The 60,948-nt window shown below is 48.8% G+C and overlaps 1 protein-coding gene across 2 annotated transcripts; it reads right to left on the bottom strand.

Moving 5' to 3' along the window:
* Window positions 1–354: 354 nt before the first annotated feature.
* Window positions 355–50,371, bottom strand: LMO3 (LIM domain only 3). Of its 2 annotated transcripts, none has more exons than XM_077267274.1 (4): window positions 50,172–50,371; window positions 25,380–25,593; window positions 12,958–13,083; window positions 355–756 (listed from the first exon to the last, which is right to left on the bottom strand). In XM_077267274.1, the coding sequence occupies exons 1-4, from the start codon at window positions 50,218–50,220 to the stop codon at window positions 657–659; spliced, it is 489 nt and encodes a 162-aa protein (XP_077123389.1). In that variant the 5' UTR covers window positions 50,221–50,371; the 3' UTR covers window positions 355–656. The 2 variants fall into 2 exon arrangements, with proteins under 2 accessions (XP_077123389.1, XP_077123388.1); XM_077267273.1 differs by lacking the exon at window positions 50,172–50,371 and adding an exon at window positions 32,899–33,164.
* Window positions 50,372–60,948: the final 10,577 nt, after the last annotated feature.

Here is a 60,948-nt window from a genome sequence, read left to right as displayed (position 1 = left end):
TACACTGTGTGCTGTGAGCTCCACCTAGTGGTGACTGCAGGTAGAATGTATAATATATCTCTATGGGAGCTGTATACACTGTGTGTTGTGAGCTCCCCCTAGTGGTGACTGCAGGTAGAATGCATAATGTATCTCTATGGGAGCTGTATACACTGTGTGCTCCTCCTAGTGGTGACTGCAGGTAGAATGCATAATGTATCTCTATGTAGTTGTGTGGGGAGAAGAGTGGGAGCGGGAGAGGTAGAGGGACCCCAGCCCCCACCCTTGTGTAATCAGAGCAGTGTGACCCCAGCCCGCCACCATCGTGTGACCCCAGCCCCCCACCTTCGTGTGTCACAGAGAAGCCGCTCATCATTATATTCCAATGTTCTGCTCTTTATTCTTGTAGAAAGTTCCGGGTGATGTGAAAAGTCCCTCGGACTTGGAGCAGAATTGTTTGTTGTGTAAACACTGATTGTTCTAAATGCAACAATTACAAAGTAAGTGACAGCGACACAAACGTAACACAATAAAACTGTATCCCATTTGTGTCGTACAATACATTATGTACAGTCTCATGCCGAGCAAAACCGACCGGAGCAAGCAAAAGGAAAGGGGTCCGGAAACAACAGCATAATGGTCCGCAGTCTGTATATACAGCACTCAGGGTGGTCCGCTCAGCGCGCCATGAAGCCCTCCTTCATCAGACCCTCCTCATAGTCCGTCTGGCACAGAATCATGTTATTCTTCAGAAAAAACTTATCTCCGACACAAAACCTGGAAAACAACACAAGCGAATGAGAAAAACGCGTCAACGCAGCGTCGCAAGCCGCATTCACAATGCGCCCCGCCCAGGCTTGTAATGGATGATAACAGTAAGTAGTAGTCAAGCTGAGTATCAGGGTAATATTCTGGGAAAGATGTGAAAAATGCATAGGCTCACACAAAGTGTCATCTATTAAAGGGGTGTCCACCTCAGCTGTTCAAAATCTGGTGGTCGCGACTACGGAAGCAGCCATGCTGAAGCCACTGCACTATTTCTGCCATAGAAGTGAATTAGATGTACAGAGTGTAATCCACTGGATTGTTCTGTAGCCAAAAAACGGAGACATGAATGACTGATATGGGGGCTATCCCTTTAAGACTGCACTATAGCTCTCTGTTGGCTGCACTCCTGCTCCATATTATGGCTTTCATAGCTCTTACTGGATTCAGATATGCGACCGAGCGTAGACCCATCTGTCCACCGTAAGTAGATCCAGTCATCTGAGTGTAGACCTTGCCACCCACAGAGAGCAGAAGACCCAGTCGACTACTGAGCAAAGACCAAGCTGGCCACTTAGTGGAGCGTAAACTCAGCCGCTCACTAAGTGTACAGCCAGCCATCTACCGAGCGTAGACCTGGCCGCCCACAGAGCATAGACTTCGCCTTCTACCGAGCATAGTTTCAGCTGTCCAGCAAGTGTAGAAGACCCAGTTGTCTACTGAGCATAGACCAAGATGGCCACTGAGCGTAAGCCCAGACGCTCACTAAATGTAAAGTCAGCCGTCTACCAAGCTTAGACCTGGCCGCCCACAGAGCATAGACTTCGCCTTCTACCAAGCAGTTTCAGCTGTCCAGCAAGTGTAGAGGACCCAGTCGACTACTGAGCAAAGACCAAGTTGGCCACTGAGCGTAAACCCAGCCGCTCACTAAGTGTACAGCAAGCCATCTACCGAGCGTAGACCTGGCCGCTCACAGAGCATAGACTTCGCCTTTTACCGAGCATAGTTTCAGCTGTCCAGCAAGTGTAGAAGACCCAGTCGACTACTGAGAAAAGACCAAGATGGCCACTGAGCGTAAACCCAGCCGCTCACTAAATGTAAAGTCAGCCATCTACCAAGCGTAGACCTGGCCGCCCACAGAGCATAGACTTCGCCTTCTACCGAGCATAGTTTCAGCTGTCCAGCAAGTGTAGAAGACCCAGTCGACTACTGAGAAAAGACCAAGTTGGCTTCTGAGCGTGAACCCAGCCGCTCATTAAACGTAAAGCCAGCCATTTACCAAGCGTAGACCTGGCCACCCACAGAGCATAGACTTCGCCTTCTACCGAGTATAGTTTCAGCTGTCCAGCAAGCGTATAAGATGCAGTCGACTAGAGAGCAAAGACCAAGTTGGTCACTGAGCGTAAACCCAGTCGCTCACTAGTCGTGTAGAGCCAGCCGTCTACCGAGCGTAGACCTGGCCGCTCACCGAGCGTAGACTTTGCCTTCTACTGAGCATAGTTTCAGCTGTCCAGCAAGCGTAGAAGACCCAGTTGACTACAGAGCATAGACCAATCATTGGAGGGAAGTAAAGGAGGCCCTGAATAAATACTGGTCCATTCTAACAAATGACCTGGTCTTAAATAAGTACATCCTTAAAAATCTATCTATTACTTACAAAAGAGCTGAACATGTGAAGGACAAACTGGTAAGAAGTCAGTTTACAGGAACAACCATACACAATAGTTTTGGTTACAAGGCCCCACATGGGTTTTTTTCCTTGTGGCCAATGTCTGGCTTGTCCCAACTTGGAGAGGTCACTTTCTTTCGTTTCCAGTAATTGAGATAAAACCTTTAAAATCACACGACACATAATGTGTGAGACCGAAGGAGTCGTTTATTACGCTATTCGCCCTTGTAAAATTATTTACATAGGACTGACACCCAGAAAACGTAAAGTCCGAGTAAGGGCACATATGCTCGACATTGGCAGCGTCTGAAATCAAAGACTTCTCCCAACTCAAACCCATCCCCCAACATTTATAGTCGGCACCTAATTGTACGGGGGGACAGAGGATCCATGTGATCGACCGGGGAGGGGATGTCAAGAAAAAGCTAGCCCACCTAGAGTCACCATGGACCTGGAGAGCGGAGTCTGCCCGCCCATAGGGCGAAAACAAATACTGCGTGTGGCACCAAGTTTGGGACTTGGTTACTGGTCATTGTCCTCTTTTCGTCAGACATTCCGTTCAGTGATTGGTCTACACGTGAGAGGCATGATAGCGGACTCTGCCTGCCCAATCCCTATGTATGGCTCTTGTGATGGCGGACTCTGCCTGCCCAATCCCTATGTATGGCTCTTGTGATGGCGGACTCTGCCTGCCCAATCCCTATTTATGGCTCTTGGGATGGCGGACACTGCCTGCCCAATCCCTATGTATGGCTCTTGTGATGGCGGACTCTGCCTGCCCAATCCCTATGTATGGCTCTTGTGATGGCGGACTCTGCCTGCCCAATCCCTATGTATAGCAAATAGATAATGGCTGCACTCAAGTTTATTGTGCTAAAGCAAGGAAATGTGCAATACATGAAATGTGAACAGCATAATGGCTTGTGAAATTTATGAAAAAACACATGAGATTTTTAGCACAAAATTTGGCCAAATATTGTGAGCCCATTCACCAAACGTCAAGGTAATCTCAGATCGAATGGGTAACTAACCTGTCTGCCTAGTGTGATACTATGTATTGCTTTTTCTGACTTGAACGCCCCGCCCTTCACCATGCTGTGATTTTAACTACATCCAAACACAGTTGGTTCTAACCTCCTCTATAAATACAGGCTTTACCATTTTGTTAGCCATAGGTAAGTGTTCACACTAGGCAGACAGGTTAGTTACCCATTCGATCTGAGATTACCTTGACGTTTGGTGAATGGGCTCACAATATTTGGCCAAATTTTGTGCTAAAAATCTCATGTGTTTTTTCATAAATTTCACAAGCCATTATGCTGTTCACATTTCATGTATTGCACATTTCCTTGCTTTAGCACAATAAACTTGAGTGCAGCCATTATCTATTTGCTATGTAAGACTTTTTGGTTATGCACCAGTTCAGACTAGATGGCTGTTCAGTCAGTTTTTCTATATTTACAATCCCTATGTATGGCTCTTGTGATGGCGGACTCTGCCTGCCCAATCCCTATGTATGGCTCTTGTGATGGCGGACTCTGCCTGCCCAATCCCTATTTATGGCTCTTGGGATGGCGGACACTGCCTGCCCAATCCCTATGTATGGCTCTTGTGATGGCGGACTCTGCCTGCCCAATCCCTATGTATGGCTCTTGTGATGGCGGACTCTGCCTGCCCAATCCCTATTTATGGCTCTTGGGATGGCGGACACTGCCTGCCCAATCCCTATGTATGGCTCTTGTGATGGCGGACTCTGCCTGCCCAATCCCTATGTATGGCTCTTGTGATGGCGGACTCTGCCTGCCCAATCCCTATGTATGGCTCTTGTGATGGCGGACTCTGCCTGCCCAATCCCTATTTATGGCTCTTGGGATGGCGGACACTGCCTGCCCAATCCCTATGTATGGCTCTTGTGATGGCGGACTCTGCCTGCCCAATCCCTATGTATGGCTCTTGTGATGGCGGACTCTGCCTGCCCAATCCCTATGTATGGCTCTTGTGATGGCGGACTCTGCCTGCCCAATCCCTATTTATGGCTCTTGTGATGGCGGACTCTGCCTGCCCAATCCCTATGTATGGCTCTTGTGATGGCAGACTCTGCCTGCCCAATCCCTATTTATGGCTCTTGGGATGGCGGACACTGCCTGCCCAATCCCTATGTATGACTCTTGTGATGGCGGACTCTGCCTGCCCAATCCCTATGTATGGCTCTTGGGATGGCGGACACTGCCTGCCCAATCCCTATTTATGGCTCTTGTGATGGCGGACTCTGCCTGCCCAATCCCTATGTATGGCTCTTGTGATGGCGGACTCTGCCTGCCCAATCCCTATGTATGGCTCTTGTGATGGCGGACTCTGCCTGCCCAATCCCTATTTATGGCTCTTGTGATGGCGGACTCTGCCTGCCCAATCCCTATGTATGGCTCTTGTGATGGCAGACTCTGCCTGCCCAATCCCTATTTATGGCTCTTGGGATGGCGGACACTGCCTGCCCAATCCCTATGTATGACTCTTGTGATGGCGGACTCTGCCTGCCCAATCCCTATTTATGGCTCTTGGGATGGCGGACACTGCCTGCCCAATCCCTATTTATGGCTCTTGTGATGGCGGACTCTGCCTGCCCAATCCCTATGTATGGCTCTTGTGATGGCGGACTCTGCCTGCCCAATCCCTATGTATGGCTCTTGTGATGGCGGACTCTGCCTGCCCAATCCCTATTTATGGCTCTTGTGATGGCGGACTCTGCCTGCCCAATCCCTATGTATGGCTCTTGTGATGGCAGACTCTGCCTGCCCAATCCCTATTTATGGCTCTTGGGATGGCGGACACTGCCTGCCCAATCCCTATGTATGACTCTTGTGATGGCGGACTCTGCCTGCCCAATCCCTATGTATGGCTCTTGTGATGGCGGACTCTGCCTGCCCAATCCCTATGTATGGCTCTTGTGATGGCGGACTCTGCCTGCCCAATCCCTATTTATGGCTCTTGGGATGGCGGACACTGCCTGCCCAATCCCTATGTATGGCTCTTGTGATGGCGGACTCTGCCTGCCCAATCCCTATGTATGGCTCTTGGGATGGCGGACTCTGCCTGCCCAAGCCACTGTTTATAGGGCTCTGCACTTTATAGGGTTCTGCTCTTTATAGGACTCTACTCTTTATAGGGCTCTGCTCTTCATAGGACTCTGCTCTTTATAGGGCTCCATTCTTTATAGGGCTCTGCTCTTTATAGGACTCTGCTTTTTATAGGACTCTGCTCTTTATAGGGCTCTGCTCTTTATAGGACTCTGCTTTTTATAGGACTCTGCTCTTTATAGGGCTCTGCTCTTTATAGTACTCTGCTCTTTATAGGGCTCCATTCTTTATAGGACTGTGCTCTTTATAGGACTCTGCTCTTTATCGGGTTCTGCTCTTTATAGGACTCTGCTCTTTATAGGACTCCATTCTTTATAGGGCTGTGCTCTTTTTCGGGTTCTGCTCTTTATAGGACTCTGCTCTTTATAAGACTCTGCTCTTTATAAGACTCTGCTCTTTATAGGACTGTGCTCTTTATAGGACTCTGCTCTTTATAGGGCTCTGCTCTTTATAGTACTCTGCTCTTTATAGGGCTCCATTCTTTATAGGACTCTGCTCTTTATAGGACTCTGCTCTTTATCGGGTTCTGCTCTTTATAGGGCTCCATTCTTTATAGGGCTGTGCTCTTTTTCGGGTTCTGCTCTTTATAGGACTCTGCTCTTTATAAGACTCTGCTCTTTATAAGACTCTGCTCTTTATAGGACTGTGCTCTTTATAGGACTCTGCTCTTTATAGGGCTCTGCTCTTTATAGTACTCTGCTCTTTATAGGGCTCCATTCTTTATAGGACTGTGCTCTTTATAGGACTGTGCTCTTTATCGGGTTCTGCTCTTTATAGGACTCTGCTCTTTATAGGGCTCCATTCTTTATAGGGCTCTGCTCTTTATAGGGCTCTGCTCTTTATAGGGCTCCATTCTTTATAGGGCTCTGCTCTTTATAGGACTCTGCTCTTTATAGGACTCTGCTCTTTATAGGGCTCCATTCTTTATAGGGCTCTGCTCTTTATAAGGCTCCATTCTTTATAGGACTCTGCTCTTTATAAGGCTCCATTCTTTATAGGACTCTGCTCTTTATAGGGCTGTGCTCTTTATAGGACTCTGCTCTTTATAGGGCTCTGCTCTTTATAGGGCTCTGCTCTTTATAAGGCTCCATTCTTTATAGGGCTCTGCTCTTTATAAGGCTCCATTCTTTATAGGGCTCTGCTCTTTATAAGGCTCCATTCTTTATAGGACTCTGCTCTTTATAGGGCTGTGCTCTTTATAGGACTCTGCTCTTTATAGGGCTCTGCTCTTTATAGGGCTCTACTTTTTATAAGACTCTGCTCTTTATAAGGCTCCATTCTTTATAGGACTCTGCTCTTTATAGGGCTCTCCTCTTTATAGGGCTCCTTTATAGGGTTCTGCTCATTATAGGACTCTGCTCTTTATAGGGCTCCATTCTTTATAGGGCTCTGCTCTTTATAAGGCTCCATTCTTTATAGGACTCTGCTCTTTATAGGGCTGTGCTCTTTATAGGACTCTGCTCTTTATAGGGCTCCATTCTTTATAGGACTCTGCTCTTTATAGGGCTCCATTCTTTATAGGACTCTGCTTTTTATAACACTCTGCTCTTTATAAGGCTCCATTCTTTATAGGACTCTGCTCTTTATAGGGCTCTCCTCTTTATAGGGCTCCATTCTTTATAGGACTCTGCTCTTTATAGGGCTCTCCTCTTTATAGGGCTCCATTCTTTATAGGACTCTGCTCTTTATAGGGCTCTCCTCTTTATAGGGCTCCATTCTTTATAGGGCTCTGCTCTTTATAAGGCTCCATTCTTTATAGGACTCTGCTCTTTATAGGGCTCTCCTCTTTATATGGCTCCTTTATAGGGCTCTGCTCATTATAGGACTCTGCTCTTTATAGGGCTCCATTCTTTATAGGGCTCTGCTCTTTATATCTTTATAAGGCTCCATTCTTTATAGGACTCTGCTCTTTATAGGGCTGTGCTCTTTATAGGACTCTGCTCTTTATAGGGCTCTGCTTTTTATAACACTGCTCTTTATAAGGCTCCATTCTTTATAGGACTCTGCTCTTTATAGGGCTCTCCTCTTTATAGGGCTCTGCTCTTTATAGGACTCTGCTCTTTATAGGACTCTGCTCTTTATAGGACTCTGCTCTTTATAGGGCTCTGCTTTTTATAACACTCTGCTCTTTATAAGGCTCCATTCTTTATAGGACTCTGCTCTTTATAGGGCTCTCCTCTTTATAGGGCTCCATTGTTTATAGGGCTCTCCTCTTTATAGGGCTCCATTCTTTATAAGACTCTCCTCTTTATAGGGCTCTGCTCTTTATAGGACTCTGCTCTTTATAGGACTCTGCTCTTTATAGGACTCTGCTCTTTATAGGGCTCTGCTCTTTATAAGGCTCCATTCTTTATAGGACTCTGCTCTTTATAAGGCTCCATTCTTTATAGGACTCTGCTCTTTATAGGGCTCTCCTCTTTATAGGGCTCCATTCTTTATAAGACTCTCCTCTTTATAAGACTCTCCTCTTTATAGGGCTCTGCTCTTTATAGGACTCTGCTCTTTATAGGACTCTGCTCTTTATCGGGTTCTGCTCTTTATAGGACTCTGCTCTTTATAGGGCTCCATTCTTTATAGGGCTGTGCTCTTTTTCGGGTTCTGCTCTTTATAGGACTCTTCTCTTTATAAGACTCTGCTCTTTATAGGACTGTGCTCTTTATAGGACTCTGCTCTTTATAGGGCTCTGCTCTTTATAGTACTCTGCTCTTTATAGGACTCTGCTCTTTATAGGGCTCTCCTCTTTATAGGGCTCCATTCTTTATAGGGCTCCATTCTTTATAAGACTCTCCTCTTTATAGGGCTCTGCTCTTTATAGGACTCTGCTCGTTCTCCGACTCTGCTCATTATCCGGCTCTGCTCTTTATAGGACGCCGCACTGTGACATGCACCTTCATTGTTCTGCTGATATCACACACTAATGTGAATTACAGAACAGCGTTAGAGCCGCGCGTCTCCACCTCTCATATACAGACATTTTCTTCTCTTAGTGGGAATCGCTCCTTGGGAATAATTCTTGAACACTTCTCCACATCTGCCACTGGATGGCGGTATAACTGCGATACGTGAGTGCTAATACCTGGAAGCTAACCCCATTCCTGGACTTGGGCCTTACAGCCTGGGACTCGCACTCGCCTCCTTCTTCATCCAAAAATCTGCACAAGCTGCTGCTACTTCTTTATAATAAATTACATTCACTGGGAAGCGCGGTTGTACTTATGCCGAGATATATATATATGTGTGTGTGTGTGTTGTGCACCACTATACATACCATATTATCATGCTCTACCTCACAACCCTTGTTTTTTAATTGTTGTTATATGTAATAAAGATCATTGTATTGTTTTTTTTAAAATAAGAGTTCTCCATTTTTTTTGTATTGGGTTATTGAGCATAGAGCAAGTTGGCCACTAAGGGTAAACCCAGCCGCTCACTAAGCGTAGAGCCAGCCGTCTACTGAGTGTAGACCTAGGCGCCCACAGAGCATAGACTTTGCTAACTACAGAGCATAGATCCAGTTGTCCACAGAGCATAGACCCAGTAATCTACCGAGCGTAGATCCAGCCATTTAAAGAACATAAACGTAGCCGCCTATTTAGCGTAGAGTTTGCCATCTACCAAGTGTAGATAGAGCCGTCCACTGAGTGTAGACCTAGCTGTCCAACGAGCTTTACCATCTACCAAGTGTAGTTCCTGCTCTCCACCGAGAGTAGACCATCATCGACTGAGCATAGACCTAGCCGCTGAGCATAAACGTAGTCATCTACCAAGCGCAGACCTACCGACCGTAGACTTTGCCATCTTCTGTCCATCAAGCATAGACCTAGCTGTCCACCTAATATAGATTTAGTTTCCCTATTGAGCGCAGACCCAGCCATCCATCTGGCGTAGACCGAGACATCCATCGAGTAAGCCATTCAGTAAGTGTACATGAGTCGCCCGCCAGGGCCTAAGGGTACTGGGTACTGGGTCTGGTCGCAATTAAAGGGGTGGTCACGGTGGCAGCGACCCGGTTCGTGGCCCTGGGCACTCAAGTAAAAGGGGAAAGGTCTTTAAAAGGGTTTTAAAAACGTTTGTGTCCGTGACGCCACCTGTGGTTCTCGGTCAGAGGGGACCGACGCTGCTTAAAGAGGTCCTCTGGGGTGATGTTACTGCAGCAAAGATGGCGATGCTTCCCACAGGTGGAGCAGGGTCCCTAGGGCTCCCAGCGTGTTTGGCAGGGATGGTGAATGCCGACAAATAAATGGAAGACACAGGGTTGCAGTCTTTACCTGGTTTGCTGATGTTGTAGTCAGCCTCACTCCAGGCTACCGGCAACAGGTGTCGATGGAGTCCAGGCAGCATGAAAGCAAGCAGGAATCCCTTTGCCAGGTTTGGGAGCCTTCCACTATGCGATGGTTTCTAGTCCTTTGCTGCTTGTGGTGTCCTAACAAGGTCCTCGGTTAATCTCTGTCCTGGGACAGTACCTGCACGGTAGGCAACTTGAGCCGTTTCTCTGGGGTCTCTTTACACAGTGACTCCGGGCTCTGAAATGCTGCTGTTCCTCAGGTTTAATGTGGGCAAGTCACTTTTAGCTTCCTGCCCTCCGGTTCTCCTGTGGGACTTGCAGTTCCCCACAGCCTCGGGCTCCCGATGCTCAGTTTTGGCACTCTGCTTAGAGGGGCCCAGTTGCAGCCCTCCTCTAACTCCTAAGTTCCTCTGTGCTCCTTCACTGTCTGCTACCAACTGTCTAACTCCTCCTCCAGACCAGGATGTATATCAGGGACGCTCCTTTTAAACCGGGTTTTTGAGCTCCCCCTTCTGGCCTGGAGTCAGAATGTGTTGAATGTAAGATTACCTGCCAAAGGGATCCCTCCTGCTTCCAGGCATGGCATTACCCTCCCCGTGAGGAAGGCAGCACCACTGTGGCACCCGAACTCCTGGGGTGCCACATACACCTACCCATGAACCAAATGTAGGCCTAGCCATCCACCGACTGTGGGCATAACCTTCTGCATGCTCCTTTCTAAGGCTTCTTCTGGGTTGATTTTTCCTTTGTCTCAAAAAACAATTTGTAGACCCCATGATGCAATGTGCAAACCATCAATAATACAATGTGTAGCCCCTCCAATTATACAATTTGTAGCCCCATGATGCAATGTGTAGATTCCAGCCTCTACCTGTAGCTTGGGCTCCAGCCTCCCCCTGTATTTCGGGCTCCAGCCTCTACCTGTAGCCCGGGCTCCAGCCTCTACCTATAGCCCTTGCTCCAGCCTCTACCTGTAGCCCGGGCTCCAGCCGCTACCTGTAGCACGGGCTCCAGCCGCTACCTGTAGCCCGGGCTCCAGCCTCTACCTGCATTTCGGTCTCCAGCCTCTACCTGTAGCCCGGGCTCCAGCCTCTACCTATAGCCCGGGCTCCAGCCTCTACCTGTAGCCCGGGCTCCAGCCGCTACCTGTAGCCCGGGCTGCAGCCGCTACCTGTAGCCCGGGCTCCAGCCTCTACCTGTAGCCAGGGCTCCAGCCTCTACCTGTAGCCTGGGCTCCAGCCTCTACCTGTTGCCGGGCTCCAGCCGCTACCTGTAGCCCGGGCTCCAGCTGCTACCTGTAGCCCGGGCTCCAGCCTCTACCTGTAGCCCGGGCTCCAGCCTCTCCCTGTAGCCCGGGCTCCAGCCTCTACCTGTAACCCGGGCTCCAGCCTCTACCTGTAGCCCGGGCTCCAGCCTCTACCTGTTGCCGGGCTCCAGCCTCTACCTGTACCCCGACATTTCATTACTGCCCTGAAGAGTGATGCAAATGTTCTTATAAGTTGTAGGTATCTATCGGGTCCAGAGAGATAGTCGCGACAGTAATTGGAAGAAGACCCAAGCGCAGCTGGAAACTAGATGGATTTCTAAGATGAATAGTGTCCGGCTGATTGGATTGAATGAGGTTATTAGTTTTGCGGCTTTTTTGTAAACCATTAATGTTCCATCAGTTTTGTACATGTTGAGTTATGGCTGGTATTGGAGTCGCAGTGAATTTCTTTTTAAGAGATGAATATAGAGAATGATATATCTTGTATATCCAGTACAATTGATGCACTTGCACTTTTTTCAGCCCTCGTTAGGTGTCTTCTCATGTATTTCGTCACCTACAAACACCACCCTTTCTTATTAGAACCTATATGATCCTTTTTGTGAATATATGGATTTTCTTCAGAATGTTTCTTACACGTTGTTTCTCATTCTGTCTATTATAATAATGATTTCATATTTAGAGATTTTTTACACTTTATAGAACGCTTCCTCCCCATTTACCGTCACTATTCTGCTCATGTAGAGACATAGTGTCCACAACACATCCATCTGTTCCTTTTTGCAGTCTCTTCATGTCGGTATATAAAGTATGGAGTGTTCACATTATTTCCATTATCTATTTTGCACTTGCACTTTATACACTGTTTATTACAGACTTGGCTTTATTCATACCTCTCACTTTTCATACTCATCAGTCCTCATCTATTATTTTTTCCATACACTATTTTACTTTATTTTTCTATCCCCTTACCACATTGTTGCTTACTGTGTGTATCATTTTTGATTCCCCTTTCCACTACCTTCCCTCTGCTTTGTTACCCATGTCTTTGCATCACAAGATTGGATGTCACTGCTTCTTGTACTGTGCTCCAGTCTATTAAGTGCGGCATGTGCTCACCTTGACCACTTGGCACCGGGTCTCCATCGTGACACATCTCTCCGGCCTCCCTCTCCCAGCTCTCATGACGTGTCTGATGGGGACGTAAGACGCCGAACCCTGGACATCTGTGTTGCTAATCTGAGCAGTGTGAGCACAATTGGTGAGATCCACCATAAATAGTCGTGGTCTTGACTCTCTCCCCCATTTGGAAGAAGCTAATGCGAAACGCGCGTCGGGGTCCTCTCTACGTCCTGCAGATTGTCTACCCAAATCTGCCCTATCCTCGTTGGTTGGTTTTTGTATTTCTTGGAAACATTCCATCAGGATGTATTTATTCTCATACGACCACTTGGTTGTGATTGCACTGCACTTTATGCTCTCTGCATGCTGTGTGCTAATATTGTGGATATTGCCCATTATTGGATGGTGTTTATAGCTGTATCATACGTAGCTGTGGTTTATATGCATTTCTGCAGGTTAATCACACTATGGATGCCTTCCTGACACTTACATACCTTGCACTAGCTTGTTAATAGTAATCTGTAAAACATTTTTTGCTTTTCATTTTTTTTCCTTTTTTTTGTTTGTTTATACTAATAAATATTATTGAATCTTACCTTTCGGGCTCAGTTCTTCCTCTTGTGTAGGTTTGTGCAGCCCCCCATGATGCAACGTGCGGACCCCCCCATGATGCAAAGTGTGGACCCCTCTGGACACCTGAGCAGGGGCGTGTCCTAGCAGTGCAGGCTCCACCCACCTCTGGTTGCACAGCTGGCAGGCGAAGCAGTCCAGGTGGTAGACGTTGTCCTTTGCGCGCATCACCATCTCGAAGGCCGGGATCAGCTTACTGCACGCCGCGCAATTCCCAGTGACGCCAAACAACCTGCGCAAAGATCACAAGTGCTGAGTGCATGGGCGACTCCTCTGGGGAGAGGATGGTGGTTACACTGGGAATGATGAGGATGATGGTGTTTATAGTCCTGATCCACCCCAGAACCACAGGAAATCGCCAGAAAAGCAGACGTTTCCTGCAGATCAGGTCAGTAGCAGACCCCTGCCGTGTCCCTATATAAAGGGCCCGCTCCCTGCCACGTCCCTATATACAGGGCCCGATCCCCGCCACGACCTAATATTTAGGGAGTTCAGACGTCAGCGCTCTCCTCTGAGCAGCAGACCTTCCTCGGCGGAGCAGAGGGTGAGGAGATATTTGCAGCCATGTTTCGCATACTGCGGCTGTCACCTCAGGGCACAGGGGGCGCTCTGCCTGATCTCTCACACTTTCCTCTCCCTGCACTGGGGCGATGTGAGGATTTCCCCTGTCACCTGGGAGATCAGACATCGGCGCTCTCCTCTGAGCAGCAGACCTTCCTCGGCGGAGCAGAGGGTGAGGAGATATTTGCAGCCATGTTTCGCATACTGCGGCTGTCACCTCAGGGCACAGGGGGCGCTCTGCCTGATCTCTCACACTTTCCTCTCCCTGCACTGGGGCGATGTGAGGATTTCCCCTGTCACCTGGGAGATCAGACATCGGCGCTCTCCTCTGAGCAGCAGACCTTCCTCAGCGGAGCAGAGGGTGAGGAGATATTTGCAGCCATGTTTCGCATACTGCGGCTGTCACCTCAGGGCACAGGGGGCGCTCTGCCTGATCTCTCACACTTTCCTCTCCCTGCACTGGGGCGATGTGAGGATTTCCCCTGTCACCTGGGAGATCAGACATCGGCGCTCTCCTCTGAGCAGCAGACCTTCCTCAGCGGAGCAGAGGGTGAGGAGATATTTGCAGCCATGTTTCGCATACTGCGGCTGTCACCTCAGGGCACAGGGGGCGCTCTGCCTGATCTCTCACACTTTCCACTCCCTGCACTGGGGCGATGTGAGGATTTCCCCTGTCACCTGGGAGATCAGACATCGGCGCTCTCCTCTGAGCAGCAGACCTTTCTCAGCAGAGCAGAGGGTCAGGAGATATTTGCAGCCATGTTTCGCACACTGCGGCTGTCACCTCAGGGCACAGGGGGCGCTCTGCCTGATCTCTCACACTTTCCACTCTCTGCACTGGGGCGATGTGAGGATTTCCCCTGTCACCTGGGAGCACTCTCCTCTGAGCAGCAGACCTTTCTCAGCAGAGCAGAGGGTCAGGAGATATTTGCAGCCATGTTTCGCACACTGCGGCTGTCACCTCAGGGCACAGGGGGCGCTCTGCCTGATCTCTCACACTTTCCACTCTCTGCACTGGGGCGATGTGAGGATTTCCCCTGTCACCTGGGAGCACTCTCCTCTGAGCTGCAGACATTTCTCGGCAGAGCAGAGGGTGAAGAGATATTTGCAGCCATGTTTCGCACACTGCGGCTGTCACCTCAGGGCACAGGGGGCGCTCTGCCTGATCTCTCACACTTTCCACTCTCTGCACTGGGGCGATGTGAGGATTTCCCCTGTCACCTGGGAGCACTCTCCTCTGAGCTGCAGACATTTCTCGGCAGAGCAGAGGGTCAGGAGATATTTGCAGCCATGTTTCGCACACTGCGGCTGTCACCTCAGGGCACAGGGGGCACTCTGCCTGATCTCTCACACTTTCCACTCTCTGCACTGGGGCGATGTGAGGATTTCCCCTGTCACCTGGGAGATCAGACATCGGCGCTCTCCTCTGAGCAGCAGACCTTTCTCAGCAGAGCAGAGGGTCAGGAGATATTTGCAGCCATGTTTCGCACACTGCGGCTGTCACCTCAGGGCACAGGGGGCACTCTGCCTGATCTCTCACACTTTCCACTCTCTGCACTGGGGCGATGTGAGGATTTCCCCTGTCACCTGGGAGTTCAGACGTCGGCGCTCTCCTCTGAGCAGCAGACCTTTCTCAGCAGAGCAGAGGGTCAGGAGATATTTGCAGCCATGTTTCGCACACTGCGGCTGTCACCTCAGGGCACAGGGGGCACTCTGCCTGATCTCTCACACTTTCCACTCTCTGCACTGGGGCGATGTGAGGATTTCCCCTGTCACCTGGGAGATCAGACATCGGCGCTCTCCTCTGAGCAGCAGACCTTTCTCAGCAGAGCAGAGGGTCAGGAGATATTTGCAGCCATGTTTCGCACACTGCGGCTGTCACCTCAGGGCACAGGGGGCGCTCTGCCTGATCTCTCACACTTTCCACTCTCTGCACTGGGGCGATGTGAGGATTTCCCCTGTCACCTGGGAGCACTCTCCTCTGAGCTGCAGACAATTCTCGGCAGAGCAGAGGGTGAGGAGATATTTGCAGCCATGTTTCGCACACTGCGGCTGTCACCTCAGGGCACAGGGGGCGCTCTGCCTGATCTCTCACACTTTCCACTCTCTGCACTGGGGCGATGTGAGGATTTCCCCTGTCACCTGGGAGCACTCTCCTCTGAGCTGCAGACATTTCTCGGCAGAGCAGAGGGTCAGGAGATATTTGCAGCCATGTTTCGCACACTGCGGCTGTCACCTCAGGGCACAGGGGGCACTCTGCCTGATCTCTCACACTTTCCACTCTCTGCACTGGGGCGATGTGAGGATTTCCCCTGTCACCTGGGAGATCAGACATCGGCGCTCTCCTCTGAGCAGCAGACCTTTCTCAGCAGAGCAGAGGGTCAGGAGATATTTGCAGCCATGTTTCGCACACTGCGGCTGTCACCTCAGGGCACAGGGGGCGCTCTGCCTGATCTCTCACACTTTCCACTCTCTGCACTGGGGCGATGTGAGGATTTCCCCTGTCACCTGGGAGATCAGACATCGGCGCTCTCCTCTGAGCAGCAGACCTTTCTCAGCAGAGCAGAGGGTCAGGAGATATTTGCAGCCATGTTTCGCACACTGCGGCTGTCACCTCAGGGCACAGGGGGCGCTCTGCCTGATCTCTCACACTTTCCACTCTCTGCACTGGGGCGATGTGAGGATTTCCCCTGTCACCTGGGAGCACTCTCCTCTGAGCTGCAGACATTTATCAGCTCCTGATTAGAATTTCTTTCGCAAAAACCATTGATCATCCGCCTATTACCGGGCAGATGACAGTTAATTACCCAGTACATTAACCACTGGGACTCGCGCAGCGGCCATCAGTCAGCATGATGAATGGCTTGCGCTCCGTAATGCTCGGCCGCCGCACGCCGGGCTGGGATCTATGCAATCTGCATAATTACAAGCTCTGGGTTAATAACAGACAAATGATTTGTTGCACCTAAACAAAGTCCTTGGATGCGGCCTGGTCCTTGGCGCCTGTCAGGTGCACCACGCGGCTGCCAGGAACCGTCCTGGACGAGACGGGCGTCTGCAGCGTCTGCTGTCCATACATTCTGCATATGCCATTCCTAGTCAGGGCCGGGGAATTGGGCTTACCACACGTGGTGGTGCCGCTGCGCCTCCTCTCCGCCGCGCTGGAGGCTCCATCAGTTTTCATCTGCACCTGGACTCTGAAGCCCTAATGATGAATTATCGCCCCTTACACGGGAACATTTTAGTGAACTGCCAGACCGAGGCCGTGGAAAGCTCATCTAATTAACTGGAAATCATGGCGTTTCTTACTCTTCAAACCTGAAGATCAGGAGATGAAAGGGGGGGGGCAAAGAAGAGCTGCGACCAGACGGGGGCGAGCAAAGGCCGGGAGAAAATGAAGGGTGAACACAGGCCAGGAGCCGGTGTGGGAAGAATCGGGGTGACTATGGACTGGGGTAGCAAAAACAGGCCAGGAGCAAATAAAAAGGTATACACAGACATGGGGCGTAAACGGGCCGGGAGCAGCAGACATGGGGGAACACTGGCCGGGAGCAGCAGACATGGGGCGTAAACGGGCTGGGAGCAGCACACATGGGGCATAAACAGGCCAGGAGCAGCACACATGGGGGAACACTGGCTGAGAGCAGCACACATGGGGGAACACTGGCTGAGAGCAGCAGACATGGGGGAACACTGGCCGGGAGCAGCAGACATGGGGCGTAAACGGGCTGGGAGCAGCACACATGGGGCATAAACAGGCCAGGAGCAGCACACATGGGGGAACACTGGCTGAGAGCAGCAGACATGGGGGAACACTGGCCGTGAGCAGCAGACATGGGGCATAAACAGGCCAGGAGCAGACATGGAGGAACACTGGCTGGGAGCAGCAGGCATGGGGAGTAAACAGGCCGGGAGCAGCAGACATGGGGGAACACTGGCTGAGAGCAGCAGACATGGGGCGTAAATGGGCCAGGAGCAGCAGACATGGGGGGGAACACTGGCTGGGAGCAGCAGACATGGGGGAACACCGTCCGGGAGCAGCAGACACGGGGCGCACACTGACCGAGCGTAGCAGACATGGGGCGTAAACGGGCCAGGAGCAGACATGGGGCAAACACTGGCTGAGAGCAGCAGACATGGGGCATAAACAGGCCAGGAGCAGACATGGAGGAACACTGGCTGGGAGCAGCAGGCATGGGGAGTAAACAGGCCGGGAGCAGCAGACATGGGGGAACACTGGCTGAGAGCAGCAGACATGGGGCGTAAATGGGCCAGGAGCAGCAGACATGGGGGGGAACACTGGCTGGGAGCAGCAGACATGGGGGAACACCGTCCGGGAGCAGCAGACACGGGGCGCACACTGACCGAGCGTAGCAGACATGGGGCGTAAACGGGCCAGGAGCAGACATGGGGCAAACACTGGCTGAGAGCAGCAGACATGGGGTGTAAATGGGCCGGGAGCAGCAGACATGGGGCGTAAACGGCCGGGAGCAGCAGACATGGGGCGTAAACGGGTCGGGAGCAGCAGACATGGGGCGTAAACGGGCCAGGAGCAGACATGGGGCAAACACTGGCTGAGAGGATCAGACATGGGGGAACAATGGCTGGGAGCAGCAGACATGGGGTGTAAATGGCCAGGAGCAGCAGACATGGGGGAACACTGTCTGGGAGCAGCAGACATGGGGCAAACACTGTCTGGGAGAAGCAGACATGGGGAGAACACTGTCCGGGAGCAGCAGACACGGGGCGAACACTGTCTGGGAGAAGCAGACATGGGGCAAACACTGGCTGAGAGCAGCAGACATGGGGCAAACACTGTCTGGGAGCAGCAGACATGGGGCAAACACTGTCTGGGAGAAGCAGACATGGGGCGAACTGTCCGGGAGCAGCAGACATGGGGCGAACACTGTCCGGGAGCAGCTGACATGCAGCAAACACTGTCTGGGAGCAGCAGACACGGGGCGAACACTGGCCGAGAGCAGCAGACATGGGGCGAACACTGGCCGGGAGCAGCAGACATGGGGCGAACTGTCCGGGAGCAGCAGACATGGGGCGAACACTGTCCGGGAGCAGCTGACATGCAGCAAACACTGTCTGGGAGCAGCAGACACGGGGCGAACACTGGCCGAGAGCAGCAGACATGGGGCGAACACTGGCCGGGAGCAGCAGACATGGGGCGAACACTGGCCGGGAGCAGCAGACACGGGGCGAACACTGTCCGGGAGCAGCAGACATGGGGCAAACACTGGCCGGGAGCAGCAGACATGGGGAATAAACAGGCCGGGAGCAGCAGACATGGGGAATAAACAGGCCGGGAGCAGCAGACATGGGGAATAAACAGGCCGGGAGCAGCAGACATGGGGCGCACACTGGCCGGGAGCAGCAGCAGACATGGGGCAAACACTGTCTGGGAGCAGCAGACATGGGGCAAACACTGTCCGGGAGCAGCAGACATGGGGCAAACACTGGCCAGGAGCAGCAGATATGGGGTAAACATGATCCGGGAGAAGACATGGGGCGAACACTGTCCGGGAGCAGCAGACATGGGGTAAACATGATCCGGGAGAAGACATGGGGCGAACACTGTCCGGGAGCAGCAGACATGGGGCAAACACTGTCCGGGAGCAGCAGACATGGGGCAAGCACTGTCCGGGAGCAGCAGACATGGGGCAAACACTGGCCGGGAGCAGCTGACATGGGGCAAACACTGTCCGGGAGCAGCAGACATGGGGCAAACACTGGCCGGGAGCAGCAGACATGGGGGAACACTGTCCGGGAGCAGCAGACATGGGGCAAACACTGTCCGGGAGCAGCAGACATGGGGCAAACACTGGCCGGGAGCAGCAGACATGGGGTAAACATGATCCGGGAGAAGACATGGGGCGAATACTGTCCGGGAGCAGCAGACATGGGGTAAACATGATCCGGGAGAAGACATGGGGCGAACACTGTCCGGGAGCAGCAGACATGGGGCAAACACTGTCCGGGAGCAGCAGACATGGGGCAAGCACTGTCCGGGAGCAGCAGACATGGGGCAAACACTGGCCGGGAGCAGCAGACATGGGGCAAACACTGTCCGGGAGCAGCAGACATGGGGCAAACACTGTCCGGGAGCAGCTGACATGGGGCAAACACTGTCCGGGAGCAGCTGACATGCAGCAAACACTGTCCGGGAGCAGCAGACATGGGGCAAACACTGTCCGGGAGCAGCAGACATGGGGCAAACACTGGCCGGGAGCAGCTGACATGCAGCAAACACTGTCTGGGAGCAGCAGACATGAAGGAACACTGTCTGGGAGCAGCAGACATGGGGCAAACACTGTCTGGGAGCAGCAGACATGGGGCAAACACTGTCCGGGAGCAGCAGACATGGGGCAAACACTGTCCGGGAGCAGCAGACATGGGGCAAACACTGTCCGGGAGCAGCAGAGATGGGGAAAACATGATCCGGGAGAAGACATGGGGCAAACACTGTCCGGGAGCAGCAGACATGGGGCAAACACTGTCCGGGAGCAGCAGACATGGGGTAAACATGATCCGGGAGAAGACATGGGGCGAAGACGGGCCGGGAGCAGCAGACATGGGGTGAACACTGGCCGGGAGACGACATGGGAGAAGATTGGCCGGGAGAAGACATGGGGCAAACATGGGCCGGGGAAGCACAGTGTAAGGCCAGAACCATCACAGTGTAAAGACCAGAATCAGGACCAGAACTAGCAGTGAAAGGACCAGAATCAGGACCAGAAACAGCACAGTGTAAGGACCACAAAGAAAGCTACCAATCAGTGGAGTGGGCAAGGTTACACAGAGAAATCTGCAAATCAGTGGTGTCGGTGCAGTAACATTGTGTGGGCAGGGCTACACAGGCAGCACAGAGCTGGGGCGGGGTTACACTGTGTAGATGAGGTTACACAGTGTGCGTGTTAACACCATGTGGGCGGGGTAACAAGGCAGCGCTGAGGTGAGGCGGGGTTATTGTGGGTGGGGTTATACCGTGAGGGCGTGGTTACGCAGAGAAAGGTGACAATCAGTGGTGAGGGTGGGGGCGGGGTTACACAGACAGCTCTGAGCTGGGGCGGGGTTACACTGTGATGGCAGGGTTAAACAAGCAGTTCTGAGATGGGGGAGGCTTACACAGCCAGTTCTAAGCTTGGGCAGGGTTACACAGGCAGCTGAAAACTGGGGAGGGGTTACACTGTGAGGACAAGGTTACACAGGCAGCTCTGAGCTGGAGCAGAGTTACACTGAGGGTGGGGTTATACAGTCATCTCTGAGCTGGGGCAGGGTTACACAGTCTGGGTGGGGATACATATGCAGCTCCGAGCTGGGTTACACTGTGAGGATGAGGGTACACATCTCTGAGCTGGGGCAGAGTTACACTGAGAGTGGGGATATACAGTCATCTCTGAGCTGAGGCAGGGTTACACTGTGAGGGCAGGGTTACACAGCCAGTTCTAAGCTTGGGCAGGGTTACAAAGGCAGCTGTAAACTGGGGAGGGGTTACACTCTGAGGACAAGGTTACACAGGCAGCTCTGAGCTGGAGCGGAGTTACACTGAGGGTGGGGTTATACAGTCATCTCTGAGCTGGGACAGGTTTACACAGTGTGGGCGGGGTTACATATGCAGCTCCGAGCTGGGTTACACTGTGAGGACGAGGGTACACATCTCTGAGCTGGGGCAGAGTTACACTGAGAGTGGGGATATGCAGTCATCTCTGAGCTGGGGCAGGGTTACACAGTCTGGGTGGGGTTACACATGCCGCTCTGAGTTGGGATGAAGTTACAGTGTGGGCGTGTTACAAAGGCAGCTCTGAACTGAGGTGGGGTTACACTGTGATGGTGGGGTTACACAGGCAGCTCTTATCTGGGGCAGGGCTATACAGTGTGGGAGGGGTTACACATGCAGCTCTGATATAGTGCGGGGTTACACTGTGAAGGAGGGATTACACAGGCAGCTCTGATATAGTGCGGGGTTACACTGTGAAGGAGGGATTACACAGGCAGCTCTGATATAGTGCGGGGTTACACTGTGAAGGAGGGATTACACAGGCAGCTCTGATATAGTGCGGGGTTACACTGTGAAGGAGGGATTACACAGGCAGCTCTGATATAGTGAGGGCAGGGATTACACAGGCAGCTCTGATATAGTGCGGGGTTACACTGTGAAGGAGGGATTAAACAGGCAGCTCTGATATAGTGAGGGCAGGGATTACACAGGCAGCTCTGATATAGTGTGGGGTTACACTGTGAAGGAGGGATTACACAGGCAGCTCTGATATAGTGTGGGGTTACACTGTGAAGGAGGGATTACACAGGCAGCTCTGATATAGTGCGGGGTTACACTGTGAAGGAGGGATTACACAGGCAGCTCTGATATAGTGCGGGGTTACACTGTGAAGGAGGGATTACACAGGCAGCTCTGATATAGTGCGGGGTTACACTGTGAAGGAGGGATTACACAGGCAGCTCTGATATAGTGCGGGGTTACACTGTGAAGGAGGGATTACACAGGCAGCTCTGATATAGTGCGGGGTTACACTGTGAAGGAGGGATTACACAGGCAGCTCTGATATAGTGCGGGGTTACACTGTGAAGGAGGGGTTACACAGGCAGCTCTGATATAGTGCGGGGTTACACTGTGAAGGAGGGATTACACAGGCAGCTCTGATATAGTGCGGGGTTACACTGTGAAGGAGGGATTACACAGGCAGCTCTGATATAGTGAGGGCAGGGATTACACAGGCAGCTCTGATATAGTGCGGGGTTACACTGTGAAGGAGGGATTAAACAGGCAGCTCTGATATAGTGAGGGCAGGGATTACACAGGCAGCTCTGATATAGTGTGGGGTTACACTGTGAAGGAGGGATTACACAGGCAGCTCTGATATAGTGTGGGGTTACACTGTGAAGGAGGGATTACACAGGCAGCTCTGATATAGTGCGGGGTTACACTGTGAAGGAGGGATTACACAGGCAGCTCTGATATAGTGCGGGGTTACACTGTGAAGGAGGGATTACACAGGCAGCTCTGATATAGTGCGGGGTTACACTGTGAAGGAGGGATTACACAGGCAGCTCTGATATAGTGCGGGGTTACACTGTGAGAGCAGGGATTACACATGCAGCTCTGATATAGTGCGGGGTTACACTGTGAGAGCAGGGATTACACAGGCAGCTCTGATATAGTGTGGGGTTACACTGTGAAGGAGGGATTACACAGGCAGCTCTGATATAGTGCGGGGTTACACTGTGAAGAAGGGATTACACAGGCAGCTCTGATATAGTGCGGGGTTACACTGTGAAGGAGGGATTACACAGGCAGCTCTGATATAGTGCGGGGTTACACTGTGAAGGAGGGATTACACAGGCAGCTCTGATATAGTGCGGGGTTACACTGTGAAGGAGGGATTACACAGGCAGCTCTGATATAGTGCGGGGTTACACTGTGAAGGAGGGATTACACAGGCAGCTCTGATATAGTGCAGGGTTCCACTGTGAAGGAGGGGTTACACATGCAGCTCTGATATAGTGCGGGGTTACACTGTGAGAGCAGGGATTACACATGCAGCTCTGATATAGTGTGGGGTTACACTGTGAAGGAGGGATTACACAGGCAGCTCTGATATAGTGCGGGGTTACACTGTGAAGAAGGGATTACACAGGCAGCTCTGATATAGTGCGGGGTTACACTGTGAAGGAGGGATTACACAGGCAGCTCTGATATAGTGCGGGGTTACACTGTGAAGGAGGGATTACACAGGCAGCTCTGATATAGTGCGGGGTTACACTGTGAAGGAGGGATTACACAGGCAGCTCTGATATAGTGCGGGGTTACACTGTGAAGGAGGGATTACACAGGCAGCTCTGATATAGTGCAGGGTTCCACTGTGAAGGAGGGGTTACACATGCAGCTCTGATATAGTGCGGGGTTACACTGTGAGAGCAGGGATTACACAGGCAGCTTTGATATAGTGCGGGGTTACACTGCGAGGGCAGGGTTACAGTGGCAGCTTTGAGTTAAGGAAGGGTAACACTGTGAGGGCAGGGTTACACAGGCAGCTCTGAGCTGAGGCGGGGTTACACTGAGGGCAGGGTTACGCAGGTAGCTGTGAGGTGGGGCATGGTTACACTGTGTGGGCGGGGTTATACTGTGAGGGCAGGCTTATACAGGCAGCTTTAAGCTGAGGCGGGGTTACACTGTGAGGGCAGGTTACACAGGCAGCTCTGAGCTGGAGTGGGGTTACAATGTGAGGGCGGGGCTATGCAGGTAGCTCTGAGTTAGGGCGGGGTTACACATTAAGGGCGGGGTTACACTGTGAGGGCGGGTTACACAGGCAGCTCTGAGCTGGGGTGGGGTTACAGTGTGAGGGTGGGGCTGTGCAGGTAGCTCTGAGCTAGGGAGGGGTTAGACTTTGAGGATGGGGTTACATGGTGAGGGCGGGGTCATAAAGGTAGCTCGGAGCTAGGGTGGGGTTACACTATGAGGGCGGGGTTTGTTGTGAATTCTGTTCTTGAACTCCCTCCGGTGGTTATGAATGGTATTTCGGCGAGTTCTGCCCATGGACTCCCTCTGGTGGCTGTGAGTGGAGCTGCTGGTTCTGAGGTTCTTTCCTCAGCTGACCTCGTTTAGTCCTAGGCTGGCTGCTCTATTTAACTCCACTTAGATCGTTACTTGATGCCAGCTGTCAATGTCCTAGTACTGGTTCAGTTTGCTCTTGGATCTTTCAGATGACCTGTCTACTCCAGCAAAAGCTAAGTCCCTGCTAGCTTATTTGTTTACCACTGTTTTCTGTCCAGCTTGCTATCATGATTCTGCCTGGCTAGCTGGAAGCTCTGGGATGCAGAGTGGCACCTCCACGCCGTGAGTCGGTGTGGGGTCTCTTTTGCACACTCTGCGTGGTTTTTTGGTAGTTTTTTATGCTGACCGCAAAGATACCTTTTCTATCCTCAAGTCTGTTTAGTTAAGGCTGGCCTCCTTTGCTGAAACCTACTTCATTCCTGTGTTTGTGACTTCCATCTTAACTCACAGTCAATACGTGTGGGGGGCTGCCTATTTCTTTGGGAAATTTCTCTGAGGCAAGTTAGGCCTTATTTTCTATCTTTAGGGGTAGTTAGCTCTTAGGCTGTGAAGAGGCGTCTAGGCAGAGTCAGGTACGCTCCACGGCTATTTCTAGTTGTTGTGATAGGTTTAGGGGTTGTGGTCAGCAAAGCTCCCACTTCCCAGAGCTTGTCCTTGTATTACTAGTTTGCTCATCAGGTCATTCCTAGTGCTCCTAACCACCAGGTCATCATAACAGGGGTTACACTGTGAGGGCGGGTTACACAGGCAACTCTGAGCTGAGGCGGGGTTACAATGTGAGGGCGGGGCTATGCAGGTAGCTCTGAGCTAGGGCGGGGTTACACTTTGAGGGCGGGGTTACACGGTGAGGGCGGGGTTACACGGTGAGGGCGGGGTTATACGTGAGGGCGGGGTTATACAGGTAGCTCGGAGCTAGGGCGGGGTTACACTGTGAGGGCGGAGTTACACTGTGAGGGCGGGTTACACATGCAGCTCTGAGCTGAGGCAGGGTTACACTGAGGGCGGGGCTATGCAGGCAGCTCTGAGCTAGGGTGGGGTTAGTTTGAGGGTGGGGTTACACGGTGAGGGCGGGGTTATACAGGCAGCTTGGAGCTAGGGCGGGGTTACACTTTGAGGGTGGGGTTACATGGTGAGGGAGGGGCTATGCATGTAGCTCGGAGCTAGGGCAGGGTTACATGGTGAGGGCGGGGTTATACAGGTAGCTCTGAGCTAGGGCGGTGTTACACTTTGAGGGCGGGGTTACACATTGAGGGCGGGGTTATACAGGTAGCTCTGAGCTAGGGTGGGGTTACAATTTGAGGGCGAGGTTACCCTGTGAGGGCAGGGTTACACTTTGAGGGCGGGATACACAGGCAGCTCTGAGCTGGGGTGGGCAGCGCGGCCCTCACCTCAGGTAGTCCCTCCGGCACAGGATGAGGTTGGCCTTGGTGTACAGCGTGGAGCCCACCTCCCCCAGGCGGCAGTCACAGCAGGCGCACTTCAGGCAGTCCTCGTGCCAGTACTTGTCCAGCGCCTTCAGCAGGTAGCGGTCCTTGATCTTGCGGCTGCAGCCAGCACAACCCTTCGCCTTCGTGTCCGGCTGAACAGAAAGCATTTGTATTCCTGAGAGAAACGGAGAAAAGGCGTCAGAGGAGGTAGAAGGCGAAAAAAAAGGGGGTCCCGAGAGGAGGCGAGACCGCCAAAGATCAGGTACACGTATCACACCGCATACATCGTATCACACGTCACACCGGATACATCGTATCACACGTCACACTGGATACATTGTATCACACGTCACACCGGATACATTGTATCACACGCCACACCGGATACATCGTATCACACGTCACACCGGATACATCGTATCACACGTCACACTGGATACATTGTATCACACGTCACACCGGATACATTGTATCACACGTCACACTGGATACATCGTATCACGCGTCACACCGGATACATCGTATCACGCGTCACACCGGATACATCGTATCACACGTCACACTGGATACATTGTATCACACGTCACACCGGATACATTGTATCACACGTCACACTGGATACATTGTATCACACGTCACACCGGATACATTGTATCACACGCCACACCGGATACATCGTATCACACGTCACACCGGATACATCGTATCACACGTCACACTGGATACATTGTATCACACGTCACACCGGATACATTGTATCACACGTCACACTGGATACATCGTATCACACGTCACACCGGATACATTGTATCACACGCCACACCGGATACATCGTATCACACGCCACACCGGATACATCGTATCACACGTCACACCGGATACATCGTATCACACGTCACACTGGATACATTGTATCACACGTCACACTGGATACATCGTATCACGCGTCACACCGGATACATCGTATCACGCGTCACACCGGATACATCGTATCACACGTCACACCGGATACATCGTATCACGCGTCACACTGGATACATTGTATCACACGTCACACTGGATACATTGTATCACACCGGATACATTGTATCACACGTCACACCGGATACATTGTATCACACGTCACACCGGATACATTGTATCACACGTCACGCCGGATACATCGTATCACGCGTCACACCGGATACATCGTATCACGCGTCACACCGGATACATCGTATCACACGTCACACCGGATACATCGTATCACGCGTCACACTGGATACATTGTATCACACGTCACACTGGATACATTGTATCACACCGGATACATTGTATCACACGTCACACCGGATACATTGTATCACACGTCACGCCGGATACATTGTATCATACATCACACCGGATACATTGTATCACACGTACGTCACGCCGGATACATCGTATCACACGTCACACTGCATACATCGTATCACGCGTTACAGCGGATACATCGTATCACACCTCACACCGGATACATCGTATCACTCGTCACGTGGGATACATCGCATCAGTCTGGATACATGGTATCACACCTTACATGCTGATTTAGTCGGTCACGTTTCGGGTCACCCTGTTTTCTTCCCCGGTCTTTCGTCCCCTTTGGTGATACTTTATGTCATTTTGGCCTTTTCTTATGTTCGCTGTGATTCAGATAGGAAGTAGAATGGTCGGAATGGTGGCACTAAATGCCGCTCCATCCGGCTCCACTACATACCACCTCATTAAATGATGCCCCACCACATGCCGCTCCACCACATGCCGCTGTACCACATGCCGCCGTACCACATGCCGCTCCACCACATACCGCTGCACCACATGCCGCTCCACCACATGTCGCTCCACCACATGCCGCTCCACCACATGTCGCTCCACCACATGCCACCCCACCACATGTCGCTCCACCACATGCCACCCCACCACATGTCGCTCCACCACATGCCGCTCCACCACATGTCGCTCCACCACATGCCGCTCCACCACATGTCGCTCCACCACATGCCGCCCCACATGTCGCTCCACCACATGCCACTTCACCACATGCCGCTCTACCACATGCTGCTCCACCACATGCCGCTGTACCACATACCGCTGCACCACATGCCGCTCCACCACATGCCGCCCCACCACATGTCGCTGCACCACATGTCGCTCCACCACATGCTGCTCCACCACATGCCGCTCTACCACATGTCGCTCCACCACATGCCGCTCCACCACATGTCGCTCCACCACATGCCACCCCACCACATGTCGCTCCACCACATGCCGCTCCACATGTCGCTCCACCACATGCCGCTCCACCACATGCCGCTTCACCACATGCCGCTCTACCACATGCTGCTCCACCACATGCCGCTGTACCACATGCCGCTCCACCACATGCCGCCCCACCACATGCCGCTCCACCACATGCCGCTCCACCACCTGCCGCTCCACCACATGCCGCTCCACCACCTGCCGCTCCACCACATGCCGCTCCACCACATGCCGCTCCACCACATGCCGCTCCACCACATGCCGCTTCACCACCTGCCGCTTCACCACCTGCCGCTGAACCACATGCCTCTCCACCACATGCCGCTCCACCACATGCCGCTCCACCACATGCCGATCCACCACATGCCGATCCACCACATGCCGCTGCACCACATGCCGCTCCACCACATGCCGCTGCACCACATGCCGCTCCATTACATGCCACTGCACCACATGCCGATCCACTACATGCCGCTGCACCACATGCCGCTCCACCCCGTGCCGCTGCACCACATGCCGCTGCACCACGTGCCGCTGCACCACGTGCCGCTGCACCACATGCCGCTCCACCACATGCCGCTGCACCACATGCCGCTGCACCACATGCCGCTTCACCACATGCCGCTCAACCACATGCCGCTGCACCACATGCCGCTCCACCACATGCCGCTCTACCCCATGCCGCTCCACCACATGCCGCTCCACCACATGCCGCTCCACCACATGCCGCTGCACCACATACCGCTCTACCCCATGCCGCTGGACCACATGCCGCTGCACCACATGCCGCTGCACCACATGCCGCTCCACCACATGCCGCTGCACCACATGCCGCTGCACCACATGCCGCTGCACCACATGCCGCTCAACCACATGCCGCTCAACCACATGCCGCTGCACCACATGCCGCTCCACCACATGCCGCTGTACCACATGCTGCTCCACCACATGCCGCTCCACCACATACCGCTCTAGTACATGCTGCTGCACCATTTGCCGCTGCACCACATGCCGCTCTAGTACATGCTGCTGCACCACATGCTGCTCCACCACATGCCGCTCCACCACATGCCGATGTACCACCTGCTTCTCCGCTAAATGCGGCACCACCAAATGCTGCTCCACCACATGCCGCTCTAGTACATGCTGCTGCAACACATGCCGCTGCACCACATGCCGCTCTAGTACATGCTGCTGCACCACATGCTGCTCCACCACATGCCGCTCCACCACATGCCGCTGCACCACATGCCGCTCCACCACATGCCGCTGCACCACATGCGCTGCACCACATGCCGCTTCACCACATGTCGCTCCATCACATGCCGCTGCACCACATGTCGCTCCACCACATGCCGCTCTTCCACATGTCGCTCCACCACATGCCGCTGTACCACATGCCACTGTACCACATGCTGCTCCACCACATGCCGCTCCACCACATGCCGCTCCACCACATGCCGCTCTAGTACATGCTGCTGCACCACATGCCGCTGCACCACATGCCGCTCTAGTACATGCTGCTGCACCACATGCCGCTCTAGTACATGCTGCTCCACCACATGCCGCTGCACCACCTGCTTCTCCGCTAAATGCGGCACCACCAAATGCTGCTCCACCACATGCCGCTCTAGTACATGCTGCTGCACCACATAATAATAATAATAATCTTTATTTATATAGCGCCAACATATTCCGCAGCGCTTTAAAGTTTAACAGTTTCAAACACAATGTAACAATGTTAACAATACAGTAATAAAGCAAAATAAGACAAAATAAGCCGCCCCTGCTCGTGAGAGCTTACAATCTACAATGAGGTGGGGAGATACAAAGTACAGGTGTGTATTTACAATGAGGGTCCGGCCATCTTCAGGGGGTGGGGGGTAGATGGAGATAGTGAATGGGCTACACACACACAAACATAAAATGACTGATTAGGGAACGTGATAGGCCGCTCTGAACAAATGTGTTTTGAGCGAGCGCCTAAAACTATGCAAATTGTGGATGGTCCAAATTTCTTGGGGTAGAGCATTCCAGAGGATTGGCGCAGCACGGGAGAAGTCTTGGAGTCGGGAGTGGGAGGTACGGATTAGTGCAGAGATTAGTCGAAAAGTAATTTGCAGAGCGCAGAGGTTGGTTAGGCCGATAGACAGAAATGAGGGAGGAGATGTAAGGGGGTGCCGCACTGTGGAGAGCTTTGTGGGTGAGAACAAGTACTTTGAATTGTATCCTGTAATGAATGGGCAGCCAGTGTAACAACTGGCGAAGAGCGGACACGTCCGAGTAACGATTAGCCAGATGGACGACCCTGGCTGCTGCATTAAGGATAGACTGGAGAGGGGAAAGTCGCATGTGGGGGAGGCCAATTAATAGAGCGTTACAGTAGTCCAGGCGGGAGTGGATTAGGGTGACAGTGAGGGTTTTTGTTGTCTCCATGGTGAGAAAAGGGCGGATTCTAGAGATGTTCTTTAGGTGTAAGCGGCATGAGCGGGCAAGAGATTGTATGTGGGAGGTGAAGGAGAGATCGGAGTCAAACATAACACCCAGACAGCGCGCCTGCTGCCGGGGTGTTATTATGGTGCCACCCACGGAGAGGGAAATGTCAGATTTGGGGAGGTTAGTAGAAGGCGGGAGCAGAAGAAGTTCAGTTTTGGAGAGGTTGAGCTTCAGATAGAGAGCGGACATGATGTCAGAGACTGTGGACAGACAGTCAGTGGCGTTCTCTAGTACAGCGGGGGTAAGGTCAGGGGCTGACGTGTATAGTTCTGTGTCATCAGCATAAAGATGGTACTGAGAGCCAAATCTGCTGATGGTCTGTCCAATTGGGGCTGTGTAGAGGGAGAAGAGAAGGGGGCCAAGGACTGAGCCCTGAGGTACCCCGACAGTGAGAGGAAGAGGAGATGAAGTGGAGCCGGAGAACAGAACACTGAAGGAGCGTTCAGAAAGATAGGAAGAGAACCAGGAGAGAGCAGTGTCCTTAATGCCTAGTGACTGGAGCCTAGAGAGTAGGAGAGGGTGGTCAACAGTGTCGAAAGCTGCAGAAAGATCGAGAAGAATGAGCAGAGAGTGGTCACCGTTACATTTTGCTGTCAGAAGGTCATTGGTCACCTTGAAGAGTGCAGTTTCTGTCGAATGTAGGGGGCGGAACCCGGACTGTGAAGGGTCTAGGAGGGAATGAATGGAGAGGTAATGGGTAAGGCGGGAGTAGACTAGGCGCTCCAGGAGTTTAGAGATGAAGGGGAGATTGGAGACCGGTCTGTAGTTGTTTGCGCATGATGGGTTAAGGGTGGGTTTTTTTAGTAATGGAGTAATGATAGAGTGTTTGAAGGAGGAGGGGAAAATGCCAGAGGAGAGGGAGAGATTAAAAATTGTAGTTAGGTGAGTTGTGACGACTGGAGAGCGAGACTGGAGGAGGTGTGAGGGAATGGGGTCGGTGGTGCATGTAGTCGGACGAGAAGAGGAGAGGAGCTTGGAGACTTCTTCTTCTGTGATGGGATCGAATGTGGAGAGTGAGCCAGGGGAGATGCAGGGAGGGATGGGAGTCATTGCACTTGGTGTCTGGGAGCGGATTTCCTGACGGATATTGTCTATTTTCTCTATAAAGTGGGAGGCCAGGTCATCAGCACAGATGTCTGTGATAGGGTCTTGTGCTTTTGGCCTGAGGAGGGAGTGAAAGGTGTCAAAAAGTTTCTTGGGGTTGTTGGATAGTGAGAAGATCAGGGTGGTGTAGTAGGACTGTTTGGTGAGGTGAAGGGCAGAGTTATAGGTCCTTAACATAAATTTGAAGTGTATGTGAAGTCTTCTGGGGTGCGAGTTTTCCTCCATAAGCGTTCAGCACACCAAGAGCATCGCTGGAGAAATCAGGTTTGCGATGTAAGCCAGGGCTGTTTCACTCTGTGTTTGGAGGTTCTGAGGGTGAGGGGAGCTACTTGGTCCAGGGTGCTTCTAAGAGTGTCATTGTAGTGATGTACAGCCAGATCAGGACAGGAAAAAGAAGAGATTGGGGACAATGATGAGTGTAAGGAGTCTGAAAGTGTATGAGGGTTAATGGCTTGTAGATTTCTGAATGTGTGGTAGGTAGGAGGGTGCTGGGGTGGGCGAGGAGTTGTGAGTGTGAAGGAGAGAATGTTGTGGTCAGAGAGGGGAAGTGGTGAGTTATCTAGGTGGGAGATTGAACAGAGCCGGGCAAAGACCAGGTCCAGGGTGTTACCGTCTTTGTGTGTTTCAGAGGTTGAGAGCTGTGAGAGGCCTAGGGAAGTGGTTAGTGACAGAAGCTGGGATGCAGATGTGGACGTGGGGCTGTTAATGGGAATGTTGAAGTCTCCCAGGATAAGGGTTGGTAGTTCTGAGGACATGAAGTGCGGCAGCCAGGCTGAGAAGTGGTCCAGGAAGTGGGTGGGTGAGCCTGGGGGCCGGTATATGACCGCTACTCTGAGGGAGAGGGGACGGAAGAGCCTGATGGTGTGGACCTCAAAAGAAGGGAATGAAAGTGAAGGAACTGGGGGTATAACCTGGAACGTGCATTGGGGGGACAAGAGTATGCCGACTCCACCACCAGGTCTGTTAGTGGGTCTTGGGGAATGGGAGAATTGTAAGCCACCATGGGAAATGGCAGCAGGGGAGACAGTGTCAGAGTCTTGGATCCAGGTTTCAGTGAGGGCCAACAGATTCAGTGAGTTGTTCACGAAGTAGTTGTGCAGGAAAGGAAGCTTGTTACATGCTGCATGCTGCTCCACCACATGCCGCTCTAGTACATGCTGCTCCACCACATGCCGCTCCACCACATGCCGATCCACAACATGCTGCTCCACCACATGCCGCTCCACAAGATCTGCTCTTGGGATTGGACAGATGTGGAGTTGATGAGGAGGCGCCTGGAAGCAGAACGTCAAGGGTTAAGAGGAGTGGGTCTGACAGCAGGATCTTACAGTGGGGTGTGACAGTGGAGTCTGAGGATGGGTCGGCACACACTGATCTGTGCTGTTAATTGCCCGGATCGCATTGTGGGGTCTCCGCTTGCTTGAGTGCCCCCATTATCCCCTTGTTTGGTTGCATTCATCCGCACAGTCCCAGCATCAACACTACAAAGTACCCGCACTGTGCTAACTACAACACCCATCATCTCACCTACAGGTGGCGACTTACACGCACCACCCCCATCATTACCTCCAAGCACAGCACCCCCACCGCAGTGACAACCTACCTGTGCTCGGTGCTGGAGTCAGAGCACGGGTGCCGGCAGCCATTCACTCCCCGGGGAGGGCGGACAAAGCCTCCTTGTCCCCTCTCATTCTGGGCCTTGTTTTCCTCTGCTCAGCGGCCCAGAGACCCTTTCAGCCCCCAATGCTAATCCAGGTCCCCAGCGCTGAGCAGCCCCCTCCTCAGCCGCCCCTAAACCCCCTCCTTTTTTGAGCACTGAAGCTGGGAACCAATTTGCTTCTCCCCTTCCTCCGTGCAGCTGCGGAGTGCGAGATTCTGACATTTCTCCACTCTTATCAGTTTAATTACTGTTTCCATAGCAGCAAAGTGCGGGCGCCTGGCTAAGGCCAAGAGCGGGCGAGCAGGACTGAGCCCAAGACAGGCACTGCTGAGATAGGACATCCACATATAGCAGAGAGCCTACTCAGGAGAGAAGAGAAAGACTGGGCCCAAGAGGGGGCACAAGGCTGAACCTAAGACTGGGTCCGAGAATGAGACAGAGACTGGGCCCGAGAATGAGCGAGAAACTGGGCCCGAGACTGGGCCCGAGAATGAGCAAGAAACTGGGCCCGAGACTGGGCCCAAGACTGAGCCCGATACTGGGCCCGAGAATGAGCGATAAACTGGGCCCAAGACTGGCACTGCTGAGATAGGACACCCACATATAGCAGAGAGCCCCCAATACTGACAGCCCCCCCAATACTCAGGAGAGAAGCGAAAAACTGAGCCCAGGACTAGGCCCGAGACTGGGCCCGAGACTGAGCCTGAGACTGGCACTGCTGAGATACAGCTCCCATAAATAGCAGAGAGCCCCCAATACTGACAGCCTCCAAGACTCAGGAGAGAAGGAGAAGAGGAAGACTGAGCCTAAGCCTGAGGACGAGACTGAGGATGACACTGAGCCCGAGCCTGAACGCGACACTGGGCCCTGCTAAGATGAGGCACCCACATATAGCAGAGAGCCCTCAATACTAAAAGACCCCAATACTCAAGAGAGAAGAGATAGACTGGGACCGAGAGTGAGCCAGAGACTGAGCCCGAGACTGAGCGTGAGTGATCCCAAGACTGAGCCCGAGACCGAGCCTGGCACTGCTGAGATACGGAACCCACAAATAGCAGAGAGCCTCAATACTAACAGCCTCCAACACTCAGGAGAGAAGAGCAAGACTGAGCCTGAGACTGAGCCCGAAATTGAGCCAGAGCCCAATACCAAGTCCGAGACTAGGACTGCTGAGATATGGCACTCATATATAGAAGAGAGCCCCCAAGTCTAACAGCCCCCCAACACTCAGGAGAGAAGAGCAAGAATGAGCCCGAGACAGAGCCAGAGACTGGGACCAAGCTCAAGACTTTCACTGCTGAGATACGGCACCCACAAATAGCAAAAAGACCCCAATACTGACAGCCCCCAACACTCAGAAGAGAAGAGCAAGACTGAGCACCAGACTGAGCCCGAGAATGACCCAAAGACTGGCACTGCTAAACTACAGCACCCATAAACAGCAATGCGCCCGCAATACTGACAGCCCCCAAACACTCGAGAGAGAAGAGTAAGACTGAACCCAAGACTGGGCCTGAAACTGGGCCAGAGACTGGCACTGCTGAAATACCACACCCACAAATAGAGAGAGCCTCCAATACTGACAGCCACCCAACACTTAGGAGAGAAGAACAAGACTGAGCCCGAGACTGAACCTCAGAAAGAACCCAAGACTAACCCTGAGAATGAACCCAAAACTGATCCCAAGACTGGCCCTGAGACTCGCACTACTGAGATAAGGCACCAAAAAATAGTAGACAGCCCTCAATACTGACAGCCCCCCAAACAGTCAGGAGAAAAGAGCAAGACTGAGCTCAAGACTTAGACAGAGACTGAGCCCAAAACTCAGCCTGAGACTGAACCATAGGCTGAGCCAGAGAATGAGCCCAAGAATGAACCCGAGATTGGTACTGCTGAGATACGGCACCTACAAATAGCACAAAGCCCCCAATACTGACAGCCCCCCCAACAGTCAGGAGAGCAGAGCAAGACTGAGCCCGAGAGCAGAGCAAGACTGAGCCCGAGACTAAGCTCGAGACTGACCCTGAGAATTAACCCAAGACTGACTCCGAGAATGAACCCAAAACTGAGCCTGAGACTGGTACTGCTGAGATAAGGCACCCACAAATAGCAGACAGCCCCCATTGCTGACAGCTCCCCAACAGTAAGAAGAAAAGAGCAAGACTGGGCCTAAGACTTTGTAATAATTATAGGGGATAACTCAGGAGACTCTTTGCGTGGAACAAGACAACTACAGGACACAGTTTTATAAGTGGTAAAGTCTATATTATCACACGGTGATTCAAACAGGTGCAGAGAGAAACTCAAGTCCACAACACTTGGTGCAAATAATAAACGCAGCTTAGCAGTCTTCAGAGAAAAATGCAAACAAGCAGAAAGTTTATGAAGCACAGTTATTCTTGAGGATACTTGACACGAATAAATCCTTGTCTTAGTCCAAACACAGATAGATATGCTATATGGCAGTTCAAATCATATCTTAGCTCAACCAGGGAGGCCAGGTTAATAGTCTCAGGTTTTTGCAGAGCAGCAAACGCTTACATGTCCAGCAAATGTAGATGGAAGTAAACACGAGCAGCAGATGAAGGAGGATTACTGGAAACTTGTGTATACAGCAGGAACTCAGAGCAGAGTAGCAGGATCACCAACACAGGTTCACAGGAGCAGGTGTATAGCCAGGGAGTAATCAGAGGTCAGGAGCTGGATGCAAGGCAGAATACTCTAGCACAGACTGAAGGCTGGGGTGGAGTTTTATAGCAGGAAGACACAGTGCACATGAGACGCCATCTTGGAAGAAAGTAGTAATGCACAAAAGGTAAAAAATGTTCAGAGTCCTGACATTACTCCCTCCTTAGAAGCGGCCTCAGGACGATCCTGGCCCTGGTTTCCCAGGGAATCTCTGATGAAAACGAGAAATCTTCTGTTGGGCATTGATGTTTTCCACAGGTTCCCAAGAGTCTTCCTCAGGGGGATATCCCTGCCATCTTATCAGATATTGGAGCCGATTCCTGCGAATCCTGGAATCAATAATTTCCTCCACCACAAATTGTTCTTGCCCATCAATCACCACAGGCTGCGGAGGTGGCACAACACGTCCCTGGAAGGTATTAGGAGATACAGGCTTTAGTAAAGATACATGAAAAACTGGGTGTACCTTCATAGTCCTAGGCAGCTTCAGCCGGCAGGCCACAGAGCTCACAATATCGTTGATCTTGAAAGGGCCAATGAATTTCTGTCCAAGTTTTTGTGAAGGAACGTTTAACTTCAGATTCTTAGTTGCTAACCACACGGAATCTCCTACCTTGAACATGGGTGCAGGTTTACGGAATCTATCAGCCGATCTCTTATAACGTTCTTGAGCTGTGGTCAGGGATTCCTTCAGAACCTTCAGATTTTGTCTCATCACAGTCAGCCTTCCCATTACGAGAACCTGGACGGTACGAGATAACAAAGTTAAATTGATTTAAAAATAAGTTCCAATGAGCCTGACGAGGAGAAAGACATCTAGCGGATCTAAGGAACTCTAAATTGCGATGGTCAGTTAGTACTATGATCTGTTGTGCAGCTCCTTGCAGATGATGCCTCCATTCTTTGAAAGCCGCAATAATAGCCAGCAATTCCTTGTCTCCCACGTCGTAATTCTTCTCTGCTGAGGTTAGCCTATGGGAAAACAAAGCACAAGGATGTAGCAGACCCTTCTCTCCAGTTCTTTGGGAGAGAATAGCCCCCAAAGCATTATCAGAAGCGTCCACCTCCACAATGAAAGGTTGTGTTGGATCTGGGTGTATCAACAGTGGTGCTGATGTGAAACAGATCTTAAGCCAATCAAAAGCTTCTTGAGCCTGTGATGACCACTTAAAGGGCTTTTCCTTCTTTGTCAAGGAAGTAATTGGACAGACAATATCAGAAAAAATTTCGAATGAAGCGTCTGTAGAAATTTGCAAAACCAATAAAACGTCGGACCTCGTTAACATTCTTGGGTACCAGCCAGTCAAGAATAGCCTGAATCTTACCAGATTCAATGTTCAGCCCCTGGGGAGAGATGATATAACCTAAGAACTGTATCTCAGAACGATGGAACTCGCATTTCTCCGGCTTAATATACAGATGGTTCTCTTTCAGACGTCTTAAAACAGTTTTGACATATTCTTCATGTTCCAGTAGAGAGTCAGAAAAGATTAGTATATCGTCCAAATAGATCACTACAAACTGGTCCAACAAATCTCTGAAAATGTCATTAGCAAGGTGTTGAAATGTTGCAGGGGCGTTACAAAGCCCGAAGGGCATCACAAGAGATTCAAAGTGTCCATACCAGCATCTGAATGCTGTCTTCCACACATCCCCTGGACGAATACGCACCAAATTATAAGCCCCACGAAGATCCAGTTTAGAGAACACCTTAGCATGGCGGACTCTTTCCAGTAATTCGGGAATCAGAGGCAAAGGGTAACGGTTTCGTACGGTTACCTTATTGAGTTCTCGATAGTCAACACAGGGTCTCAGGGTACCATCCTTCTTCTTTACAAAAAATATAGGTGCCCCTGCTGGTGAGGAAGAAGGACGTATGAAGCCTTTGGCCAGATTTTCATCAATATACTCTTTTAAGGCTTGAAGCTCAGGTGCCGCCAAAGGGTATACGTTACCAAAAGAAATGGCTGCCCTGGGAAGCAGCTCATTGGGACAGTCATAATGCCTGTGTGGAGGAAGCTGATCTGCATTCTTCTTGTCACAGATGTCAGAGAACTCTTTATAAGCTGAAGGTAAAGAAAATACCTGTACATGTGGTTCCGTAGTCGTGGACTCAGGGACAGCTTCTGTTAACGCTGAGTTGCTCCTTGTTGGGAAGATAATCTCCTTGGTCTCCCAGTTGATAATTGGGTTCTGAGAACGCAACCAAGGAATGCCTAAAATCACAGGAAAATGAGGAGAAGAAATTAGCAAGAAAGAAATTTGCTCCTGATGATTAGGCTCCAACAAAATTTCAAGGGGTACAGTCTCCTGATCCACAGGCCCAGAGATTAAAGGTGACCCATCCACTGTTTCCATGGTAAATGGATAGGCTCTTTGCTGAATTTTAATACCATGTTCCTTGGCAAATGCGATATCCATGAAATTGCCACCTGCACCAGAGTCAATCATAGCTGAACTGGAAATCCACTGTCCTGAACACAGGATCTTAATAGGGAGAGAACAGTGAGAGTTCTTTTCCTTAAGCTCCTTGGGGGGTGACATCATAGAAAGTGAATGGAATACAGCGTTTAAAGGTAGGCTACACTCAGAGATGTCAGATTCATCATCACAGTTGTCATACTCCCCTACTGCTGCTAGCACCTTGTTAGGCCGTCTAGGACACTTAGGACAATTGATCAAGAAGTGGTCAGACTGGCCGCAGTAGAAACATAGACTTTCACGAAGGCGATGCTCCCGGCGCTCATTGATCTCACGCCTCTGAACGGAATCAATTTGCATGGGCACCTCCTCCACCTCCCGAGAGGTTTTACCTGCAGGCTCTTTGGAAGGAAGGGAAAAGTTAGAAACACGGTTATATGCAGCAAATTTCTCCTGCCTACGCTCAGTAAGGCGAATGTCTATGCGCACACAATGCTGTATAAATGTCTCTAGCTCTTGTGGTGACTCAGAGTAGGCTAGTTCATCTTTTACAATACTAGACAGACCCCTTTAAAAATAGGCAATTGTGCATAACTGTCCCAATTGGTATCTACTGCCAATCTCCTGAATTCAGTGGCATACTCAATAACAGAACGTTTAGCCTGGCATAAAGACAACAAAGCAGATTCAGCGGTTGCACGGCGATTAGGGTCATCAAACATTAATGCCATAGCGGCCAAGAAATCATCCAAGTCATTTAACCGTGGGTCACGAGACTCAATCATCGGATTCGCCCAGGCGAGCGCTCGTGAGGTCAGTAGCATTATTACACACAATACTTTGGATCTATCAGTAGGAAAACGGTCAGCATGCACATCAAAATATAGCATACATTGATTCACAAAGCCACGAAATTTGTCGCGATCACCATTAAATCTGAATGGGGGCAATTTAGGTGGGCTAGCTGGTGGCAGTTGCCCAGAGGGTAAAGTCACTTGTGCAGCTATTTGCGTGCTTATGTCCTGAAAAGCCCGTCCATACTGGGACTCTATGCCAGCAAGTTTGTTTTCCTGGGCTGCCATGCGGTTGCTTAAGTCCTGCAAAGTCTGTCCAAACACTTGTTGATTGAGTTCAAAGCTTCCAAACTTCTTTTGCAGACCTTCCACATCTTTCTGCAGTGATCTAATTATGGAAAACACCTGCTCTAATCTGCTTTCTGCAGTCATTGTTCCAGCAGTCTCCTTTTTTTTTTTTTAGGCTAGAGTATCCTGTAATAATTATAGGGGATAACTCAGGAGACTCTTTGCGTGGAACAAGACAACTACAGGACACAGTTTTATAAGTGGTAAAGTCTATATTATCACACGGTGATTCAAACAGGTGCAGAGAGAAACTCAAGTCCACAACACTTGGTGTAAATATCAAACGCAGCTTAGCAGTCTGTAGGAAACTTCAGAGGAAACTGCAATCAAGCAGAAAGTCTATGAAGCACAGTTATTCTAGAGGATACTTGACACGAATAAAATCTTGTCTTAGTCCAGACACAGATAGATATGCTTATAGGCAGTTCAAATCATATCTTAGCTCAACCAGGGAGGCATGGTTAATAGTCTCAGGTTATTGCAAAGCAAAGCCCAAAACTGAGCCAGAGTGTGACCTCGAGAATGAATTCAAGACTGACCCTGAAAATTAACCAAAGACTGATCCTGAGAATGAATCCAAGAGTGAACCCGAGACTGAGACCAAGACTGGCACAGCTAATATAAAGCACCCATAAATAGTAGAGAGCCCCCAATATTGACAGCCCCCAACACTTATAAGAAGAGAGCAAAACTGAGCCCAAGACTGGCACTGCTAATATAAGGTACCCACAAATAGAGAGCCCCCACTACTGACAGCCCCCCAAAACTTAGGAGAGAAGAGCAAGACTGAGCCTGAGACTGGACCCAAGGTTAAACCTGAGAATGATCCAGACACTGAGCCCAAGACTGCTCCCAAGACAGCAACAGAGCCAGAGACTAAGCATAAGAGTGACACCGCTGAGATACGCTACCAACAAATAGCAGGCAGCCTCCGCTACAGACAGCCCCCAACACTCAGGAGAGAAAAGCAAGACTGAGCCTGAGACTGAACTCAAGACTAAACCTGAGAATGATCCAGAGACTAAGCACGAGAATGAGCTCAAGACTGTAACCGAGACTGAGTCCAAGACTAAAACTGAGCCCAAGATGGATCCCAATAGTGAGCTCAAGACTGTGACAGAGTCAGAGACTAAGCATAAGACTGACACCGCTGCAGATACGGTGCCCACAAATAGAAGAGAGTCTCCGGTACAGGCAGCCCCCAACACTCAGGAGAGAAGAGCAAGACTGAGCCTGAGACTGAACTCAAGACTAAACCTGAGAATGATCCAGAGACTAAGCACGAGAATGAGCTCAAGACTGTAACCGAGACTGAGTCCAAGACTAAAACTGAGCCCAAGATGGATCCCAATAGTGAGCTCAAGACTGTGACAGAGTCAGAGACTAAGCATAAGACTGACACCGCTGCAGATACGGTGCCCACAAATAGAAGAGAGTCTCCGGTACAGGCAGCCCCCAACACTCAGGAGAGAAGAGCAAGACTGAGCCTGAGACTGAACTCAAGACTAAACCTGAGAATGATCCAGAGACTAAGCACGAGAATGAGCTCAAGACTGTAACCGAGACTGAGTCCAAGACTAAAACTGAGCCCAAGACGGATCCCAAGACTGAGCTCAAGACTGTGACAGAGTCAGAGACTAAGCATAAGACTGACATCGCTGCAGATACGGTGCCCACAAATAGAAGAGAGTCTCCGGTACAGGCAGCCCCCAACACTCAGGAGAGAAGAGCAAGACTGAGCCTGAGACTGAACTCAAGACTAAACCTGAGAATGATCCAGAGACTAAGCACGAGAATGAGCTCAAGACTGTAACCGAGACTGAGTCCAAGACTAAAACTGAGCCCAAGACGGATCCCAAGACTGAGCTCAAGACTGTGACAGAGTCAGAGACTAAGCATAAGACTGACATCGCTGCAGATACGGTGCCCACAAATAGAAGAGAGTCTCCGGTACAGGCAGCCCCCAACACTCAGGAGAGAAGAGCAAGACTGAGCCTGAGACTGAACTCAAGACTAAACCTGAGAATGATCCAGAGACTAAGCACGAGAATGAGCTCAAGACTGTAACCGAGACTGAGTCCAAGACTAAAACTGAGCCCAAGACGGATCCCAAGACTGAGCTCAAGACTGTGACAGAGTCAGAGACTAAGCATAAGACTGACATCGCTGCAGATACGGTGCCCACAAATAGAAGAGAGTCTCCGGTACAGGCAGCCCCCAACACTCAGGAGAGAAAAGCAAGACTGATCCCATGACTGAGCCTGAACCAGAGACTGAGCCAAAGAATGACACTGCTGAGATACTGTACCCACAAATAGTAGAGAATTCCCAACACTGACCGTACCCCAACATTCAGGAGAGAAGAGCGAGACTGATCCCATGACTGAGCCTGGACCAGAGACCGATGAAGTAACGGACTATGTCTACGCCAATGATGTGTAACCTGGCGGTATAAAATAAACCGTATGGACTGTTTTGTGTTTAAAAATCGTACTTGAATCAAGCCAAGCGAGTATTCCCCAACACGTTTGTGAGCGCAATCTCACAATATACACACACTATATACACACTATAAACAATCTATATACACACTACATACACAACTATATACACTATATACACACTATAAACAATCTATATACACACACTATATACACACACTATATACACAATATACACACACTATATATACACTATAAACAATCTATATACACACACTATATATACACTATAAACAATCTATATACACACACTATATACACACTATAAACAATCTATATACACACACTATATACACAATATACACACACTATATACACACTATAAACAATCTATACACACACTATATACACAATATACACACACTATATACACACTATAAACAATCTATATACACACTACATACACAACTATATACACTATATACACACTATAAACAATCTATATACACACACTATATATACACACACTATATACACAATATACACACACTATATATACACTATAAACAATCTATATACACACACTATATACACACACTATATACACAATATACACACACTATATATACACTATAAACAATCTATATACACACACTATATACACACACTCTATATACACAATATACACACACTATATATACACTATAAACAATCTATATACACACACTATATACACACACTCTATATACACAATATACACACACTATATATACACTATAAACAATCTATATACACACACTATATACACACACTATATACACAATATACACACACTATATATACACTATAAACAATCTATATACACACACTATATACACACACTATATACACAATATACACACACTATATATACACTATAAACAATCTATATACACACACTATATATACACACACTATATACACAATATACACACACTATATACACACTATAAACAATCTATATACACACACTATATATACACACACTATATACACAATATACACACACTATATATACACTATAAACAATATATATACACACACTATATACACACACTATATACACAATATACACACACTATATATACACTATAAACAATCTATATACACACACTATATACACACACTATATACACAATATACACACACTATATACACACTATAAACAATCTATATACACACACTATATACACAATATACACACACTATATATACACTATAAACAATCTATATACACACACTATATACACAATATACACACACTATATACACACTATAAACAATCTATATACACTACATACACACACTATATACACACTATACACACTATACACACACACTATATATACACTATAAACAATCTATACACACACTATATACACACACTATATATACACACACTATATACATACACTATACACACACACTATACACACACACTATACATACACTATAAACAATCTATATACACACACTATATACACAATATACACACACTATATATACACTATAAACAATCTATACACACACTATATACACACACTATATATACACACACTATATACATACACTATACACACACACTATATACACACACTATACATACACTATAAACAATCTATATACACACACTATATATACACACACTATATACATACACTATGCACACACACACTATATACACACACCATATACACACACTGTATACACACACACTATATACACACACTATATATACACACTATTTACACACACTATATACACACACTATATATACACACACTATTTACACACACTATATACACACTATATATACACACACTATTTACACACACTATATACCACACTATATATACACACTATACACACACTATACACACTATATATACACACACTATATACACACTATATACACACTATATATAAACACACTATATACACACACTGTATACACACACACTATATACACACTATATACACACTATACACACACAATATACACACACTATATACACACACTATATACACACAATATACACACACTATACACACACTATATACACACTATATATACACACTATATACACACACTATACACACACTATATACACACACTATACACACTATATACACACACTATATACACACAATACACACTATATACACACACTATATATACACTATATACACACACTATATATACACACTATATACACACAACACACACTATATATACACACACTATATACACACACTGTATACACACACTATATACACACTATATACACACAATATACACACACTATATATACACACTATACACACTATATACACACACTATATACACACAATACACACTATATACACACACTATATATACACTGTATACACACTATATACACACAATACACACTATATACACACACTATATATACACTATATACACAATATACACACTATACACACACACTCTATGTACACACACTATATACACACACTATATACACACAATACACACTACATACACACACACCATATATACACACTATAAACAATCTATATACACAAACTATATACACACACTATATATACACACACTATATACATACACTATACACACACACTATATACACACTATATATATATATACACACAATATACACACACACAATATATACATACACTATATACACACTATATATATACACACAATATACACACACACACTATATACACACACTATATACACACACAATATACACACACTATATATACACACACTAAATATACACACACTATATACACACACTATATATACACACTATACACACTATATACACACACTATATACACACAATACACACTATATACACACTATATATACACACACTATATACACACACTCTATATACACAATATACACACACTATATATACACTATAAACAATCTATATACACACACTATATACACAATATACACACACTGTATACACACTATAAACAATCTATATACACACACTATATACACAATATACACACACTATATACACACTATAAACAATCTATACACACACTATATACACAATATACACACACTATATATACACTATAAACAATCTATATACACACACTATATACACAATATACACACACTATATACACACTATAAACAATCTATATACACTACATACACACACTATATACACACTATACACACTATACACACACACTATATATACACTATAAACAATCTATACACACACTATATACACACACTATATATACACACACTATATACATACACTATACACACACACTATACACACACACTATACATACACTATAAACAATCTATATACACACACTATATACACAATATACACACACTATATATACACTATAAACAATCTATACACACACTATATACACACACTATATATACACACACTATATACATACACTATACACACACACTATATACACACACTATACATACACTATAAACAATCTATATACACACACTATATATACACACACTATATACATACACTATGCACACACACACTATATACACACACCATATACACACACTGTATACACACACACTATATACACACACTATATATACACACTATTTACACACACTATATACACACACTATATATACACACACTATTTACACACACTATATACACACTATATATACACACACTATTTACACACACTATATACACACTATATATACACACTATACACACACTATACACACTATATATACACACACTATATACACACTATATATAAACACACTATATACACACACTGTATACACACACACTATATACACACTATATACACACTATACACACACAATATACACACACTATATACACACACTATATACACACTATATACACACAATATACACACACTATACACACACTATATACACACTATATATACACACTATATACACACACTATATACACACACTATACACACTATATACACACACTATATACACACAATACACACTATATACACACACTATATATACACTATATACACACACTATATATACACACTATATACACACAACACACACTATATATACACACACTATATACACACACTGTATACACACACTATATACACACTATATACACACAATATACACACACTATATATACACACTATACACACTATATACACACACTATATACACACAATACACACTATATACACACACTATATATACACTGTATACACACTATATACACACAATACACACTATATACACACACTATATATACACTATATACACAATATACACACTATACACACACACTCTATGTACACACACTATATACACACACTATATACACACAATACACACTACATACACACACACCATATATACACACTATAAACAATCTATATACACAAACTATATACACACACTATATATACACACACTATATACATACACTATACACACACACTATATACACACTATATATATATATACACACAATATACACACACACAATATATACATACACTATATACACACTATATATATACACACAATATACACACACACTATATACACACACTATATACACACACAATATACACACACTATATATACACACACTAAATATACACACACTATATACACACACTATACACACTATATACACACACTATATACACACAATACACACTATATACACACTATATATACACACACTATATATACACACTATATACACACAATACACACTATATATACACTATATACACACACTAAATATACACTATATATACACTATACACACTATATACACACTATATACACACAATACACACTATATACACACACTATATACACACACTATATATACACACACTATATACACACACACACTATATACACACACTATATACACACACTACACACTATATACACACACTATATACACACACTATATACACACACTATATACACACACTATATACACACACTATATACACACTATATATACACACACTATACACACACACTATATACACACACTACACACTATATACACACACTATATACACACACTATATACACACACTATATATACACACTATATACACACACTATATACACACAATACACTCTATATACACTATACACACACACTATATACACTATATACACTATATACACACACTATATACACACACTATACACACTATACACACACAATACACTCTATATACACTATACACACTATACACACACACTATATACACACACTATACACACACTGTATACACACTATATACATACACTATATACACACTATACACACACACTATATATACACTATATACACTATATACACACATACACTATATACACACTATATACACACTATACACACACACTATATACACACACTATATATACACACACTATATACACACACACACTATATACACACACTATATACACACACTACACACTATATACACACACTATATACACACACTATATACACACACTATATACACACACTATATACACACACTATATACACACTATATATACACACACTATACACACACACTATATACACACACTACACACTATATACACACACTATATACACACACTATATACACACACTATATATACACACTATATACACACACTATATACACACAATACACTCTATATACACTATACACACACACTATATACACTATATACACTATATACACACACTATATACACACACTATACACACTATACACACACAATACACTCTATATACACTATACACACTATACACACACACTATATACACACACTATACACACACTGTATACACACTATATACATACACTATATACACACTATACACACACACTATATATACACTATATACACTATATACACACATACACTATATACACACTATATACACACTATACACACACACTATATATACACTATACACACACACTATATACATACACTATATACACACTATACACACACACTATATATACACTATATACACTATATACACACATACACTATATACACACTATATACACACTATACACACACACTATATATACACTATACACACACACTATATATACACACACTATATACACACTATATACACACTATATATAAACACACTATATACACACACTGTATACACACACACTATATACACACTATATACACACTATACACACACAATATACACACACTATATACACACACTATATACACACTATATACACACAATATACACACACTATACACACACTATATACACACTATATATACACACTATATACACACACTATATACACACACTATACACACTATATACACACACTATATACACACAATACACACTATATACACACACTATATATACACTATATACACACACTATATATACACACTATATACACACAACACACACTATATATACACACACTATATACACACACTGTATACACACACTATATACACACTATATACACACAATATACACACACTATATATACACACTATACACACTATATACACACACTATATACACACAATACACACTATATACACACACTATATATACACTGTATACACACTATATACACACAATACACACTATATACACACACTATATATACACTATATACACAATATACACACTATACACACACACTCTATGTACACACACTATATACACACACTATATACACACAATACACACTACATACACACACACCATATATACACACTATAAACAATCTATATACACAAACTATATACACACACTATATATACACACACTATATACATACACTATACACACACACTATATACACACTATATATATATATACACACAATATACACACACACAATATATACATACACTATATACACACTATATATATACACACAATATACACACACACTATATACACACACTATATACACACACAATATACACACACTATATATACACACACTAAATATACACACACTATATACACACACTATACACACTATATACACACACTATATACACACAATACACACTATATACACACTATATATACACACACTATATATACACACTATATACACACAATACACACTATATATACACTATATACACACACTAAATATACACTATATATACACTATACACACTATATACACACTATATACACACAATACACACTATATACACACACTATATACACACACTATATATACACACACTATATACACACACACACTATATACACACACTATATACACACACTACACACTATATACACACACTATATACACACACTATATACACACACTATATACACACACTATATACACACACTATATACACACTATATATACACACACTATACACACACACTATATACACACACTACACACTATATACACACACTATATACACACACTATATACACACACTATATATACACACTATATACACACACTATATACACACAATACACTCTATATACACTATACACACACACTATATACACTATATACACTATATACACACACTATATACACACACTATACACACTATACACACACAATACACTCTATATACACTATACACACTATACACACACACTATATACACACACTATACACACACTGTATACACACTATATACATACACTATATACACACTATACACACACACTATATATACACTATATACACTATATACACACATACACTATATACACACTATATACACACTATACACACACACTATATACACACACTATATATACACACACTATATACACACACACACTATATACACACACTATATACACACACTACACACTATATACACACACTATATACACACACTATATACACACACTATATACACACACTATATACACACTATATATACACACACTATACACACACACTATATACACACACTACACACTATATACACACACTATATACACACACTATATACACACACTATATATACACACTATATACACACACTATATACACACAATACACTCTATATACACTATACACACACACTATATACACTATATACACTATATACACACACTATATACACACACTATACACACTATACACACACAATACACTCTATATACACTATACACACTATACACACACACTATATACACACACTATACACACACTGTATACACACTATATACATACACTATATACACACTATACACACACACTATATATACACTATATACACTATATACACACATACACTATATACACACTATATACACACTATACACACACACTATATATACACTATACACACACACTATATACACACACTATATACACTATATACACACATACACTATATATACACTATATACACATATATAATAACACATACCAAAACTTTTCTCCCCTCTGTGCATGGGTGGATGGCAGAAGCCCCTCATGGAGCAGCCGCTGGGGTCCCTGGTAGCAGCTGGACGACCCTTTTGTTCCCCGGACAGAAGATCACACGGAGCCCTGAGCACAAAGCCGCATGTCCGCCCGGCAGGAGGAAGAAGCCCCGAATCCGGCAAGTGCCAGCACCGGCGGCGGATCAGCACTGGGGGAGGGGACAGCTCCCAGCACAGGGGCGGAGTCAGGGGAGGGACAGAAACCAGAACAGGGGCGGAGTCAGGGGAGGGGCAGAAACCAGAACAGGGGCGGAGTCAGGGGCGGGGCAGAAGAACCAGCACAGGGGCGGAGTCAGGGGAGGGGCAGGAACCAGCACAGGGGCGGAGTCAGGGGAGGGGCAAAAGCAGCACGTAGGAGGCGGCAGCTGAACAGAAACCAGAGCGAGCAACAGTCAGAACACGGACAGAACCCCGAGCTCAGACAGCACCCCGAGATCAGACAGCACCCCGAGATCAGGCAACACCCCGAGATCAGGCAACACCCCGAGCTCAGACAGCACCCCGAGATCAGACAGCACCCCGAGATCAGACAGCACCCCGAGATCAGGCAGCACCCCGAGCTCAGACAGCACCCCGAGCTCAGACAGCACCCCGAGCTCAGACAGAACCCCGAGCTCAGACAGCACCCCGAGCTCAGACAGCACCCCGAGATCAGGCAGCACCCCGAGATCAGGCAGTACCCCGAGATCAGACAGCACCCCGAGATCAGACAGCACCCCGAGATCAGGCAGCACCCCGAGATCAGACAGCACCCCGAGCTCAGACAGCACCCCGAGATCAGGCAGCACCCCGAGATCAGACAGCACCCCGAGATCAGACAGCAACCCGAGCTCAGACAGCACCCCGAGATCAGGCAGCACCCCGAGATCAGACAGCACCCCGAGATCAGACAGCACCCCGAGATCAGGCAACACCCCGAGCTCAGACAGAACCCCGAGCTCAGACAGCACCCCGAGCTCAGACAGCACCCCGAGATCAGACAGCACCCTGAGATCAGACAGCACCCTGAGATCAGACAGCACCCCGAGCTCAGACAGAACCCCGAGCTCAGACAGCACCCCGAGATCAGACAGCAACCCGAGATCAGACAGCACCCCGAGATCAGGCAACACCCCGAGCTCAGACAGAACCCCGAGCTCAGACAGCACCCCGAGCTCAGACAGCACCCCGAGATCAGACAGCACCCCGAGATCAGGCAACACCCCGAGCTCAGACAGAACCCCGAGCTCAGACAGCACCCCGAGCTCAGACAGCACCCCGAGATCAGGCAGCACCCCGAGATCAGACAGCACCCCGAGATCAGACAGCACCCCGAGATCAGACAGCACCCTGAGATCAGACAGCACCCTGAGATCAGACAGCACCCCGAGCTCAGACAGCACCCCGAGATCAGACAGCACCCCGAGCTCAGACAGCACCCCGAGCTCAGACAGCACCCCGAGATCAGGCAGCACCCCGAGCTCAGACAGCACCCCGAGATCAGACAGCACCCCGAGATCAGGCAACACCCCGAGCTCAGACAGAACCCCGAGCTCAGACAGCACCCCGAGCTCAGACAGCACCCCGAGATCAGACAGCACCCTGAGATCAGACAGCACCCTGAGATCAGACAGCACCCCGAGCTCAGACAGAACCCCGAGCTCAGACAGCACCCCGAGATCAGACAGCAACCCGAGATCAGACAGCACCCCGAGATCAGGCAACACCCCGAGCTCAGACAGAACCCCGAGCTCAGACAGCACCCCGAGCTCAGACAGCACCCCGAGATCAGACAGCACCCCGAGATCAGGCAACACCCCGAGCTCAGACAGAACCCCGAGCTCAGACAGCACCCCGAGCTCAGACAGCACCCCGAGATCAGGCAGCACCCCGAGATCAGACAGCACCCCGAGATCAGACAGCACCCCGAGATCAGACAGCACCCTGAGATCAGACAGCACCCTGAGATCAGACAGCACCCCGAGCTCAGACAGAACCCCGAGCTCAGACAGCACCCCGAGATCAGACAGCAACCCGAGATCAGACAGCACCCCGAGATCAGGCAACACCCCGAGCTCAGACAGAACCCCGAGCTCAGACAGCACCCCGAGCTCAGACAGCACCCCGAGATCAGACAGCACCCCGAGATCAGGCAACACCCCGAGCTCAGACAGAACCCCGAGCTCAGACAGCACCCCGAGCTCAGACAGCACCCCGAGATCAGGCAGCACCCCGAGATCAGACAGCACCCCGAGATCAGACAGCACCCCGAGATCAGGCAGCACCCCGAGCTCAGACAGCACCCCGAGATCAGACAGCACCCCGAGACTCTACAGAGACTGCACCCCGAGATTAGGCAGCACCCTGAGATCAGGCAGCACCCTGAGACTCTACAGAGACTGCACCCCGAGATCCGGCAGAAACCCGAGACTCTACAGAGACTGCACCCCGAGATCAGGCAGCACCCCCAGATCAGTCAGCACCCCGAGAATCTACAGACACTGCACCCCGAGATCAGACAGCACCCCGAGACTCTACAGAGACTGCACCCAGAGACTCTACAGAGACTGCACCCCGAGATCAGGCAGCACCCTGAGACTCTACAGAGACTGCACCCCGAGATCAGGCAGCACCTCGAGATCAGGCAGCACCCTGAGACTCTACAGAGACTGCACCCCGAGATCAGGCAGCACCCTGAGACTCTACAGAGACTGCACCCCGAGATCAGGCAGCACCCCGAGACTCTACAGAGACTGCACCCCGAGATTAGGCAGCACCCTGAGATCAGGCAGCACCCTGAGACTCTACAGAGACTGCACCCCGAGATCCGGCAGAAACCCGAGACTCTACAGAGACTGCACCCCGAGATCAGGCAGCACCCGCAGATCAGTCAGCACCCCGAGAATCTACAGACACTGCACCCCGAGATTAGGCAGCACCCCGAGACTCTACAGAGACTGCACCCCGAGATCAGGCAGCACCCCGAGACTCTACAGAGACTGCACCACGAGATCAGGCAGCATCCCGAGATCAGGCAGCACCCCGAGACTACAGAGACTGCACCCCGAGATCAGTCAGCACCCCGAGATCAGGCAGCACCCCGAGACTCTACAGAGACTGCACCCCGAGATCAGGCAGCAGCCCGAGATCAGGCAGCACCTTGAGACTCTACAGAGACTGCACCCCGAGATCAGACAGCATCCCGAGATCAGGCAGCACCCCGAGTCTCTATAGAGACTGCACCCCGAGATCAGGCAGCACCCCAAAACTCTACAGAGACTGCACCCTGAGATCAGGCAGCACCCCGAGATCAGGCAGCACCCTGAGATCAGGCAGCACCCCGAGCTCAGACAGCACCCCAAGATCAGGCAGCACCCCGAGCTCAGACAGCACCCCGAGATCAGGCAGCACCCGAGATCAGGCAGCACCCCGAGATCAGGCAGCACCCCGAGATCAGACTGCACCCCGAGCTCAGGCAGCACCCCGAGATTAGACAGCACCCCGAGATCAGGCAGCACCCCGAGATCAGGCAGCACCCTGAGACTCTACAGAGACTGCACCCCGAGATTAGGCAGCAACCCGAGAATAGGCAGCACCCCGAGATCAGGCAGCACCCCGAGACTCTACAGAGACTGTACCCCGAGATCAGGCAGCACCCCGAGACTCTACAGAGACTGCACCCCGAGATCAGGCAGCACCCCCAGATCAGGCAGCACCCCGAGAATCTACAAAGACTGCACCCCGAGATCAGGCAGCACCCCGAGACTCTACAGAGACTGCATCCAGAGACTCTACAGAGACTGCTTCCCGAGATCACGCAGCACCCCGATTTCACGCAGCAATACGAGACTTTACAGAGACTGCACCCCTAGATCAGACTGCACCCCGAGATCAGGTAGCTCCCCGAGACTCTACAGAGACTGCACCCCGAGATCAGGCAGCACCCCGAGACTCTACAGAGACTGCACCCCGAGATCAGGCAGCACCCCGAGACTCTATAGAGACTGCACCCCGAGATCAGGTAGCACCCCGAGACTCTACAGAGACTGCACCCCGAGATCAGGCAGCACCCCGAGATCAGGCAGCACCCTGAGACCAGGCAGCACCCCGAGACTCTACAGAGACTGCACCCTGAGATTAGGCAGCACCCCGAGACTCTACAGAGACTGCACCCCGAGATCAGGCAGCACCCCGAGACTCTACAGAGACTGCACCCCGAGATCAGGCAGCATCCCGCGATCAGGCAGCACCCCGAGACTACAGAGACTGCACCCTGAGATCAGGCAGCACCCCGAGACTCTAGAGACTGCACCCCAAGATCAGGCAGCACCCCGACACTCTACAGAGACTGCCCCCCGAGATAAGGCAGCACCGCAAGATCAGGCAGCACCTTGAGACTCTACAGAGACTGCACCCCGTGATCAGACAGCATCCCGAGATCAGGCAGCACCCCGAGTCTCTACAGAGTCTGCAGCCCGAGATCAGGCAGCACCCCGAGACTCTACAGAGTGCACCCCGAGATCAGGCAGCACGCCGAGATCAGGCAGCACCCTGAGATCAGACTGCACCTCGAGACTCTACAGAGACTGCACCCCGAGATCAGGCAGCACCCCAAGATCAGACAGCACCCCGAGATCAGACAGCACCCCGAAACTCTACAGAGACAGCACCCCGAGATCAGGCAGCACCCCGAGACTCTACAGAGACTGCACACCGAGATCAGGCAGCACCCCGAGATCAGGCAGCAACCCGAGACTCTACAGAGACTGCACCCCGAGATCAGGCAGCACCCTGAGATCAGGCAGCACCCCGAGATTCTACAGAGACTGCACCCCGAGATCAGGCAGCACCCGAGACTCTACAGAGACTGCACCCCAAGATCAGGCAGCTCCCCGAGATCAGACAGCACCTCGAGACTCTACAGAAACGGCACCCCGAGATCAGGCAGCGCCCGAAGATCAGGTAGCACCCCGAGACTCTACAGAGACTGCACCCCGAGATCAGGCAGCACCCCGAGATCAGACAGCACCCCGAGACTCTACAGAAACGGCACCCCGAGATCAGGCAGCACCCCGAGACTCTACAGAGACTGCACCCCGAGATCAGGCAGCACCCCGAGACTATACAGAGACTGCACCCCGAGATCAGGCAACACCCCGAGACTCTACAGATACTGCACCCCGAGATAAGGCAGCGCCCCGAGATCAGGTAGCACCCTGAGACTCTACAGAGAGTGCACCCTGAGATCAGGCAGCACCCTGAGATCAGATAGCACCCCGAGACTCTACAGAGACTGCACCCCGAGATCAGGCAGCACCCCGAGATCAGGTAGCACCCCGAGACTCTACAGAGACTGCACCCCGAAATCAGGCAGCACCCCGAGATCAGGCATCACCCTGAGACTACAGACCGCACCCCGAGATCAGACAGCACCCCGAGACTCAACAGAGACTGCACCCCGAGATCAGGCAGCGCCCGGAGATCAGGTAGCACCCCGAGACTCTACAGAGACTGCACCCCGAGATCAGGCAGCACCCCGAGATCAGACAGCACCCCGAGACTCTACAGAAACTGAACCCCGAGATCAGGCAGCACCCCGAGACTCTACAGAGACTGCACCCCGAGATCAGGCAGCACCTCGAGACTCTACAGAGACTGCACCCCGAGATCAGGCAGCACACCGAGACTCTACAGATACTGCACCCCGAGATCAGGCAGCGCCCCGAGATCAGGTAGCACCCCGAGACTCTACAGAGAGTGCACCCTGAGATCAGGCAGCACCCCGAGATCAGATAGCACCCCGAGACTCTGCAGAGACTGCACCCCGAGATCAGGCAGCACCCCGAGATCAGGTAGCACCTCGAGACTCTACAGAGACTGCACCCCGAGATCAGGCAGCACCCCGAGATCAGGCAGCACCCCGAGACTCTACAGAGACTGCTCCCCGAGATCACGCAGCACCCCGAGATCAGGCAGCACCCCGAGACTTTACAGAGACTGCTCCCCGAGACTCTACAGAGACTGCACGCCGAGATCAGGCAGCACCCCGAGACTCTACAGAAACAGCACCCCGAGATCAGGCAGCACCCCGAGACTCTACAGAGACTGCATCCCGAGATAAGGCAGCACCCCGAGATCAGGCAGCACCCCGAGACTCTACAGAGACTGCACCCCGAGATCAGGCAGCACCCCGAGATCAGGCAGCACCCCGAGACTCTACAGAGACTGCTCCCCGAGACTCTACAGAGACTGCACGCCGAGATCAGGCAGCACCCCGAGACTCTACAGAAACAGCACCCCGAGATCAGGCAGCACCCCGAGACTCTACAGAGACTGCATCCCGAGATAAGGCAGCGCTCTGGCTGCCTCCAGCCAGGAGTTCCAGGTGGCTTTACGCTCAGATGCGAGCCTGGAGAGTTTGAGACACCTCGCCGAGACGCCCACCTCCATGGCTGATAAGGAGATGGTGATCTGGGAACGAGGGAGATTGTACCGGGAGACAGTACCCGGAAAATCCCAGAAGGAGTGGTTGAGGGAAAGACAGCTGACCATCCCGTACCAATTTAGGGGTGAGTTGTTGCGGACTGCCCATGAGATTCCACTTGCTTGGCACTTGGGGATCAGCAAAACTAAGGCCTGTCTGTCTCAAATTTTCTATTGGCCCAAGATGGGGACAGATGTAACAAACTACTGCTGCTCCTGTATCACCTGCTGTCACGGTTCACCCCGTCTGTCAACCATATGTGTCACGGGTCCCACCAATGTTTCAGGGATCCCGGGGAGGATATCTTTATCGTCCCCATTACTCACACCAATTTGTCACGAACCGGGGTGGTTTAGTTGCCCCTGGTTCCTTCGGAAGGGGATTTATCTATATCCCACTTCCGGTTTGGAACTTGCAGCTCTCTGGCACCCCCGTACCCTCAGGTCAGATTAGGTACTGCACCTAGGGTAATTAGTCGCCAGAAAGGCTGCCTGCTATGTACTGGCTATTGGGCACATTGCAGCGAGGGCGATATAACTACTCCCACACAGGCAGGAACAACAATTATCAACGCTGCCTGTTGCTGCAAAGACGCCCAATCACACAAGACAAAGTATGCTGCCTCCAGCTCTGATTTCACAAGGATTAACAGGTCCGGAGCCAACCCCAAATCAGCGTAATTCACCTCAGAGGATGCACAGTTCGTACAGAGCACAGAAAGACAAGCTAGTAATTTATATATTTTACTCCATAAAAAGGTAGGCAGTGTTTACAAAGTATCAAAAAATATTATAAAGAAGACAATATCATATATACAATACAATTACAAATAAAATGATGATTAAAATTGAAAAGAACACTTACAGGTGGTTATCTCATGGCATCATCATGGCAGCCGTGTGCTGGGGGGAAGGGTGAGCATATATCCAGATGCAAAACGCCTCTCTATAGCAGCTAGTCCCCTGGACAAAAGACACTGCAAACTCCTGTCCCACTAAGTTATCTCACATCCCCAAAACCAGGCACTCTCCCTGTGGTGACATCACTCAGGGGCTGACACCTCCCCTTTACTTAGAATATAAAAACTATTTTTATGCATATCTCGCTGTATGAACCTTGTATAATAAATAACCCAGGATCACGAGGTACACTATTTTGAGGCAATTCTTTTAAGTGTAAATATGGATTAATTACATGAAAGAAATCCACTTTTTGCACTTATTGTGCTTAGCTTCTAGCGGTTTCAGTGAGTGATAGATCTATCGAGGGACATCCAGGACATCCGGAATATGTAATTCGTATATTTCTAGCCTGGGTTAGTGCCCATATATATCACGTTAATAGAACAAAGGAACTCAGGGCTTCTACACCAGTTTTGGCTGGTATTCGATGGGAGAGGGAATGAGTAGTTTTAGGGAGATGTCTTCTATTTGCAGCTAAATGCAATAAAAATTATTTTAGGAGGGGGAAATGAGGGGTTTAGGATTCACACACACACAAGCAGGCAGAGTGAGAAGAGGAGGGTCGGAATGGCCCACAGCGTGTGTCGGCTCAGCTTTAAGGGAATTAGCAGAGCACAGTGTGCGTGATAATACAGAATCAAATACCTCTTGTTCCTGACACCTGTCAAAGAGTGGGGAAGGTGGGGCCTGCCTTTAAGGCTCCCCTGATCCCTTTGCCAGTCATACAATAATTATATCACCCTCACTGCAGTGTGTGCCCAATAGCCAGTACATAGCAGGCATCCTTTCTGGAGGCTAATTATCCTAGGTGCAGTTCACTAACTGACCCGAGGGTAAGGGGGGTGCCAGAGAGCTGCAAGTTCCAAACCGGAACTGGGAAGTGGGATATAAATAAATCCCCTTCAGAAAAGAACCGGGGGCAACCAAACAACCCCAGTTCATGATGTACCTAATCTGTACCTAATCTGCGGCGCAAAGTAATTAAGGAACATCACAACTCTGTGCGTGCTTGCTGGCCATCCAGGTGGTAAAGCAACCGTGGTCCTCATTTCTCATTGTTTTTGGTGGCTGGGGCTTCATCGGGATGTGGTTGAACATGTATCTGCTTGCATTATCTGCGCGCTTTCTAAGGTATTGCATATTCGTCCATCTGGTCCTCTTCTTCCACTACCTATTCCTAGCAGGCCATGGACACACTTCTCCATGGATTTATTACTGACCTACTGGTATCTGCAGGCAATACTGTGGTTCTAGTGGTTGTAGATAAGTTCAGTAAGATGGTTCATTTTGTTGTATTACCGGCACTTCCAAATGCCAAGACTCTTCCTCAGGTGTTTATAAATGAGTTTGTGAAGCTTCACGCGGTTCTCTCTAATGTAGTGCCAGTTTGGGGGACCCAGTTTGTTTCCAAGTTCTGGATGGCATTCTGACGACTCCGGGTGCAGCTGTAATTTTCCCCTGCCTTCCATCCTCAGTTGAATGGACAGACTGAGCGCGTTAATTGGAATTTGGAGACTTATCTCAGGTGTTTTGTCTCAGAGATTCAGGAGGATTGGGCATTCTACTTACCTCTGGCAGAATTTGCTATCAATAATCACCATCAAGAATCTACAGCGGGTTACCATCCGCAGTTTGATACTTTTTGCAGGGAAGGGGCTTCGAGAGTTCCTGAGGAGGAACGTTTTGCTTTGTTGCTCTCCTCAGTGTGTCAGGAAAATATTAATTATTTTCCATTGTTCGGGGGACATGGCCAGAGCTGGCCTACTGCTCCTCCCACCATTGGTTTTTGTAGGACCAAGTCTTACCTACAGCCCCCTCTCTCCCTGAGAATTTCCACCCCCCTTCCTTCCAGCAAATGATCAGTTTGGAATGCAGTTTTTATTGTCTGCTAGGACTAGCAGAGCTGAATATATTTTCCCTCCGAAGATTCCTTTTTCTTATAAGCAAAATACTCAAAGTCAAATTCAATAAGACACATTAATCCCAATAAACATGAAAATTAGATTTCTAGAATCTGGGCACTTGGGGTTACACATGGCAGCGTTTTTCGACATTTAGGGCCATCAGACACCCAGGAAATTAATTTCTGGCACCAGCAAATCCCAGACATACCGTGTTTGGACTCTAAAGAACGGTAAATTCGCAGGTGAAAAAATAATGCCAATATCGTTGTGAGCTTCCAGGCCAAAGATATGAAGAAAATTAGTCATTGTAACATTCCTTGCTATGTGTACCTCCCAGAAAACAGCCCATATGTGAGGTCAGAAAAATGAGAGTTCTTAGTTTTATGGCCGAAGCATAAAGCAAGAACGTCCATCTTTGGCCTGCATTCAGAGCCAGGAGAGACAGCTAAACACCTCTCTGTGGTACTGGATCATTTCTTTAGGATCTCTCCTCCCCTTTATCAACACGTCATGCCTGTGACAGATTTAGTAAGTTTCGTATTTTCATCGATTTTATTTCATAACTGTTTGTACATACTTGTATTTTGTCTCTTTTGTAATATAAGTTGTATCTTTTGTAAACACCACCAATTTTTTCTGGAGTAAACTTATAAATTTGCTAGCTTTGTTCTTCTTGCTCTATAAGCGATCCGCCACGTACTCTATACAAATTCACGCTACCGAATGGGTGTCCGATCCCCCTATAAGAGGTCGGGTGGCAGCATCGTTTTTGTATTTATGTGGGGTTGGGGACTTGATGGTGACTGGATCGGGGTTTATATATGTTCCTATCAGGAACCGGTGATATACACTCACCGGCCACTTTATTAGGTACACCTGTCCAACTTCTTGTTAACACTTAATTTCTAATCAGCCAATCACATGGCGGCAACTCAGTGCATTTAGGCATGTAGACATGGTCAAGACAATCTCCTGCAGTTCAAACCGAGCATCAGTATGGGGAAGAAAGGTGATTTGAGTGCCTTTGAACGTGGCATGGTTGTTGGTGCCAGAAGGGCTGGTCTGAGTATTTCAGAAACTGCTGATCTACTGGGATTTTCACGCACAACCATCTCTAGGGTTTACAGAGAATGGTCCGAAAAAGAAAAAAAATCCAGTGAGCGGCAGTTCTGTGGGCGGAAATGCCTTGTTGATGCCAGAGGTCAGAGGAGAATGGGCAGACTGGTTCGAGCTGATAGAAAGGCAACAGTGACTCAAATCGCCACCCGTTACAACCAAGGTAGGCCTAAGAGCATCTCTGAACGCACAGTGCGTCGAACTTTGAGGCAGATGGGCTACAGCAGCAGAAGACCACACCGGGTACCACTCCTTTCAGCTAAGAACAGGAAACTGA

The sequence above is a fragment of the Ranitomeya variabilis genome, chromosome 5, assembly GCF_051348905.1.
Source record: "Ranitomeya variabilis isolate aRanVar5 chromosome 5, aRanVar5.hap1, whole genome shotgun sequence".
NCBI lineage: Eukaryota > Metazoa > Chordata > Amphibia > Anura > Dendrobatidae > Ranitomeya > Ranitomeya variabilis.
Note: the sequence above shows the minus strand (reverse complement) of the source record. Positions and strands in the feature narration are given on the sequence as shown.

Excerpts from the sequence above, each read along its gene's own strand:
- LMO3 (XM_077267274.1), bottom strand. The coding sequence starts at position 50,220 with ATGAGGGGCTTCTGCCATCCACCCATGCACAGAGGGGAGAAAAGTTTT. Across the intron at positions 25,594-50,171 it reads CAGAGGGGAGAAAAGTTTTG|GAATACAAATGCTTTCTGTT; the intron begins GTATGTGTTATT and ends CGTTTCTCTCAG. Across the intron at positions 757-12,957 it reads TGCCAGCTGTGCAACCAGAG|GTTTTGTGTCGGAGATAAGT; the intron begins GTGGGTGGAGCC and ends GTTGTTTTCCAG.